Source organism: Scylla paramamosain, chromosome 20, assembly GCF_035594125.1.
Source record: "Scylla paramamosain isolate STU-SP2022 chromosome 20, ASM3559412v1, whole genome shotgun sequence".
NCBI classification, from domain to species: Eukaryota; Metazoa; Arthropoda; class Malacostraca; order Decapoda; family Portunidae; genus Scylla; species Scylla paramamosain.
Window position 1 is genome coordinate 94,333 of NC_087170.1, and position 72,089 is coordinate 166,421.

Consider the following 72,089-nt stretch of genomic DNA (forward strand, 5'->3'; position numbering starts at 1 on the left):
TTCTCCATAAAATGTATTTTGCATGAGTTTTACCGTTTTGGTATGTAAGGAGCTCAAAAACACTTAAAGGCCAGTTATTGGTAAAATTTGGTTTTATTCCTATGATTGCTCTGGCTTTTAGTGCTTTATTGCGTAACACGCTCAAAAACACTGTAAAGACATGCAAAGCCTCCCATATGAGGAAATTAAAGACCTTACCAGAAATCTGTCTTTTGAGTGTTTTTCAGCATGTTAGGCTCCAAAACGATAAATAATAAGGAACTCACTCTATGTGGGAATCAAAGAAAATTACTGAAAACGTGTCTTCTCAGTGTTTTACGTACAAAAACGCTAAAACTGATACAAACCAACCAATATCAAGAAGCAGAAAAACATTACCAAAAATGTATATTTTGGGTGTTTTTGAGCTTGTTACAAAGAAAAAAAATAGCGAAAATGGATACAAAGCTCTCTATATAGGGAAACAAAGGGACATTGCGAGAAAAATGTATAATGAATGTTTTATAGTTCAAAAAAAACCACAAGGCAAAAAACGCAAAAACTCGTGTTAATGCTGAAACTCATAAATAACACTCTTAATTGAGAAACAGAGCAACCTTACTAAATGCTTTTCAAAAACACTAAAAGGCAAGTTCTTTGTAAAAGTTGGTTTTATTCCCATGTAATGTAATTGCCATGCTTTTTAGTGCTTTATTGCCTAACACGCTCAAAAACACTCAAAGACACTTTTCTGGTAATGTCATTTTTTTTCCCACATAAAGCTAGTTTCGCATGGAATTTGGGGTTTTGGTAACTAAGAAAGTAAAAAAAACACTCAAAATACACGCATTTAGTAAGGTTCTTCTGTTTCTTGATTATGAGTGTTATTCATGAGTTTCAGTATTTTGGTATCTTAGAAACTTTTCCATACAGTCGAGTTTTTGCGTTTTTTTGCCTTGTGATTCTGGTGAAACTATAAAACACTCATTATACACGTTTCTCGTTATGTCCTTTTTTTTCCTTATATAGAGTGCTTTGCATCCATTTTCGCGTTTCTTTTAATGTAACAAGCTCAAAAAGACACAAAATATACTTTTTTGGTAATGTTATTCTATTTCTTCATTTTGGTTAGTTTGCATGCGTTTTAGAGTTTTCTACGTAAAACACCGAAAAGACACGTTTTCAGTAATTTTGTTTTGGCTTCCCATTTAGATTGACTTCCTTGTGTTTTATCGTGTTGGTTCCTAACATGCTGAAAAATACTCATAAGACAGTTTTCTGGCAAAGACGTTTAATTTCCCCATATAGGTGGCTTTGGATGCACTTTAGGGGTTTGGTACATAACAGTCCTAAAAAAAAAAGCTAAATTTAACTTTTGTGATAATGTTCTTATTTCATATAATTTCCTGAACTTTGCCCGAATTTTGGCAAATCGTTACCTGTGAAGATGAATAAGAATGAAAAAAAAATTGTATTTTTTCATTTATTTATTTATTTTTCTCAATAAAGAGTGTAATTTGTGGCTTTTAGCTTTTTCGTACTTAATGAACTTAAAAACACTCATAATACACGTTTCTCGTAGTGTCCTTTCATTTCCCAAAAAAACGGTTCTTTGCATGTATTTAAGCGTTTTTATTGGTAACACGATGTTTTTATTGGTAACATTTTGCATGCATTTTAGTGTTTTTGTATATAAGGAGCTCAAATACACTTAAAGGCAAGTTCTTGTTAAAAATTGGTTTTATTCCAATGTAATGTGATTGCCCTGCTTTTTAGTGCTTTATTGCGCTAAAAAACACTCATAAGACATTTTTCTGGTAATGTCATTTTTGTCCCACATAAACATGGTTTCGCATGCAATTTGGGGTTTTGGTAACTAAGGATGTGAAAAGCACTCAAAATAGACGCATTTAGTAAGATTGTTCTGTTTCTCAATTAAGAGTGTTGTTCCAGAGTTTCAGCATTTTGGAATGTAAGAAACTTCTCTATATAAACGAATTTTTGCGTTTTTTGCCTTGTAGTTCTTGTGAAACTATAAAACACTCATTATACACGTTTCTCGTAATGTCTTTTTGCTTTCTAATATAGAGTGCTTTCTATCCATTTTCGCGTTTTTTGTAGGTAACAATTTCAAAAACACTTAAAATATACATTTTTGGTAATGCTATTTCATTTCTTCATATTGGTTGTTTTACATCCGTTTTAAAGTTATTTTACGTAAAACACCGTAAAGACACGTTATTAGTAATTTTGTTTTACATTCCCATATAGATTGACTGCCATGTTATTTATCGTGTTGGTTCCTAACATGCTGAAAAACACTCATAAGACCGTTTTCTGTCAAAAACGTTTAATTTACCCGTATAGGTGGCTTTCCATGCACTTTAGGGGTTTGGTACATAACAGTCCGAAAAAAAAAAGCTAAATTTAACTTTTTTGATAATGTTTTTATTTCACATAATTTTCTGAATTTTTGCCCGAATTTTGGCATTTCGTTACCTGTGAAGATGAATAAGAAAGAACAAAAAATATTGTATTTTTTTTTATTTATTTATTGTTTCTCAATAAAGAGTGTTATTTGTGGCTTTTAACTTTTTGGTAATTAATGAACTTAAAAAAACACTCATAATACACGTTTCTCGTAATTTCTTTTCGTTTCCCAAAAATAGTGTTCTTGGCATTTATTTAAGCGTTTTTATTGGTAACATGATCAGAAACACTCAAAATACATGTTTTTGGTAATGTTATTGTTTCACCATAAAGAGTGTTTTCCATGCGTTTTAGCGGTTTGGTATATAAGGAGCTCAAAAACACTTAAAGGCAAGTTTTTGGTATAAATTGGTGTTATTCCAATATAATATGATATCCCTGCTTTTTAGTGCTTTATTGCCTATCACGCTCAAAAACACTTAAAAGATACTTTTCTGGTAATTTCATTTTTTCCTCACATAAAGGTGGTTTCGCATGGAATTTGGGGTTTTGGTAACTAAGAATGTGAAAAGCACTCAAAATACACGCATTTCTTAAGGTTGTTCTGTTTCTCAATTAAGAGTGTTTAAGATTTGTAATTAAGAGTTTCAGCATTTTGGTATCTAGGAACCTTCTCCATATACACGAGTTTTTGTGTTTTTTGCCTTTTGGTTCTTTTGAACTATAAAAAACTTATTATACACTTTTTTTGCAAAGTCGTTTTGTTTTCAAATATAGAGTGCGTTGCATCAATTTTCGCGTTTTTTTTTTCTAGGTAAGAAGCTCAAAAACACACAAAATATACCTTTTTGGTAATGTTTTTCTATTTCTTGATATTGGTAGGTTTGTATCCGTTTTGGCGTTTTTCAAAGAAAAACACGTTTTCAGCAATTTTGTTTTGGATTCTCATATAGAGTGAGTTCCTTATTATTAATTGTTTTGGTGGCTAACATGCTGAAAAACACTCAAAAAACAGATTTCTGGTAAGGTCGTTTAATTTCCTCATGTAGGAGTCTTTAGATGCACTTTAGGGTTTGGTATATAACAGTCCGAAAAAAAAAGCTAAAATTTACTTTTTTGATAATTTTTGTTTTATGATATAATAGCCCTGAATTTTCACAGAATTTTGGCATTTCGGTATCTATGAAGATTAATAACAAAAAAAAATCCAATTTTCTTATTTTCTTACTTTTTTTTTGTAAATAAAGAGCGTTATTTGTGGGTTTTAGCTTTTTGGTACTTAAGGAACTTAAAAACACTGATAATACACGTTTCTCGTAATGTCCTTTCGTTTCGCAAACATAAGGTTTTTTGTATTTATTTAAGCGTTTTTATAGATAACATGATCAAAAACACTTAAAATATATGTTTTTGGTAATTTTATTCTGTTTCTCCATAAATGGTGTTTTGCATGCGTTTTAGCGTTTTGGTATGTAATGAGTTCAAAAACACTTAAAGGCAAGTTCTTGGTAAAAGTTGTTTTAATTCCCATGTAGTATGATTGTCCTGCTTTTTAGTGCTTTATTGCCTACCACGCTCAAAAACACTCAAAAAACATTTTTTTTTAAATATCATTTTTTTTCCCACATAAAGCTAGTTTTGCATGGAATTTGAGGTTTTGGTAACTAAAAATGTGAAAAAAAACTCAAAACACAGGCAATTAGTAAGGTTGTTCTATTTCTTAATTAAAAGTGTTATTCATGAGTTTCAGCATTTTGGTATGTAAGAAACTTTTCTAATACACACATTTGGTTAGGTATTTCTGTTTCAAAATTAAAAGTGTTATTCATGAGTTTCAGCTTTTTGGTATGTAAGAAACTTCTTTATGTACACGAGTTTTTGAGTATTTTACCTTGTGGTTCTTGTTATACTATAAAACACTCATACTCGTTTCTCGTAATGTCCTCTTCTTTGCCAATATAAAGTGCTTTCTATCCATTTTTGCATTTTTAGTAGGTAACAAGCTCAAAAACTCATCAAAATATATTTTTTTGGTAATGTTATTCTATTTCTTCATATTGGTTGGTTTGCATCCGTTTTTTGCGTTTTTCTACGTAAATCACTGAAAAGACACGTTTTAAGTAATATTGTTGAAATTGCTGAAAAACACTCAAAAGACAGGTTTCTAATAAAGTTGTGCAATTTCCCCGTATAGGTGGATCTGCATGCACTTTAGAGTTTGTACATAACTCCGGAAAAAACCTAAAATTATTTTTTTTATAATGATTTTTTTTTTACAAAATTTCCATGAATTTTGCCAGAATTTTGGCATCTCGGTATCTATGAAGAAAAAAAAAATTTCTCTCTATAAAGAGTTATTTGTGGGTTTTAGTTTTTTGGTAGTTAAGGAACTTAAAAACACTCATAATACACGATTTTCGTAACGTCCTTTCATTTTCCAATCATAGGGTTCTTTGCATGTATTTAGACATTTTTATGGGTACCATGATCAACAACTCTCAAAATACATGTTTCTTGTAATGTTATTCTGTTTCTCCATAAAGGGTGTTTCGCATGCGTTTTAGCGTTTTGGTATGTAAGAAGCTCAAAAACACGTAAAGGCAGGTTCTTGGTAAAAGTTGGTTTTATTCCCATATAATGTGATTGCCCTCTTTTTTAGTGCTTTAGTGCCTATCACGTTCAAAAACACTCAAAAGACACTTTTCTGGTAAGGTCATTCTTTTCCCACATAAAGCTAGTTTCGCATGCAATTTTTGGTTTTGGTAACTAAGAATGTGAAAAGCACTCAAAATACATGCATTTGGTATGGTTGTTCTGTTTCTCAATTAAGAGTATTATTCATGAGCTTCAGCATTTTGGTAACTAAGAAATCTCTCCATATACACGAGTTTTTGCGTTGTTTGCTTTGTGGTTCTTTTGAACTATAAAACACTCAGTATACACTTTTCTTGCAATGTCCTTTTGTTTCCCAATATAGAGTGCTTTGCATCAATTTTCGCGTTTTTGTAGGTGAAAAGCTCAAAAAACACTCAAAATATACATTTTTGGTAACGTTTTTCTATTTCTTGATATTGGTTAGTTTCCATCCGTTTTAACGTTTTTCTACGTAAAACACTGAGAAGACACGTTTTTAGTAACTTTGTTTTGGATTCCCATATAGAGTGAGATCCTTATTATTTATCGATTTGGTGCCTAACATGCTAAAAAAAAACACACAAAACACAGATTTCTGGTAAGGTCGTTTAATTTCCTCATATTGGAGGCTTTGCATGCACTTTAGGGTTTGGTACAAAAAAGTCCGAAAAAAAAAGCTGAAATTAACTCTCCATATACACGAGTTTTTGCGTTGTTTGCTTTGTGGTTCTTTTGAACTATAAAACAATCATTTTACACTTTCCTTGCAATGTCCTTTTGTTTCCCAATATAGAGTGCTTTGCATCAATTTTCGAGTTTTTGTAGGTAAAAAGCTAAAAACACTCAAAATATACCTTTTTGGTAACGTTTTTCTATTTCTTGATATTGGTTGGTTTGCATCCGTTTTAACGTTTTTCTACGTAAAATACTGAGAAGACACGTTTTGAGTAACTTTGTTTTGGATTCCCATATAGAGTGAGTTCCTTATTATTTATCGTTTTGGTGCCTAACATGCTGAAAAACACAGAAAACACAGATTTCTGGTAAGGTCGTTTAATTTCCTTATATTGGAGGCTTTGCATGCACTTTAGGGTTTGGTACATAAGTCCGAAAAAAAAAAGCTGAAATTAACTTTTTTGATAATATTCTTTTATCACATAATTGCCCTGAATTTTCCCAGAATTTTGGCATCTCGGTACCTATGAAGATGAATAACAAAAAAAAATATCCTATTTATTTTATTTTTTTATTTTTCATTTTCTAAATAAAGAGTGTTATTTGTGAGTTTTAGCTTTTTGGTACTGAAGGAACTTATAAAAACACTCATAATACACGTTTCTCGTAATGTCCTTTTGTTTCCCAAACATAATGTTCTTTGCATGTACTTAAGCGTTTTCATAGATAGCATGATCAAAAACACTCAAAATATACGTTTTTGGTAATGTTATTCTGTTTCTCCATAAAGTTTTTTTTTTTTTATGCGTTTTAGCGGTTTGGTATATAAGGGGTTAAAAAACACTTAAAGGCAAATTCTTCGTACAATTTGGTTTTATTCTCATGTAATGTGATCGTTCTGCTTTTTAGTGCTTTGTTACATATCACGCTCAAAAACACTCAAAAGACATTTTTCTGGTAAAGTCATTTTTTTTCCCTAATGAAGCTAGTTTCGCATGTAATTTAACATTTTTGTAAACTAAGAATGTGAAAAACACTTAAAATACACAATTTGGTAAGGTAGTTCTGTTTATCGATTAAAAGTGTTATTCATGCATTTCTTCATTTTGGTATGTAAAAATTTCTTTATATACATGAGTTTTTGCGTTTATTGCTTTGTGGTTCTTTTAAAACTATAAAACACTCATTATACACGTTTCTCGTAATGTCCTTTTGTTTCCTAATATAGAGTGCTTTACATCCATTTTTGCATTTTTTGTAGGTAACAAGCTGAAAAACACTCAAAATATATCTTTTTGGTAATGTTATTCTATTTCTTAATATATAATGCTTTGTATGCGCTTTAGCGGTTTTCTACGTAAAACACTGAAAAAGACACGTTTTTAGTAATTTTGTTTTGGATTCACATATTGACTGATTTTCATATTATTTATCGTATTGGTGCCTGACATGCTGAAAAACATTGAAAAGACAGGTTTCTGGTAAAGTCGTTTAACTTCCCTATATAGGTGGCTTTGCATGCACTTTAGGTTTTGGTACATAACAATCAGAAAAAAAAAGCTATAAATAACTTTTATGATAATGTTCTTTTTTTCACATAAATTCCCTGAATTTTGGCAGAATTTTGGCAATTCGGTACCTATGAAGATGAAAAACAAAAAAAAAAAAAATTCCCATTTTTTTATTTTATTTATTTATTTTTTTTTCTAAAGAGTGTTATTTATGGGTTTTACCTTTTTTGGTACTGAAGGAACTTGAAAATCACTCATAATACACGTTTCTCGTAATGTCCTTTCGTTTCCCAAACATAAGGTTCTTTGCATGTATTTAAGCGTTTTTTTTAGATAACATGATCAAATGGTAATATTATTCTGTTTCTCCATAAAATGTATTGTGCATGCGTTTTAGCGTTTTGGTATGTAAGGAGCTCAAAAACACTTAAAGGCCAGTTCTTGGTAAAATTTGGTTTTATTCCCATGTAATGTGATTGCCCCAGCTTTTAGTGCTTTATTGCGTAACACTCTCAAAAACACTGAAAAGACATGCAAAGCCTCTCATATGAGGAAATTAAAGACGTTACCAGAAATCTGTCTTTTAAGTGTTTTTCAGCATGTTAGGCACCAAAACGATAAATAATAAGGAACTCACTCTATGTGGGAATCCAAAACAAAATTACTGAAAACGTGTTTTCTCAGTGTTTTACGTAGGAAACATTTCGAGAAAAATGTATAATGAATGTTTTATACTTCAAAAAATTCACAAGGCAAAAAACGCAAAAACTCGTGTAAATGCTGAAACTCTTGAATAACACTCTTAATAGAGAAACAGAGCAACCTTACTAAATGCATGTCAAAAACACTAAAAGGCAAGTTCTTCGTAAAAGTTGGTTTTATTCCCATGTAATGTGATTGCCCTGCTTTTTAGTGCTTTATTGCCTAACACGCTCAAAAACACTCAAAGACACTTTTCTGGTAATGTCATTTTTTTCCACATAAAGCTAGTTTCGCATGAAATTTGGGGTTTTGGTAACTAAGAATGTAAAAAAAAACACTCAAAATACACGCATTTAGTAAGGTTGTTCTGTTTCTTGATTAAGAGTGTTATTCATGGGTTTCAGTATTTTGGTATCTTAGAAACTTCTCCATACAGTCGAGTTTTTGCGTTTTTTGCCTTGTGATTCTGGTGAACTATAAAACACTCATTATACACGTTTCTCATTATGTCCTTTTTTTTCTTTATATAGAGTGCTTTGCATCCATTTTCGATTTTCTTTTTATGTAACAAGCTCAAAAACACACAAAATATACTTTTTTGGTAATGTTATTCTATTCCTTCATATTGGTTGGTTTGCCTCCGTTTTAGCGTTTTTCTACGTAAATCTTTTGAAAGACACGTTTCCTGTTATTTTGTTTTGGATTTCCATATAGAGTGAATTTCATATTATTTATCGTTTTGGTGCCTAACATGCTTTTTGGTGCCTTTTGCTTCCCAATATACAGTGCTTTCCATCCATTTTCGCGTTTTTTGTACGTAACAATTTCAAAAACACTCAAAATATACCTTTTCGGTAATGTTATTCAATTTCTTAATTTTGGTTAGTTTGCATCCGTTTTAGCGTTTTGTACGTAAAACACCGAAAAGACATGTTTTCAGTAATTTTGTTTTGGATTCCCATATAGATTGACTTCCTTGGGTTTTATCATGTTGGTTTCGAACATGCTGAAAAACACTCATAAGACAGTTTTCTGGCAAAGACGTTTAATTTTCCCATATAGGTGGCTTTTCATGCACTTTAGGGGTTTGGTACATAACAGTCCGAAAAAAAAGCTAAATTTAACTTTTTTGATAATTTTCTTATTTCATATAATTTAACGAACTTTGCCCGAATTTTGGCATCTCGTTACCTGTGAAGATGAATAAGAATGATAAAAAAAATTCTTATTTTTTTTATTTTTTTTTTTTCTCAATAAAGAGTGTAATTTGTGGCTTTTAGCTTTTTCGTACTTAATAAACTTAAAAACACTCATAATACACGTTTCTCGTAATGTCCTTTCATTTCCCAAAAATGCGGTTCTTTGCATGTATTTAAGAGTTTTTATTAATAACATGATCAAAAACACTCAAAATACATGTTTTTGGTAATATTATTCTGTTTCACCATCAAGTGTATTTTGCATGCATTTTAGTGTTTTGGTATATAAGGAGCTCAAATACACTTAAAGGCAAGTTATTGTTAAAAATTGGTTTTATTCCAATGTAATGTGATTGACCTGCTTTTTACTGCTTTATTGCCTAACACGCTAAAAAACACTCAAAAGACATTTTTCTGGTAATGTCATTTTTTTCCCACAAAAAGCTGGTTTCGCATGCAATTTGGGTTTTGGTAACTAAGGATGTGAAAAGCACTCAAAATACACGCATTTAGTCATATTGTTCTGTTTCTCAATTAAGAGTGTTGTTCCAGAGTTTTAGTATTTTGGAATGTAAGAAACTTCTCTATATACACGAGTTTTTGCGTTTTTTGCCTTGTAGTTCTTGTGAAACTATAAATTACTCATTATACGTGTTTCTTGTAATGTCCTTTTGCTTCCCAATATTGAGTCCTTTCCATCCATTTTTGCGTTTTTTGCAGGTAACAATTTCAAAAACACTTTAAATATACCTTTTTGGTAATGTTATTTTATTTCTTCATATTAGTTGGTTTACATCCGTTTTAGCGTTTTTCTACGTAAAACAACGAAAAGACACGTTTTTAGTAATTTTGTTTTGGATTCCCATATAGATTGACTTGCATTTTATTTATCGTGTTGGTTCCTAACATGCTGAAAAACACTTATATGACCGTTTTCTGGCAAAGACGTTTAATTTCCCCCTATAGGTGGCTTTGCATGGACTTTAGGGGTTTGATACATAACAGTTCGAAAAAAAAGCAAAATTGAACTTTTTTGATAATGTTCTTATTTCACATAATTTCCTGAAATTTGCCCTAATTTTGGCATTTCGGTACCTATGAAGATGAATAAGAAAGAAAAAAAAATATTGTATTTTTTTTTATTTATTTATTGTTTCTCAATAAAGAGTGTTATATGTGTCTTTTAGCTTTTTGGTAATTATTGAACTTAAAAACACTCATTATACTCGTTCCTCGTAATTGCCCTCTTTTTTAGTGCTTTATTTTATTTTATTTTTTTATCACGCTCAAAAACACTCAAAAGACACTTTTCTGGTAAAGTCTTTTTTTTCCCACAAATCTATTTTTGCATGCAATTTGGGGATTTGCCAACTAAGAATGTGAAAAGCACTCAAAATACACGCATTTATTAAGGCTGATCTCTTTCTCAATTAGGAGTGTTATATATGAGTTTTAGCATTTTTGTATCTAGGAAACCTCTCCATATACACGAGATTTTGCGTTTTTTGCCTTGTGGTTCTTTTGAGCTATAAAACACTCATTATACACTTTTCTTGCAATGTCCTTTTGTTTCCCAATATAGATGCTTTGCATCAATTTTCGCGTTTTTTGTAGGTAACGTGCTCAAAAACACTCAAAATATACGTTTTTAGTAACGTTTTTCTATTTCTTGATATTGGTTGGTTTACATCCGTTTTAGCGTTTTTCTACGTAAAACACTGAGAAGACACGTTTTCAGTAACTTTTTTTTGGATTCCCATATAGAGTGAGTTCCTTATTATTTATCGTTTTGGTGCCTAACATGCTAAAAAAACACTCAAAACACATATTTCTGGTAAGGTCGTTTAATTTCCTTATATAAGAGTCTTTAAATGCACTTTAAGGTTTGGTACATAACAGTACGAAAAAAAAAACGGAAACTAACTTTTATGATAATATTCTTTTATCATATGATTGCCCTGAATTTTCCCAGAATTCTGGCATCTCGTACCTATGACTATGAATAACAAAAATTTATATTTTTTTATTTTCTAAATAAATAGTGTTATTTGTGGGTTTTAGCTTTTTTGTACTTAAGGAACTTAAAAAAAACACTCATAATACACGTTTCTCGTAATGTCCTTTTGTTTCCCAAACATAATGTTCTTTGCATGTAATTAAGCGTTTTTATAGATAACATGATCAAAAACACTCAAAATACATGTTTTTGGTAATTTTATTCTGTTTCTCCATAAAGTTTGTTTTAGCGGTTTGGTATATAAGGACCTCAAAAACACTTAAAGGCAAGTTTTTGGTATAAATTGATGTTATTCCAATGTAATATGATTGCCTTGCTTTTAGTGCTTTATTGCTTATTACGCTCAAAAACACTTAAAAGACACTTTTCTGGTAATGTCATTTTTTTCTCACAAAAGGTTGTTTCGCATGCAATTTGGGGTTTTGTTAACTAAGAATGTGAAAAGCACTGAAAATACACGCATTTAGTAAGGTTGTTCTGTTTCTCAATTAAGAGTGTTATTCATAAGTTTCAGCATTTTGGTATCTAGGAACCTTCTCCATATACACGAGTTTTTGTGTTTTTTGCATTTGGTTCTTTTGAACTATAAAAAAAAACTCATTATACACTTTTCTTGCAAAATCCTTTTGTTTTCTAATATAGAGTGCTTTGCATCAATTTTCGCGTTTTTTGCAGGTAACAAACTCAAAAACATTTCAATTATATCTTTTTTGGTAATGTTTTTTTCTATTTCTTGATATTGGTAGGTTTTCATCCGTTTTAGCGTTTTTCTACGTAAAAGAAAGAAAAAACACGTTTTGAGCAATTTTGTTTTGGATTTTATAGAGTGAGTTCCTTATTATTTCTCGTTTTGGTGCCTAACATGCTGAAAAACACTCAAAAAACAGATTTCTGGTAAGGTCGTTTAATTTCCTCATATAGGAGTCTTTGAATGCCCTTTAGGGTTTGGTACAAAAAATTCAAAAAAAATACAAAAAATTTACTTTTTTGATAATTTTTGTTTTAACATATAATAGCCCTGAATTTTCCCAGAATTTTGGGATCTCGGTACCTATGAAGATGAATAACAAAAAAAAAAAATCCTATTTTTTTATTTTCTTACTTTTTTTTTCTAAATAAAGAGTGTTATTTGTGGGTTTTAGCTTCTTGGTATTTAAGGAACTTAAAAACACTTATAATACACATTTCTCGTAATGTCCTTTCGTTTTTTAAACATAAGTTTTTTTTGCATGTATTTAAGCGTTTTTATAGATACATGATCAAAAGCACTCAAAATATATGTTTTTGGTAATTTTATTCTCTTTCTCCATAAAAGGTGTTTTGCATGCGTTTTAGCGTTTTGGTATGTAATTACCTCAAAAACACTTAAAGGCAAGTTCTTAGTAAAAGTTTTTTTTATTCCCATGTAATCTGATTCCTCTGCTTTTTAGTGCTTTATTGCCTAACACGCTCAAAAACACTCAAAAGACACTTTTCTGGTAATATCTTTTTTTTTTCCCACGTGAAGCTAGTTTTGCATGGAATATGGGGTTTTGGTAACTTAATTAAAAGTGTTATTCATGAGTTTCAGCATTTTGGTATGTAAGAAACTATTCTAATACACACATTTGTAAAGTATTTCTGTTTCAAAATTAAAAGTGTTATTAATGAGTTTCAGATTTTTGGTATGTAAGAAACTTCTTTATGTATACGAGTTTTTGAGTATTTTAGCTTGTGGTTCTTGTCAAACTGTAAAACACTCATACACGTTTCTCGTAATGTCCTCTTCTTTGCCAATATACAGTGCTTTCCATCCATTTTTCCATTTTTTGTAGGTAACAAGCTCAAAAACACATCAAAATATATCTTTTTAGTAATGTTATTCTATTTCTTCATATTGGTTGGTTTGCATCCGTTTTAGCGTTTTTCTACGAAAATCACTGAAAAGACACGTTTTAAATAATATTGTTGAGATTGCAGAAAAACACTCAAAAGACAGGTTTCTGGTAAAGTCGTGTAATTTCCCCATTGAGGTGGATTTGCATGCACTTCAGAGTTTGTACATAACTCCGGAAAAAAGCTAAAATTATTTTTTTATAATGATTTTTTTTTTTACAATTAATTTTGACAGAATTTTGGCATCTTGGTACCTCTGAAGATGAATAACAATTTTTTTTTCTCTCTATAAAGAGTTATTTGTGTGTTTTAGCTTTTTGGTACTTAAGGAACTTAAAAACACTCATAATACACGATTTTCGTAATGTCCTTTCATTTTCCAAACATAGGGTTCTTTGCATGTATCTAGGCATTTTTATAGGTAACACGATCAAAAACACTTAAAATACATGTTTCTGGTAATGTTATTCTGTTTCTCCATAAAGGGTGTTTTGCATGCGTTTTAGCGTTTTGGTATGTAAGAAGCTGAAAAACACGTAAAGGCAGGTTCTTGGTAAAAGCTGGTTTTATTCCCATATAATGTGATTGCCCTCCTTTTTAGTGCTTTAGTGCCTATCAAGCTCAAAAACACTCAAAAGACACTTTTTTGGTAATGTCATTTTTTTCCCACACAAAGCTAGTTTCGCATGCAATTTTTGGTTTTGGTAACTAAGAATGTGAAAAGCACTCAAAATACATGCATTTGGTAAGGTTGTTCTGTATTCTTAATTAAGAGTGTTATTTCTGAGTTTGAGCATTTTGGTATCTAAGAAACTTCTCCATATACACCGAGTTTTGCGATTTTTGCCTTGTGGTTGTTGTGAAACTATAAAACACTCATTATACACGTTTCTCGTAATGTCCTTTTGTATCCCAATATAGAGTGCTTTCCATCCATTTTCGCGTTTTTTGAAGGTAATAAGGTCAAAAACACTCAAAATATACATTTTGGTAATGTTATTCTATTTCTCCATATTCGTTGGTTTGCATCCGATTTAGCGTTTTTCTACATAAAACACTGAAAAGACACTTTTTTCAGTATTTTTGTGATGGATTCCCACATTTAGTGACTTTCATATTATTTATCATTTTGGTGCCTAACATGCTGAAAAAACCACAAAAGACAGGTTTCTGGTAAGGTCGTTTAATTTCCCCATATAGGTGGCTTTGCATGCACTTTAGGGTTTTGTACATAACAGTCCTAGAAAAAAGCTAAAATTAACTTTTTCGTAATGTTCTTTTTTCACATAATTTTCTTGAATTTTGGCAGAATTTTAGCATCTCGGTACCTATGAAGATAAATAAAAAAAAATCTTATTGTTTTTATTTTTTTTTTCTCTCTTTAAAGAGTGTTATTTGTGGGTTTTAGCTATTTGGTACTTAAAGAACTTAAAAACACTCATAATACACGTTTCTCGAAATGTCCTTTTGTTTCCCAAAGATAAGATTCCTTGCATGTATTTAAGCGTTTTTATAGGTACCATGATCAAAAACACTCAAAATACATGTTTTTGGTAATGTTATTCTGTTTCTAAATAAAGGGTGTTTTGCATGCGTTTTAGCGTTTTGGTATATAAGGAGCTCAAAACACTTAGAAAAAACACTTGGTAAAAGTTAATTTTATTCCCATGTAATGTGATTGCCCAGCTTTTTAGTGCTTTATTGCCTATCATGCTAAAAAAAAAAAACACTTAAAAGACACTTTTCTGGTAATGTCATTTTTTTTCCACGTAAAACTACTTTCACATGCAATTTGGGGTTTTGGTAACTAAGAATGTGAAAAACACTCAAAATACACGCATTTGGTAAGGTTGTTCTGTTTCTCAATTAAGAGTGTTATTCAGGAGTTTCACCATTTTGGTATCTAAGAAACTTCTCGATATATACGGGTTTTTGCGTTTTTTTGCCTTGTGCTTCTTGAGAATCTATAAAACACTCATTATACACGTTTCTCGTAATGTCCTTTTGTTAACCAATATAGAGAGCTTTCCATCCATTTTCGCGTTTTTTTTTTTTTTTTTTTTGTAAAAAGCTCAAAAATACTCAAAATATACCTTTTTGGTAATCTTATTCTTTTTTTTTTATGTTGGCTGGTTTGCATCCGTTTTAGCATTTTTCTACTTAAAACACGGAAAAGACACGTTTTCAGTATTTTGTTTTGGATTCCCAAATAGAATGAATTCCATATTGTTAATTATTTTGGTGACTAACATGCTGAAAAACACTAGAAACATAGGTTCCTTGTAAAGTCGTTTAATTTCCCCTTATAGTTGGCTTTGCATGCACTTTAGGGTTTTGTGCATAATAGTCCGAAAAAAAAGCTAAAATTAACTTTTTTGATAATGTTCTTTTTTCATATAATCCCTGAATTTTGCCAGAATTTTGTGATCTCGGTAGCTATGAAGAAGAATAAAAAAAAAAAAAATCTTATTTATTTATTTACTTGTTTTTTCTCTTTAAAGAGGTTTTAGCTTTTTGGTACATATAGAACTTAAAAACACTCATAATACACGTTTCTCCTAATGTCCTTTCGTTTCCCAGACATAGGGTTTTTTGCATGTATTAGAGCGTTATTAGTGGTAACATGATCAAAAACTCTCAAAATACATGTTTTTGGTAATGTTAATCTGTTTCTCCATAAAGGGTGTTTTGCATGCGTTTTAGCGTTTTGGTATATAAGGAGCTCAAAAGCACTTAAAGGCAAGTTCTTGGTAAAAGATGGTTTTATTCCCATGTAATGTGATTGCCCTCCTTTTTAGTGCTTTATTGCCTAACACGCTCAAAAACACTCAAAAGACACTTTTCTGGTAATGTCATTTTTTTACCACATAAAGCTAGTTTTGCATGCAATTTAGGGTTTTGGTAACTAAGAATGTGAAAAACAGTCAAAATACACGCATATCGTAAGGTTGTTCTGTATTCTCAATTAAGAGTGTTATTTCTCAGTTTCAGCATTTTGGTATGTAAGAAACTTATCCATATACACGAGTTTTTCCGTTTTTTTCCTTGTGGTTCTTGTGAAACTATAAAACACTCATTTAACAAGTTTCTCATAATGTCCTTTTGTAACTCAATATAGAGTGCTTTCTATCCATTTTCGCGTTTTTTGTAGATAGGAAGCTCAAAAACACTGAAAATATACCTTTTTTGCTAATGTTATTCTATTTCTTCATATTCGTTGGTTTGCATCCGTTTTAGCGTTTTTCTACGTAAAACACTGAAAAGACACTTTTTCAGTAATTTTGTGATAGATTCCCATATTGAGTGACTTCCATATTATATATCGTTTTGGTGCCTAACATGCTGAAAAACACTCAAAAGACAGGTTTCTGGTAAAGTCGTTTAATTTCCTCATATAGGTGGCTTTGCGTGCACTTTAGAGTTTGGTACATAACAGTCCGAAAAAAAAAGCTAAAATTAAATTTTTTTCATAATTTTCTTTTTTCACAAAATTTTCCTGAATTTTGCCAGAATTTTGGCATCTTGGTACCTATGAAGATGAATAACAAAAAAAATAAATAAATTCCTATCTTTTTATTCATTTATTTATTTTTTTTTCTATAACAGTGTTATTTATGGGTTTTAGCTAAATGATACTTAAAGAACTTAAAAACACTCGTAATGCATGTTTCTGGAAATGCCCTTTAATTTCCCAAACATAAGGTTCTTTGCATGTATTTAAGAGTTTTTATAGGTAACATGATCAAAAACACTCAAAATACATGTTTTTTGGAAATATTATTCTGTTTCTCCATAAAGGGTGTTTTGCATTCGTTTTAGCGATTTGGTATGTAAGGAGCTCAAAAACACTTAAAGGCAAGTTGTTAGTAAAAGTTAGTTTTAATCCCATGTAATGTGATTGCCCTGCTTTTTAGTGCTTTATTGCCTATCATGCTAAAAAAAAAAAAAAAAAAAAAACACTTAAAAGACACTTTCCTGGTAATGTCATTTTTTTTTTCCCACATAAAGCTACTTTCACATAAAATTTGTGGTTTTGGTAACTAAGAATGTGAAAAACACTCAAAATACACGCATTTAGTAATGTTGTTCTGTTTCTCAATTTAGAGTGTTATTCAGGAGTTTCAGCATTTTAGTATCTAAGAAACTTCTCCATATATATGAGTTTTTGCGTTTTTTGCCTTGTGATTCTTGAGAATCTATAAAACACTCATTATACACGTTTCTCGTAATGTCCTTTTGTTAACCAATAGAGAGAGCTTTGCATCCATTTTCGCGTTTTTTGTAAGTAAAAAGCTGAAAAAACACTCAAATTATACCTTTTTGGTAATCTTATTCTATTTCTTCATATTGGTTGGTTTGCATCCGTTTTAGCGTTTTTCTACGTAAAACACGAAAAAGACACGTTTAAAGTAATTTTGTTTTGGATTCCCACATAGAATAACTTCAATATTATTTATTGTTTTGGTGACTAACATGCTCAAAGACACTAGAAACACAGGTTTCTCGTAAAGTCGTTTAATTTCCCCATATAGTTGGCTTTGCATGCACTTCATGGTTTGGTACATAACAGTCCGAAAAAAAAGCTAAAATTAACTTTTTCGATAATATTCTTTTTACACATAATTTCCCTGAATTTTGCCAGAATTTTGGCATCTCAGTACCTATGAAGAAGAATAACAAAAAAAAAAAATCCTATTTTTTAATTATTTCTTTATTTTATTTCTCTATAAAAAGGTTTTAGCTGTTTGGTACTTATGGAACTTAAAAACACACATAATACACGTTTCTTATAATGTCCTTTCGTTTCCCAGACATAGGGTTCTTTGCATGTATTTAAGCGTTTTTAGAAGTAATATGATCAAAAACACTCAAAATAAATGTTTTTGGTAATGTTAATCTGTTTCTCCATAGAGGGTGTTTTGCATGTGTTTTAGCGTTTTTATATATAAGGAGTTAAAAAACACTTAAAAGTTGGTTTTATTCCCATGTAATGTGATTGCCCTCCTTTTTAGTGCTTTATTGCCTAACTCTCAAAAACCATAAAAAGAAACTTTTCTGGTAATGTCAATTTTTTTTTTCCCACATAAAGCTAGTTTCGCATGCAATTTGGGGTTGTAGTAAGTAAGAATGTGAAAAGCACTCAAAATACACGCATTTAGTAATGTTATTCTGTTTCTTAATTAAGAGTGTTATTTAGGAGTTTCAGCATTTTGGTATCTAAGAAACTTCTCCATATACACTAGTTTTTGCGTTTTTTGCTTCGTGGTTCTCGTAAAAGTATAAAATACTCATTAAACACGTTTCTCGTAATGTCTTTTTATTTCCCAATATAGAGTGCTTTGTATCCAGTTTCACGTTTTTTTTTTGTTGGTCACAAACTCAAAAATACTTAAAATATACCTTTTTGGTAATGTTATTCTATTTCTTTATATTGGTCTGTTTGAAAAGACACGTTTTAAGTAATTTTGTTTTGGATTCCCAAGTAGAGTGACTTTCATATTATTTATCGTTTTGGTGCCTAACATGCTGAAAAACACTCAAAAGACAGTTTGTAAAGTCGTTTAATTTCCCCATATAGATGGCTTTGCATGCACTTTAGGGTTTGGTACATAACAGTCCGAAAAAAAAAAGCTAAAATTAACTTTTTCGATAATGTTCTTTCATCCACATAATTTCCCTGAATTTTAACGGAATTTTGGCATCTCGGTACCTATGAAGATGAATAAAAAAAAAAAATATTATTTTCTTTTATTTCATTTATCTATTTTTATTTTTTATTTTTTAGTTTCTTCATAAAGAGTGTTATTTGTGGGTTTTAGCTTTTTGGTAATTAAGTAACTTAAAAACACATAATACACGTTTCTCGTAATGTCCTTTCGTTTCCCAAACATAGGATTCTCTGCATGTATTTAAGCGTTTTTATAGGTATCATGATCAAAAAGACTCAAAATACATGTTTTTTGTAATGTTATTGTGTTTTTCCATAAAGGATTTTTTGCATTCGTTTTAGCGTTTTCGTATGTAAGGAGCTCAAAAATATTTAACGGCAAGTTTTTGGTAATTTTTTTTTTATTCACATGTAATGTGATTGCCCTTCTTTTAAGTACTTTATTGCCTAACACGCTCATAAACACTCAAAAAACATTTTCTGGCAATATAATTTTTTCCCCACATGAACCTAGTTTCGCATGCAATTTCGTGTTTTGGTAACTAAGAATGTGAAAAAACACTCAAAATACACGCATTTGGTAAGGTTGTTCTATATCTCAATCAAGAGTGTTATTGATGAGTTTCAGCATTTTGGTAACTAAGAAACTTTTGCCTTGTGGTTGTTGTGAAACTATAAAACACTCATTATACAGGTTTCTCGTAATGTCCTTTTGTTTGCCAAAACATCCATAACATAAGGTTCTTTGCATGTATTTAAGCGTTTTTATAGGTAACATGATCAAAAATACTCAAAATACATGTTTTTGGTAGTTTTATTCTGTTTCACCATAAAGTGTAATTTGCATGCGTTTTAGTGTTTTGGTATATAAGGAGCTCAAAAAGACTTAAAGGCAAGTTCTTATTAAAAATTGGTTTTATTCAAATGTAATGCGATTGCCCTGCTTTTTAGTGCTTTATTGCCTATCAGGCTCAAAAACACTCAAAAGACTTTTTTCTGGTAATGTCATTTTTTTCTCACATAAAGCTGGTTTCGCATGCAATTTGAGGTTTTGGTAACTAAGTATGTGAAAAGCTCTCAAAATACACGCATTTAGTAAGGTTGTTCTGTTTCTCAATTAGGAATGTTATTCATGAGTTTCAGCATTTTGGTATCTAGGAAACTTCTCCATATCCTCAAGTTTTTGCGTTTTTTGCCTTTTGGTTCTTTTGAACTATAAAACACTCATTATACACTTTTCTTGCAATGTCCTTTTATTTCCTAATATAGAGTGCTTTGCATCAATTTTCGCGTTTTTTGTAGGTAACAAGCTTAAAAACACTCAAAATATACCTTTTTGGTAATGTTTTTCTATTTTTTTTTTTTTTAATTGGTTGGTTTGCATCCGTTTATCGTTTTTTCTACGTAAGACACTGAGAAGACACGTTTTCAGTAGTTTTGTTTGGATTCCCATATAGAGTGAGTTCCTTATTTATTTATCGTTTTGGTGCCTAACATTCTGAAAAACACTCAAAAGACAGATTTCTTTTAAGGTCGTTTAATTTCCTCATATAGGAGGCTTTGCATGCACTTTAGGGTTTGGTATATAACAGTCCGAAAAAAAAGCTAAAATTAACTTTTTTGATAATTTTCTTTTATCATATAATAGCCCGGAATTTTCCCAGAATTTTGGCATCTCGGTACCTATGAAGATGAATAACAAAAAAAAAAATCCTATTTTTTTTTATTTTTATTTATTTATTTTTCTAAATAATGAGTGTTATTTGTGGGTTTTAGCTTTTTGGTACTTAAGGAACTAAAAAAACACTCATAATACATATTTCTCGTAATGTCCTTTCGTTTCCCAAACATAAGGTTCTTTGCATGTATTTAAGCGTTTTTATAGATAACATGATCAAAAACACTCAAAATACATATTTTTGGTAATGTTATTCTGTTTCTCCATAAAAGGTGTTTTGCATGCGTTTTAGCGTTTTGGTATGTAATGAGCTCAAAAACACCTAAAGGCAAGTTCTTGGTAAAAGTTGGTTTTATTCCCATGTAATGTGATTGCCCTGCTTTTTAGTGGTTTATTGCCTAACACGCTCAAAAACAGTTTTGGTAACTAAGAATGTGAAAAACACTCAAAATACAGGCATTTAGTAAGGTTGTTCTGTTTCTTAATTAAAAGGGTTATTCATGAGATTCAGCATTTTGGTATGTAAGAAACTTCTTTATGTACACGAGTTTTTGAGTTTTTTGCCTTGTGGTTCTTGTGAAACTATAAAACACTCATTATACACGTTTCTCGTAATGTCCTTTTCTTTCCTAATATAGAGTGCGTTTCATCCATTTTCGCATTTTTTTGTAGGTGACAAGCTCAAAAACACATCAAAATATATCTTTTTGGTAATGTTATTCTATTTCTTCATATTGGTTGGTTTGCATCCGTTTTAGCGTTTTTCTACGTAAATCACTGAAAAGACACGTTTTCAATAATATTGTTGAAATTGCTGAAAAAAACAAACACTCAAAAGACAGGTTTCTGGTAAAGTCGAGTAATTTCTCCATATAGGTGGCTTTGCATGCAGTTCAGGGTTTGGTACATAACTCCGGAAGAAAGCTAAAATTATTTTTTTATAATGAATTTCTTTTACAAAATTTCCCTGAATTTTTCCAGAATTTTGGTACCTATGAAGATGAATAACAATTTTTTTTTCCTCTCTATAAAGTGTTATTTGTGTGTTTTAGCTTTTTAGTACTTAAGGAACTTAAAAACACTCATAATACACGATTTTCTTAATGTCCTTTTCTTATAGGAACATAGGGTTCTTTACATGTATTTAAGCGTTTTTATAAGTAAAATGATCAAAAACACTCAAAATACATATTTTTGGTAGTTATTCTGTTTCTCCATAAAGGGTGTTTTACATGCGTTTTAGCGTTTTGGTATGTAAGGAGTTAAAAAAAACACTTAAAGGCAAGTTCTTCGTAAAAGTTGGTTTTATTCCCAAGTTATGTGATTTTTCTGGTTTTTAGTGCTTTGTTGCATATCACGCTCAAAAACACTTAAAAGACGTTTTTCTGATAATGTCATTTAAGCGTTTTTATTGGTAACATGATCAAAAACACTAAAAACACATGTCTTTGGTAATGTTATTCTGTTTCACCATAAAGTGTATTTTGCATGCGTTTTAGTGTTTTGGTATATAAGGAGCTCAAAAAGACTTAAAGGCAAGTTCTTATTAAAAATTGGTTTTATTCCAATGTAATGTGATTGCCCCCCTTTTTAGTGCTTTATTGCCTAACACGCTCAAAAACACTCAAAAGACATTTTTTTTCTGGTAATGTCATTTTTTTCCCACATTAAGCTGGTTTCGCATGCAATTTGGGGTTTTGGTAACTAAGAATGTGAAAAGCACTCAAAATACACACATTTAGTAAGATTGTTCTGTTTCTCAATTAAGAGTGTTGTTCATGAGTTTCAGCATTTTGGTATCTACGAAACTTCTTCATATACACTAGTTTTTGCATTTTTTGCCTTGTGGTTCTTTTGAACTATAAAACACTCATTATACACTTTTCTTGCAATGTCCTTTTCTTTCCCATTATAGAGTGCTTTGCATCAATTTTCGTGTTTTTTATAGGTAACAAGCTCAAAAACACTCATTGTTATCGGTGGTATAGGAATTTTAGATTTATAAATTTATCAGTTATTGGTTATTGGGCAATAAATTTATTGCCAATTATCAGTCATCACTGATAAGGTTATTGTTTCCGATTTATCAGTTATCATGATCAATTTTTTTCGTCATCACAACCAGCTATATATATATATATATATATATATATATATATATATATATATATATATATATATATATATATATATATATATATATATATATATATATATATATATATATATATATATATATATATATATATATATATATATATATATATATATATGTAAGAAGTTGAAGTGGGCGCGCCTACGAGAGGCTCACAGACTAGTCAGCGAGTCCCGCCAAAACGAGTCTTAAGGCCCTGGAGGTTTGTTGTTGTGGGAATTTTGGCGGGAGAGGCGAGCGAGAGAGAGACAGGGTGCAGAGTAGTGGTGGATTTGCCATTTGATTTGCAGGGTGGTGATTTGTACGCTTGGTTGGCAGGAGTTTGGTCTTGGCAGTGTGCTGTGGGACGTCAGTGAGGTGGCACCGTAGCAGATACTGTGAACTAGGAGGCTGCAGTGAGGAACTTGCTGTCCCTGGCTGCTATGGTGTTAGTACCGCCGTGCATGGAGGAAGAGCTGCAGTACTTCAGGGTAGTGGTAGTGGCGTACCTTCAGCGCGTTGGGTCGGTGTGCGGTTGGGCCTATAGGGTGTGAGGGTCCTGGGGGTACTGGTTAGGGTGGGACTGTCAGTGGCATATAACATTTCTTGTGTTGGTGCGTGAAGTGTTTATTTCTCCTGTTTATTTGTATGTGGATTTACCCATTTTCTCATGGGATCAGGTATTTTGGAGTGCCAGCAGTGTGGCCTCTAAGAGTGTTAAGCACTCATATTTTATTTGTGTTTTCTTTATTATGTACTCATTTGTGTTTTCTTTATTATGTATTCAATCATTAAATTTTTAAATTGTGGCCCAGGTTTCTGTGAACCTAAGCAGGAGGTTTAAATTAATCAGTGGGTTCTTGTGGTGAGTGCTTGGTGAGCCTAATTAAGGTAGGTTAACTGTGCCCTAGTTTTGCACTCATTACAATTGGTAGCAGAGCGTAGTTTTATGCCCTTTTGGGGAAATTGTTTCAAACTCCTGCTTGGGTCCAGTGCTTTTGGCAAAATCCACTTAAGTGTTAGTGTGGCACTACTCCTGCACAATGGAGGATTTGTTGTGTTTGGGTGATGTTGATGGCCAAGGTGTAGCTGGGGTTAAAGTTGAGTGTAAGGAGGAGAGCAGGGAGGTGGAAGTTACCCCAGAGGTAGTTGATAACTTAATCAGTACCAATGCTCAGTTATCCCAAGCAGTGGCACAACTGTGTAATAAGTTTGACCAAATGGGGCACATGCAAAACATGGTGTGGTCACGTCCTGTCCCCACTATTGGAAAATTCTCTGGTAGGGTACGGAGGGCCAGTGAGTTGGATGACTGGGTAGAGGATGCCACAGAGAAAATAAAGCAGCTGGGATTACAGGGCTCTGAGGGAGTGTCATACCTGTGTGGGTTCTTGGAAGGCCCAGCCCGTCGAAGGGTCCGCAACAGTACTGTGAAGACTGTGTCTGACCTTTTTGATTGTTTGAGGTCTGCTTTTGGACCAGAACTGAATTATACAGACTTAGAAAAACAGCTGCATGCTCGGGTTCAACAGCCAGGTGAAGGAGTGTGGGAATTTGCTGATTCTCTGGGTGTTATTGTGGATAAAATGTACAAAGTGAGAAACAAGGGAGATAAAGAACGGCAATGGCTGCTAACTACATGGTTCTGTAGGAATTTGAGAGACAGAAAAGTAGGAGTGAAGTTGGGAAAATGGTGGGAAAAGCACCAGCCTGTGAAGTGGGAGGACATGGTTCAGCGAGCAGCAGACCAAGTGAGTGAGGCTGAGCGGATTGTGAAGGAAGAAGCAGAGTTAGTGAGTGGGAAAAAGCCAGAGAGAGTTGTGAGGAGTACCCTTTCTTCACCATCTTGCTCCTTGTGTGGACAACATGGACACTTGGGATATCAGTGTGAACGGTTCAAGGAGTTGGTGTCCAAGACAGCGGGAAACGGGAGTCCTTGAGAACAAGGGGCCAGCTCTCAAGGCCTGACGACAGGGCCCCCACTACAGCTCAGATAAGGAGTGTGACTAATGTGACCGAGGAACGGAATGATGTAAAAAGAGGGAAAGTTAAGTTGTTTGGAAAGACTCTGAGGATAGATGCGTTGGTGAATGGTATACCTGTAAGTGCTATGGCTGATTCTGGTGCTGAGGTCAGTCTGGTGACAGAGGAATGGTACAAACAGCACCTCCTCCCCAAGCAAGCTGTGATCTATGGGATGGACATTCGGATTACAGATGCAAATGGGAGGGAAATTCCCTGTTTGGGTTATGTGAAGGTGAATGTGGAAATTGAGGGAAAAAGTGTTAAAGACTGTGGACTTTTTGTGAAAGGTGGTGGTGGGGAGAGTGGTGTGGTGCAGGGCACTACATTGCCAGTGTTGTTTGGGATGAATGTGTTGAAGGGAGCCGTGCACCTGGGGCTAACTGAGAAGTGGGGCAGGTGTGTCCGTGCCATTGAGGCAAAATTGAGGGTGACACAACAGCCTCTGGGGTTTGCTGTAATTCAGCAGCAACAGGATTTAGTAATCCCGGCTGGTACCAGAAGAATAATGAGAGTGTTTGTGGAAAGTTTACAGGAAGTAGATGTAGATAGTGTGGTGTTGGAGCCCTTAGTGCCTGGTGAGGGCTACTGGGTGCCTGAAGGTTTGTGTATATTTCCCAGTTATACCAGAGTGGTTAAGGGTGAAGGATGGCTGTCAGTGGGTAACCTGGGACAAGCAGATGTGCAATTCAGGCCACAGTGGAAGGTAGCCAAAGTTTCTCATGGAAGGGAGGTTACTGTGGGAAGAGCTCACACACACACAGTAGCTCAGACTGCACCTCCTTCAGTGGTTAAGGAGTTCAAGGACAGACTAGGGGTGCAGGTGGATGAGAGTCAGCTTGATTCAGCACAGTTGGAGAGACTGGATGGATTGATCCATGAGTACGGAGATGTGTTTGCTGAAAACGAGCAGGATTTGGGATGTGCTACTGGAGTGGAGCATGAAATTCACCTCAATAGTGCAGTGCCCATTCGTCTTCCATACAGACATATTCCTCCCCCATGTATCACTGAGGTTAAAGCTCATGTAAAGGGACTGTTGGAACAGGGAGTGATAGAGGAGAGTGTGAGCCCATATGCAGCCCCAATAGTGATGGTGAGGAAGAAAGATGGTTCGCTGCGACTTTGTGTTGATTATCGAAGGCTGAACGAGGTGACAGTGAAAGATGCCTTCCCATTACCAAAAAGGGTACAAGACACACTAGATGCATTAGCCGGGGCGCAGTATTTTTCTTCTTTTGATTTAGCTGCAGGTTATCATCAGATTCTTGTGCGGGCAGAAGACCGGCCCAAGACTGCTTTTGTAACACCATTTGGCCATTATCAATATGTGCGCTGTCCTATGGGGTTATCCAATAGCCCAGCAACATTCCAAAGGTTTATGGAGTATGTGTTTAGCGATCAGGTTTTTGTGACTCTTTTGGTGTATCTGGATGATTTGTTGGTGTTTGCTCGGAGTGTGGATGAGCATCTGGATAGACTGGAGGGAATGTTGAAGCTTTTGAGGAAACATGGGCTGAAGTTGAAACCTTCCAAATGCCACATACTAAAGCCCCAGGTTAGGTACCTTGGATTTATCATTTCTAAGGAGGGAATTAATACAGACCCAGAGAAAATACGGGCTGTACAGGAGTGGCCAGTTCCGCGCACTGTTAGGGAGGTCAGGGCATTTGTCGCATTCTGCTCCTTTTACAGAAGGTTTGTGAAAAATTTTGCGAAGGTGGCTGCTCCGTTGCATGCTTTGATGAGTGGTGATTCTAAGGCAGCAGTGAGTGATTATTGGGGGAAGGATGAGGCCAGAGCATTTGCCTTGTTGAAAGAGAAGTTAAGTCAGGCTCCAGTGTTGAAAAGTGCAGATTACAGCAAGCAGTTTGTGGTGGAGACAGATGCTAGCTTTGAAGGACTGGGAGCAGTTTTATCTCAGGAGCATGATGGGAGGTTGCATCCGGTGGCTTTTGCAAGTAGAGGTCTCAGAAAGTCAGAGCGGAACATGAGCAATTACAGCTCTAGGAAGTTGGAGCTGTTGGCTCTGAAGTGGGCTGTGACAGAGCAGTTTAAGCACTATCTGGTGGGTGGACATTTTATAGTGCTGACGGATAATAATCCATTGGCACATTTGAACTCTGCCAAACTTGGGGCAGTGGAGAGTAGGTGGCTGGGTGACTTGGGAAGGTTTGATTTTGAGGTGAAATACCGGCCAGGGAAGGAGAATGGTAATGCGGATGGATTGTCGAGGAGGCCCCAGGAATTGATTGAGGGAGGGGAGGAAGAGAAGGAGATATGGGAAACCAGTCCTAACTCCTCGGTGAAAGGGGTGGCTGTGATGCAGGTATGGCGTGGTGCCAGTAAGGAGCAGCTTAGGGATATGCAACAGTCTTGTCCAGTTGTAGGGAAGTTGTGGAGACAAATGATTGGTAGAGTGAGGCCAGCAGAACTAAGGCAGTTGCTACAAGTAGAGGAGTTTAGGCAATGGTGGAGAGTGAGAGGGTCCCTCATTATGAGGCATGGGGTGATCTACTGGCGTGGAAGGGAGACAGATTCTAGGAAGTGGAAAGTGGTGTTGCCAGTGAATCAGAGACAAGAAGTGCTTAAAGCCGCTCATGATCAGTGGGGTCATCAAGGGGTTGCTAGAACAACGTCACTAGTGAAGGATAGGTTTGCTTGGCCAGGACTACATGAAGACATCAAATTGTATGTGGCAAAGTGCAAAGTCTGTGTCATGGGGAAGGAGGAGGGTGTGCGGGCCAAGACTAAGTTGGGTACGTTGGAAGCCAACCGCCCCTGGGAAGTGTTGGCTGTTGACTTCACTTTGCTGGATCCGGCCAGGGATGGCAAGGAAAATGTATTGGTGGTGACGGATGTGTTTAGCAAGTTTGCCCTGGCCTTTCCTACTAAAAACCAAAAGGCAAGCACAGTAGCCAAGATCTTGGTGGAGGAGATTTTTCACCGTTTTGGTTGCCCAGAAAGGGTACATAGTGACCAGGGTAGGAATTTTGAGGGAAAGTTAGTGCAGGAACTATGCAAGTATTACCATGTAGCCAAGTCTCGTACCACCCCGTATCACCCTCAAGGAAATGGGATCTGTGAGAGGTTTAACCGCACCTTACATGGGATGTTAGTTACCCTTGGTCAGGAACAGCGGGAGCATTGGCCTAGGCACTTGTCAAGCCTCACTGCCATCTATAATACCACACCCCATGCTGTCACTGGTTTTTCACCCCATTATTTGTTGTTTGGTGTGGAGCCCCATTTACCTTTGGATAGGTTCTGTGAGGAAACTGATAGTGAGCCTACTAACCATAGCATGTGGATTAGGAAGCTCAGAGAGACACAGGAGGCTGCTTGGAAAGCAGCTAAGTTGAACATCAAGAGTTACCACAATACCAATAGGTGGAAGCGTCAGGAGCAAGGAAAAGCAGAGCCATTGAGGGTGGGACAAAGAGTGTTGCTAAGGGACAATGCAGTACTAGGTAGGAGGAAGATTCAGCCTAAGTTTGCAGCTGAGGTGTGGGAAGTTGAGGAGGTGTTGGATGGGGTGAGTGGGGTGTATAGGGTCAGACCAGAAGGTGAGTCCGGCTGTAGTAAGGTGTTACATCGCAGTAACTTGCGTCCTTGGAATGGCAGTGAGGGCCATGCAGGGACAAGTAATGAAGTGCCAGCAGGGACAAGTAATGAAGGGCCACCAGAGGAGGAAGAAGTAGAAATGCCAGATATGACAGAAGTGTTAAAGCGCTTTGGGTTTCCAGAACCGGACTCAGAGGAACAAGTGGACTCAGTGGTTGAGCAGGAGGGAGAGGATGCCCTAGGGCCTGGTGAAGAGCCAGATGAACAGAGTGGTGAAGGCTCAGAGCAGGTTAAAGGGGTTCAGGCCCCTCAACTCAGGAGGTCTAGTAGGATTGCTGAAAGGGGTGCAACGGGTTCGTCTTGTGTTGGCTGTGGGGATTGTGCATGAGGGCATGCACAAAGTTCAGGGGGGGTGAGTGTAAGAAGTTGAAGTGGGCGCGCCTACGAGAGGCTCACAGACTAGTCAGCGAGTCCCGCCAAAACGAGTCTTAAGGCCCTGGAGGTTTGTTGTTGTGGGAATTTTGGCGGGAGAGGCGAGCGAGAGAGAGACAGGGTGCAGAGTAGTGGTGGATTTGCCATTTGATTTGCAGGGTGGTGATTTGTACGCTTGGTTGGCAGGAGTTTGGTCTTGGCAGTGTGCTGTGGGACGTCAGTGAGGTGGCACCGTAGCAGATACTGTGAACTAGGAGGCTGCAGTGAGGAACTTGCTGTCCCTGGCTGCTATGGTGTTAGTACCGCCGTGCATGGAGGAAGAGCTGCAGTACTTCAGGGTAGTGGTAGTGGCGTACCTTCAGCGCGTTGGGTCGGTGTGCGGTTGGGCCTATAGGGTGTGAGGGTCCTGGGGGTACTGGTTAGGGTGGGACTGTCAGTGGCATATAACATTTCTTGTGTTGGTGCGTGAAGTGTTTATTTCTCCTGTTTATTTGTATGTGGATTTACCCATTTTCTCATGGGATCAGGTATTTTGGAGTGCCAGCAGTGTGGCCTCTAAGAGTGTTAAGCACTCATATTTTATTTGTGTTTTCTTTATTATGTACTCATTTGTGTTTTCTTTATTATGTATTCAATCATTAAATTTTTAAATTGTGGCCCAGGTTTCTGTGAACCTAAGCAGGAGGTTTAAATTAATCAGTGGGTTCTTGTGGTGAGTGCTTGGTGAGCCTAATTAAGGTAGGTTAACTGTGCCCTAGTTTTGCACTCATTACATATATATATATATATATATATATATATATATATATATATATATATATATATATATATATATATATATATATATATATATATATATATATATATATATATATATATATATATATATATATATATATATATATATATATACACCACTTTCAAATTTATCAACATTTATTTAGTTCTTGAAGTAATCATATTCATTTCTCTAGTGCTACTTCCAAGTTTCTCTCACTCTATCACTTTATTCTACGACCACCCATCTTTGTTTCTTTATCCTCTTGTCCCATTTCCAACATATGCTATTTCTTAGCTCCATTTATCAATCTTGACTCCGTCATATTCATGTTAATAATCAGATTGTCTCCATTATATTCAGAATTTTCTGATAATTCTCCACTTTTCATTTTGCATGATTATCTTCATGACTGTAGCATCATTTACAGACATATATTTTCTTTGGTCATTTAGCATATAATTTACATAAAATGATATACAAAATTAGAGCTAGTGTGTGTGTGTGTGTGTGTGTGTGTGTGTGTGTGTGTGTGTGTGTGTGTGCAGTTGATAAAGACATGCTGTTGCTACAATGAGACAGATCATTTGTTGTGGGGGCTGTTGAACCACACTTAACAAGCTGAGGGAAGTGTAAAATATGTGGTCATTTATATATTTTGGTTGTGTGCAAGTACTGTGAGACAAGTCATAAAGGTTCACATGACTGCTGTACTGACAGGTGTGACCCTTTTATTCAGTGTGGAGCCTGCAGGGGCTGACAGATGATATGGAGTGTTTAAGTCACTATAACAGCAGTTTTGTTTTGTATCTGATGAAATTTTTAAGGATGCTAATGAAGGTCAGTATTGACTTTTTTTTAAGGAGGCAAGATAAAAGATATTTTGTAGCTTTATTCATCCATATACAGTATGTACAGTATTAGTAACAAGGGGAACCCACCAACCTCCTTGTAATCTCCTAAATTTCATTTTCATCTTCCTTTTTCCATTCTCCCTTTATTGCATATTTTCAGAAGTTCTTATATCCTTACCCACTGTCTTTTTTCTCTTCACCTCCCCTTCCCTTCTGTTCCATTCCCTGGTGATGGCACAGAATTATCAACAACAAGCTTTTGACGGCTGAGGATGAAGCCCGAATCAACCAGGTACAGGCCAGGTCATTAGCAGCAGGCATGGCCGCCGTGCCCCGCCAAGCCCGGGTGTTGAACCTGAGACCAAGCCAGGTAGGTGTGTGGCCTGTACACCTAGCCACTTGTACTTCTTGTGCTTCACTTCCTATGCTGTCACATGAAACATATTTATTCCTTGTTTTCACAATGTTTCACTCTTAATTTTTGTACTTGTGTTGTGCTATGTATGTATGGCAGCATGTTCTCAAAACACTAAGCAACATAAGAGGGAAGGAAATGAGGTGGTGATTTATTATTTCTCTTATATGACAATAAAAAAGTTGTCAAAGGCATGTCAAGTTTGTGTGCAGGATTCTGCATTTGAGTGTTGAAGCATGTGTAAATTCACTTGATAAGTATTTAGCTTTTTAAATTGATGTTTGGATGATAATGTGAAGGTTAACATGGCATTGTACTAATCTCCTAAAAAAGGCTGGGAACCATTTGTTCATAATGTGTGTAGGAGCCTCAACGCATCAGGTGTTTAAGCTTTTAGATTACGATTTGATAGGAGGAATTATGTTAAGAAGGTCACATGACCTTGGTTGTCCATGTTGTATAGAATGTTTTCCAATTAAATTTCTTTCAGTCTCCCTATCTTTTTTACAGAGATGTAGTTTAGATATTTGATTCCAAAGTCAGTTAAGTTTTTCTTTTTTCATTCCTGATCAACTCTGTGCTCTTTCATAAGAGGCATTGATCTGTGCCTTTTCATAGAAGCATGGTCCATGACCTAGTGACATGCAAGGTTTATTGAAGGGACCTGAAACTGATTACAGTGATGAAATTATTCCTTTGAAAGTATTGATGGCTGATCTCTTTCTATAGGTGAGGGTTAGTGTTCTCTACTGTACCAAATACTGAACTGTCTTTTGTACTATTTCTCCATCTGTATCCTACCCAGTAATGGTAATACACTGAGGAACTCCCCACCTTTGTTAATTTTTACTAAGTATTGTCCTAGTGGTAATCAGATGCAGCATTGATTTGCTTAGGAGTTGGGTATCTGAGAATGAGTGGTTATTGGCACCAAGTGCAGCTCAGTTGTGGGTAACTCCAGTTGTTGGGAGCATTCCATGGTACACAGATGGTGGGATAGTCTTGCCTTGGACTCTTGCAAATGTGTACTATGTCCCAGTGAGTTTTGTTTTTATTTGACATGAATCCCAAGTTTATTTAGGCATTTCAGGGACTTATTGTGGGTGATGGAGATCTCCACAGCACTCTTCTCTTGGTGGGTGGGTAGCTGTTGAAAAATTCATATGAATAGAGATGTCAGATGTAGGTAAAATAGAGAAATGTTGATTTGATTGTGAACTAAATCCCACAACTTATATTATCTTTGATAAGAAAGGTTTCGTTTAAACCATGAAAATTGGATAAATGAAGCTGAGCATTATTTTACTGCAACAAGAAGGCACACAAAGTGAAGGAGATTGCATACTTGTCTTTAGTTTGTTGTCCCTATGATGGGGAACTTGTATCATTGTTAAAAGCTTAAATCCTGTAAAATAGCATGGATCCATCTGAATCTTTATTCAGTCAAAAGTTTATATGATGTGTAGACTATTCAAGCTCTCCAGCCTGGAGCCTGGAGCCTGCTTGTTGTAGAGTTGTCCTATGTTCTGTAGATTTGCTTGATATTATAAACAATTATGGTAAAATTTTTGTATACAATTTTGTTCTTTATTTCTGTCAGTATCAGATTCAGTATTTTCTCCATCTTATGGCAGCATATATTTTCAACACAGAGTGAGGGCAGTGTCATTCCTCCTGTCCACTACCCCAACTTCTACTCCCAACACTACCACAGCAATGAGCGGTCTGGTGTGGTGGCTGAGGATTCTTTTGAAGAGGACAATGCTTCTGCTTCATCTGAGCAGGTCAGAAGGTGGATACCAGCAGTACTAGTAGCAGACTGGTGTTACCTTGATGCTACTGCTACATTGCATTATTTGCATAGTTTTTTCAGTTGTCATGGACTTTGTGTAATATGTATAAAAGTATATGAAGCTCAAGAAACTTGTTGATAAGGTTTATGTTCAGCATACAAATTGTAGGATGCAAAGACAAGGATTGAAATATCATTGCCACAATTCCTGACAAAGCATTTGGTGCCACAGAATATTCAGCAATGTAATGTTTGTTTGGCAAACAAACCAGTTTCCCTGAATGATAGCTTTATTTCTGCAGGTTAATACAGTCTCTCTATGGGGGAGAGTTTGGAGACAAAGCCAAGCATATATATATATATATATGGTTTGTGAGCCAAGCATACTGATCATTACACTATCATGTGTAGTTTTAATATGTAATTTAGATCAAGGACAGTGCAGTGAGAGAGGAAAAATTATTCACTAGATTTTTTCAGAGAAGTTTTATGACATAAAGGATTAATTGAACGATCAGTATATATATTGGCCCACTAGCTGCATCTCTTTAACACAGAAAGCTTTCACTAATTATCTTGGCCCAATTCATTAAGTGCATCGCTGTTGTGGGAGGGAAGATATGCAGTGTTTCCCTGCCATCTGTGGGAGTTACATTCCAGAACCTCCTGCAAATAGTTAAAATCTGTGAATATGGGAAACCATCCTTATAAGGATCAGAACTACCTATATTTATAGTTTAAATCTTAAACTATGCATCTCACATTTACTAAGCAATTCACTTTAAGACAATAAAAAACAGTTATTATATGTATAGTACATGATATTTTAATTAAAAAATACAGTGCACTATAAAATAAAAGGGGAATAAGTTGATATGTACAATAAACCCTTGATATAATGAACTTCTATTTACCAAATTTCAGGTATAACATCCTATTTAAGGCTGCTGTCTCTCTCTCTCTCTCTCTCTCTCTCTCTCTCTCTCTCTCTCTATACACATATATAGCAAATTTTCATCTCAAGTGACCCACTCTCCCCCCATATGTGTTCGTTATATCTTGGGTTACTGTAATTTATAACTGAAAGAATAATTTGGGCTCTTTGGGCTGAAAGACTGAGCTGGTGGTGACACCTGGCAACTCTAAAAACTCCCCATTAGTTAGGTTAGGTTAGGGAAAACTCTGCAAATATGCAAAACCATGAATATGTGAGGGAACGCTGATATATGCTATCTCTTATTTGTTGTAGATGTATTCCATTCTATTGGCATAGAATGATAGGAAAATGGCATCAAGGAAGTAGGAATGCCACCAAACTAAGGAAATAGAGAAGTCAAAATTTAGTCATTGCTCTGTTTTGTGAATTGGTAGATATTGTGCCTGGTGGCTCCACTTCACCATTCCTCAAATCAGGGCGGTCAAGTTCTCAACTTAAGCCAAAAGTATTCTAAAAACGTAGCTTAAGAAAAATATGTATTTAGTACAGTCCATGTAATGAAAAGGAACTAATCATGATTAAACAAAGAACTCTATGTTCTCCTTTATGAAAGAGTGAGAAATTAATATATTATAAATATGGGAGGTATATATATTACAGTCCCTGTATTGAAGGGGAACTCATCATGATTGAATGGATAACTATGTTCTCTTTTATGAAAGAGTGAGAAATTCATATATTATAAATATGGGAGGTATATATATTACAGTCCCTGTATTGAAGGGGAAATCATCATGATTGAATGGATAACTATGTTCTCTTTTATGAAAGAGTGAGAAATTCATATATTATAAATATGGGAGGTATATATATTACAGTCCCTGTATTGAAGGGGAAATCATCATGATTGAATGGATAACTATGTTCTCTTTTATGAAAGAGTGAGAAATTCATATATTATAAATATGGGAGGTATATATATTACAGTCCCTGTATTGAAGGGAAACTCATCATGATTAAATGGATACCTATGTTCTCTTTTATGAAAGAGTGAGAAATTAATTATGAGCAAAACAAAGTTTACTATGGAGGTTGTTGTTTCGTTTTGAGGGGCCTGGCTCAGTCTGACCATAACCCTATTCAATCGCTAATATCTCCAGAACTATGTGGCTGATCGTAACAAAATTAGCATCATATGATAGCACACCTCTATCAATTTTATATGATATAGCTTTCATCTCTTCTATTGGGTGAAGTTAACTTACTAAAAGTAGAAGGGTGTCAGAAATGGGATTTCTCAAAAACTACTCAACCAGTTTTAATGAAACTTAAGAGGTGTCATGTTATAATTTTAATAAAATTCCTTACGTCAACTTTGAAGTAGCACTGTACATGCACAAAGTCAAAATTACAACTTTTTAAGTAATTAACTGATCAAGCTCAAATTTTTGTTGGTAATAAGAGTAATACAAGTTATAATGAAAAATCATATGAAATTTGCAATACTACTGTGCATATGCAAAATACAATACAAAACTTTTTGTAAAGTGACCATCAGTTTTCTGCAATTTTCACCAATTTTCTTTTGCCTCAATGAGAGCGGATAGATACCACTGAACACAAAATGAAATTTCCTATCAAGTGGTATATAGCACAACCACTGGGCTCTTGCAGAGTTTTGAGCTAGAGTGATTTGAATATTAGGCAAGTGTGGGGTGCCTGAAGTTGCTCTCTCTCTCTCTCTCTCTCTCTCTCTCTCTCTCTCTCTCTCTCTCTCTCTCTCTCTCTCTCTCTCTCTCTCTCTCTCTCTCTCTTCTTGAAATACCCCTTCCACTGATGCATTACTGACATCTTTGCTCGTTAATTGCCTTCCAAGGCATTTTACTGGTATATTATAACTTTTCTTCATTAAATTGTGTAACATTTGCTGTCTTAGATATAATTTTCTATCTGTACAACATCACCTCTCCTCTAGTAAACCTCATCTTTATTTATGATATGCATGTACAGTATTATGAATAAAATAATAAAAAATAATTAGGTAAAAACCAACTTAAAATTTACTTGATGGGTCCTGTTGATGATGCTCATCAAGGCTAGTATCTTCTGGTATCAACCCTAAGTCTCTTGAGACCCCCCCCTCAACTTTTTCTTCATTAATTTCTGCAACATTCACAGTCTTAGATCTAGTTTTCAATTTCTAGAACACAATCTCTCCTCTACTAAACCTTATCTTCTTTTCCTCACTGAAACATAGGTGTCTGAGGCAACTTACAATAGCCCCTTTTCTGTTCCCTCCTACTTTCTTTATTCTCATTTTCAATCCAAAGCTGAATGTTGCGTTTATGTGCGCAATGACTTAACCTGCTGTTGTGCCCACACTCTTGAATATTCCGAGTTTTTCACCATCTGGCTACTATTACAGAGTCACTCTCGAACTAAATTTATCTGTGCTGTATACCTCTCACCTAACTCCTCAGACTATAAGAAATTCTTTGACTACTTAACCTCCAAAGTGGAGCACATTCTGACTCACTTCCCTTTTGCAGAGACCTCCATTCTTGGAGACTTCAATGTTCACCACCAGCTTTGGGTTTCCTCTCCCTTCACTGACCATCATGGTGAACTAGCCTTCAACTTTGCTATCCTCCAATTGGTGCAACACCCTGCTCATATCCTTGACCGTTTTAGAGATGCATACTAATCAGTCACTTCCTACACTCATACCTTATATTACTTCCCCCCTGATCTTACAAAACTAACCCTACAAAACTTTATCATCTTTCCTGTACTTTATTTTTAAACACATCTATATGATTTCAGTCTCATATACGAGTATGTATCAATTTATATCACCTAACCCTATGTGTCATCCCATCCATCTTCATACTCAACTTTATAACAATATAGATATATATTATTCTGTATAAACCTTATCATATTATGTTTTTATTTATCTTCATGATAGATTTTTCGATTTTAAGTTGTCTATTGTGTTTACTTTAAGTAATGTACTTTTAAATTTTTCATTTGCCTGAAAAGCATCAAGCTTATACATAGGCTGGCCAATAATGTATACCTATCCAATAATGAAATGTATAAACCTAGGCTATAATAAAGTGTTTAAGTGTTTAAGTGTTTAAGTGATACACCCAATATTCTTGACCTTTTCCTAACCTCTAATCCTTCTGCTTATGCTGTTACCCTATCTTCTCCATTGGGCTCCTCCAATCACAATCTCATATCTGTATCTTGTCCTATTGCTCCAATCCATCCTCAGGATCTCCTAAGGAGAGGTGCCTCTGGTGTTTTGCCTCTGCTAGTTGGGGGGAACTGAGGAGCTATTTTGCTGAATTTCCTTGGAATGACTACTGCTTCTGTGCCAGAGACTGTGTGCCGAGCGCATAACGGAGGTGATAGTGTCTGGCATCAGGCCCTACATTCCTCACTCTTTTTCTCGACCTAAACCTTCCAAACCTTGGTTTAACACAGCCTGTTCTCCTGTTATTCATGATAGAGAGGTAGCTCACAAAAGGTACTTGAGCCTTCCATTACCAGAATCTCTTGCACTTTATATTTCTGCCCATACCTAAACCTTCCAAACCTTGGTTTAACACAGCCTGTTCTCCTGCTATTCATGATAGAGAGGTAGCTCACTAAAGGTACCTGAGCCTTCCATTACTAGAATCTCTTGCACTTTATATTTCTGTCCGGAACCATGCCAAGTCTGTTCTCCAACTAGCCAAAACTCCTTCATTAATAGAGTGTCAAAATCTTTCAAGATCTAACTCCCCTCGTGATCTCTGGCACCTAGCCAAAAACATCTCCAATAACTTTGCTTCTTCTTTCCCTCCTTTATTTCAACCAGATAGTACCACTGTTATCATATCTATCTCTAAAGCTGAACTCTTTGCTCAAACCTTTGCTAAAAACTCTACCTTGGACAATTCAGGGCTTGTTCCTCCCTCTCCTCCATCCTCCATGCTACCTATTAAAATTCTTCACAATGATGTTTTCCAAGCCCTTGCTGGCCTAAACCCTCGGAAGGCTTATGGACCTGATGGGGTCCCTCCTATTGTTCTCCAAAACTGCTCCTCTGTGCTTGCACCTTGCCTAGTCAAACTCTTTCATCTTTGTCTATCAACATCTATCTTTTCTTCTTGCTGGAAGCTTGCCTACATTCAGCCTATTCCTAAAAAGCGTGACCGTTCTAATCCCTCAAATAACCATCCTGTTGCTGTAATTTCCTGCTTATCTGAAGTTTTTGATGCATCAACAGGAAGATTCTTAAACATCTATCACTTCACAACCTTCTATCTGATCAACAGTATGGGTTCCGTCAATGCCACTCTACTGGTGATCCGGCTTTCCTTACTGAGTCTTGATTATCCTCTTTTAGAGATTTTGGTGAATCTTTTGCTGATACCTTAGACATATCAAAAGCTTTTGATAGAGTGGCACAAAGCTTTGATTTCCAAATTACCCTCCTACAGCCTCTATCCTTCTCTTGGTAACTTGATCTCGAGTTTCTTTTCTGACCATTCTATTGGTACTGTGGTAGATGGTCACTGTTCTTCTCCTAAATCTATTGACAATGGTGTTCCTCAGGGTTTTGTCCTGTCACCCACTCTCTTCCTATTATTCATCAATGACCTTCTAAACCAAACTTTTGTCCTATCCATTCCTATGCTGATGATACCACCCTGCACTTTTCCGCGTCTTTTTGTAGACGTCCAACCCTTCAGGAAGTAAACAGTTCACACAAGGAAGCCACAGAATTCCTGACTTCTGATCTCTCCAAAATTTCTGACTGGGGGAGAGTGAACTTAGTATTGTTCAGTGTCCCAAGAATTCAATTCCTCCGTCTATCAACTCGACACAACCTTCCAGACAACTATCCCCTCTTCTTCAGTGACACTCAACCGTCCCCTTTCTCTACACTGAACATCCTCAGTCTGTCCTCTGTCCTTTAATCATAATCTAAACTGGAAACTTCACATCTCATCTCTAGCTAAAACAGTTTCTGTGAAGTTAGGCATCAGTCTTCTTCACCAGTTTTTCTCACCCCCACCCCTCCTTATCCGTCCATGTATGTAGTATGCTATCTTTTAGATAGGGTGTAATCAAAAGTTTTCCATCTCATCAACTCCTTTCCTCTAACTGACCGTCTTCAGCCTCATTCTCATTGCTGCAATGTTGCATCTCTTGCTATCTTCTACTGCTATTTTCATGCCAACTGCTCTTCTTATCTTGTGAAGTGCATGCCTCCCCTCCTCCCTTGGTTTTGCTGCATAAGACTTTCTTTTTTCTCTCATCCCTATTCTGTCCACTTCTCTAATGCAAGTTAACCAGTATTCTCAATCATTCATCCCTTTCTCTAGTAAACCTTGGAACTCCCTGCCTGCCTCTGTATTTCCACCTTCCTATGACTTGAACTCTTTCAAGAGTGAGGTTTCAAGACACTTAACTTGTATTTTTGACTAACATTTTTGACTGTTTGGGGACTGGCACCTCAGTGGCTGTTTTTTTTTTTTTTTGCTGGAATTTTTGTTTCCCTTGGCCTGTGCCACTCCTACATGAAGGGGAAAAAAAGAAAAAAAAGGGAGGTAGATGTGATCAGGGACTGAACCAGGAATGAACATACCAGAATACCAAGCCTTAACTAACTGGACCATGAGGTACCTCACAGCTAATCTAGCTTTGGCTCATATTTGTGTCCTATCACTGCATTACATGGCTCTTCCTTCTAGGTTAATTTCTGATGTTTCATTAATTTAATGTGGTACAATAAGTATCCAAACAATCCAAAGTGTGTGTCTGGGAAGTGTGGTTCTGGTCTTGCAAGGTTTACCAGAGTATTCACTAGGAAGCCCCTGCTCCATTCATGTTTTCTCCCTTTTTTGGGTGGGACACTCATTTCCTGTTTGACGCAACAAAACAATGCCATCATAAGTTCATACTAGGCTTTATTCTTTCCCCTATATGAAATCTTTTAAGACCATCCCACCACCATGTTGCCAATGTCATAGTTAAACAAAGAAATACATTTCCTATTACAAAATCAAAAATTATGAAAAAAAAAATGTATAAACATGGGAAGTGGATGTGACCAGGGATTGAAACCAGATCTGACAAGCTTAAAGGACAAGCCTTTAGCTGACATAATCATAAAGTACATCACATCTAGTTTAGCTTTAGCTCATGTTTTCACATCCTAGCTGAGGTCTAAAAATGTGTACCAAGCATTTATGTTCCTTTTTACATAAGCTACTGTTGTTATTTGTTGACAGTATATAATTTATTTAGAGCTGCCTGTTATTTATTTTTCCAGTTTTTAGAATAACATCTCACAGGTATCAATAATTTTAACCCCCTGAGCAACAAGCAACACAGTGGTGTGCATTTCAGGGCTCTGATGGGTAATGAATGTATGTGCCTCATGATTTTCAATCCTTAAATCAAAATGAAAGTGGGAGAGAGATATTTTGAACATTACTTAGCAACATTTACAAAGCTGCTCCCTACCACTTTTAGTGACTTGCCATCTGGTATTCTATACAAGGCAAGTATCATGGAAGGAGGTGATCTGCCCTCATCCTAATGAATGGCTAAGTGCAAATGCAAGCTAACCTCATCCACTCCCATTAAGTGCTGTTAAACAAGGAGTCACAGTGGAAGAACATTCCTTTTGATATGTGGGGAAAGCAGTGAGGGCAGGTGGGGCAAGTGAGCTGTAGCCAGTACTATATCCAGCATAATGAACACACCTTTACTTCCTGTTGAACTAAAATAATGAGTCAGACAAAAGTACCACTAGAATGGAGAAGGATAGGTGCTTCTTATGCTGTAAGTTTCATTATTCTAGAATCTGTACTAAATGAGATATAACTAGGAATAAGAGTTATTTTTCTCTAAAAACTCATTACAAGAAGAGGTTTCTGCACAAAAAACCCGTTGCTTAGGGGCTAGCAGAAGTTTCTGCATACTGGTAGTCTAGCTGAGTAGGTAATGCTTGTTGAAAGGTGATTACAAAATAATTTTATTACTGTAATATTTAGAGGCACTAGATCATTGATTATGGGGTATTATGAGTGAAAGAATTCACTGAAGAGTGTCTCTGGTATAATTGGCACCCAATCACTAATTGCACATTATGAAGGGACACTGTAATGTCAGTGTCATCAAATTCTGTCCCCCTCCCCACACACACACACACACACACACACACACACACAATGGGCAGCAGAATTCTTATAAAAGAAGGAATAATAACAGACAAACAATATGGCTCCAGGAAAAGAAAATCATGTGTAACAAATCTATTAAGCTTCAGCTCAAGAGTGATGACATCATGTAGGAAAGAGAAGCATTTGTGGACTGTATATAACTAGATCTGATAAAAAGCTTTTGACAAGGTTCCCCCATGAAAGACTTATGTGGAAACTTGAAAATATTAAGAGACTACATGGGACAAGTATAAAGTGGATGGAAAATTACTTAAAATGATGAGAAATGAGAACAGTAGCTAATGATGAAAAGTTGGTTTGGAAAACAGTAAAGAGTGGTGTGCCACAAGGGTCAGTACTATCACCAATATGGTATTGTTCATTGTTTATATAAATGATATTCTTGAAAAAATTGATAGCTACAACAGCCTATTTGCAGATAATGCTAAATTACAGAAAGAAATAAAAAGTTGCAAAGACTGTGAATATCTACAAAATGACCAATAAAATTTGTGAATGGAGCAAAAAATGGGAAGTTAAATTCGATGTAAGCAAATGTCATATGATGGAGATGTGCAGAAGTGAATAGAAGACCACATTGGACATACAAGGTAGAAAACAAATATATTAAAAGGATCCAGGAAGAAAAGGATCTAGGAGTAGTAAAGCCAGATAACTTCCAACCAGAGAAGCATATAGGTAGAATATGAGGAACATTTACAGATTACTATGAAACATAGTACAGCTTCTCACCTCATGAACAAAAGTAAGATGAGAAAAATAATCCCTATGATAATAAGACCTAGATTGGAATATGCAGCAGTTGTGTAGTCTCTATGTAAGAAGCATGTAAACAAGCTAGGAAGAATACAAACAATAGGAACAAAAATGGTGGCAGAATTTGAGGAATTAAGCTATGAAGAAAGATTAGAAAAAATATACTTACCAATACTGGAACAAAGGAGAGAAAGAGATTTGATAACTATCTACAAGTTGGCAAACAAAATGGAAGTTGGTAATGACAAAACCATTACTAAAAGAGACAAGCAGTCATGACAGTAGAATGGGACACTCACATAAGTAGGGAAAAGAAGATGTCTGAACAACACAAAGAATAGTTTTCCACAAAGACACACTGAAGTTTGGAATGGACTAAAAGAAGATATGTATAGTTTTGGCAACAAGTGTACACAAACTAAAGGAAAAATTAGACATGTATAGGTATGGAGATGGGACCACTTGAGTGTAGCTCGGGCCCTGTATATTACACCTAGGTAAATACACAACACAGTGCACACCGTGCATGGCTACATGGACTTGTTTCTGACCATTATAGAGATGTTGTGTGATGTTTCAATAAGTGTGATGCCAAGAATGGAGTATTATCTGAACTAAATGTATACTATCTATGGTAAGAAATAGTGGTACAGATATTATAATAACTTTCTAATTAATTATTGATTTGAAAGGTTGCCTGATGGGATCCCTCCTATTGTTCTCCAAAACTGTGCCTCCGTGCTTGCACCTTGCCTAGTCAAACTCTTTCAACTCTGTCAACATCTACCTTTCCTTCTTGCTGGAAGTTTGCCTACATTCAGCCTGTTCCTAAAAAGGAAGACTGTTCTAATCCCTCAAACTACCATCCTATTCCTTTAATTTCCTGCCTATCTAAAGTTTTTGAATCAATCTTCCTCAAGAGGAAGATTCTTAAACATCTGTCACTTCACAACCTTCTATCTGATCACCGTATGGGTTCTGTCAAGGCCGCTCTACTGGTGATCTGGGTTTCCTTACTGAGTCTCAGTCATCTCTTTTAGAGATTTTGGTGAACCTTTTGCTGTTGCCTTGGATATATCAAAAGCTTTTGATAGAGTGTGGCACAAAGCTTTGATTTCCAAACTACCTTCCTATGGCTTGTGTCCTTCTCTCTGTAACTTCATCTCAAGTTTCCTTTCTGACCATTCTGTTGCTGCTGTGGTAGATGGTCACTGTTTTTTCCTAAATCTATTAACAGTGGTGTTCCTCAGGATTCTGTCCTGGCACCCACTCTCTTCTTATTATTCATCAATGACCTTCTAAACCAAACTTCTTGTCCTATCCACTCCTACACTGATGATACCATCCAGCACTTCTCCACATCTTTTTATAGACATCCAACCCTTCAAGAAGTAAACATTTCACGCAGGGAAGCCACAGAACACCTGAGTTCTGATCTTTCTAAAATTTCTGATTGGGGCAGAGCAAACTTGGTATTGTTTGTTGTCTCAAAACTCAATTCCTCCATCCATCAACTCGACACAACCTTCCAGACAACTATCCCCTCTTCTTCAGTGACACTCAACTGTCCCTCTTCTACACTGAACATCCTCGGTCTGTCCTTTACTTATAATCTGAACTGGAAACTTCACATCTCATCTCTAGCTAAAAACAGCTTCTATGAAGTTAGGTGTTCTGAGACATCTCTGCCAGTTTTTCTCACCCACCCCCACACTGCTAACTCTGTACAAGGGCCTTATCCGTGCATGTATGGAGTATGCTTCACACGTCTGGGAGGTTCTACTATTACTGCTCTTCTAGACAGGGTGGAATCAAAAGCTTTTCATGTCATCAACTCCTCTCTTCCAGCTGACTGTCTTCAGCCTCTGTTCATCGCTGCAATATTGCATCTCTAGCTATCTTCTACTGCAGTTTTCAAGCTAGCTGCTCTTCTGATCTTGCTAACTGCATGCCTCTCCTCCTCCTGCAGCCTTGCTGCATAAGACTTTCTTCATTCTCTCACCCCTATTCTGTCCACCTCTCTAATGCAAGAGTTAACTGGTATTCTCAATCATTCATCCCTTTCTCTGGTAAATTCTGGAACTTCCTACCTGCTTCTGTATTTCCACCTTCTTATGACTTGAATTCCTTCAAGAGGGAGGAGGTTTCAAGACACTTATCCTTTAATTTTTGACTACCGGTTTGGACCCTTTTCTGGAACTAGCATCACAGTGGGCTTTTTTTTTATTGGATTTTTGTTGCCCATGGCCAGTGTCCCTCCTAGGTAAAAAAAAAAAAAGAAAAAAGAAAAAAGGGGGGAAGAAGGAAAAAAAAAATTAATTGCACTATCCTATGATCATATTGCATCAGATATTATATGAGGTTCCCAGAGCCAGAGTGATCTAAGTGCCCTTGTGGTCAAAATTACTATTTTATTGCATTGTCATCCCCAACCTTCCTAACATGACGAGAGAGAGTGCAGACATCAGAATGGACCCCACATTAGGGTCAAAATCCATCCAAGTGAAATTATCCACAGAACCTTTTTGTCACGCTTGAGTGATAGCTATCAGTTGCTGGGGCCAGAGAGAATAACTCCCTCGCCACAGCAGCACGAGAAGAGTCAGCCAATGACAGCTCGTGCAGTGATTCACGTGTCACACTGAGACACTTCCCCACCACGACACCCACACACTTCACACTCTCCCTCCCTCCAGCCTGCTTGCTATCCATAAATAACAGGCTGCTATCTTAATTTTACTTTTACACAACACATAAGCCTTTCATTATTATGACGGACAACAACATACCCCTGAGGAGCCAGAAGCCACATTCCCAGATGTTTCTAAGATTTATCTTAGTGGGCTATGAACATCTTAGTGCTGGTAATTTTTTAAAGCAAAATCATTCGCAACTAAGAACCATGGAACATTCATAGCTATGAATGGGTCAGGGCTTTCATAGCTCACTAAGAACAACAGTTTCTCCTCAACAACAACAACAATGTGAACATATCCTTGTCTGAAAATAAAATCAGAAAAAAAACCTGAAAGTAAGCATTAAGATGGGTTTTATTATCAATATCAAGTAGTCTTCAAACACACTGAATAGTCTTTTGCTTTGAATAAATCATGTGTGTTTAACTGACTTGCTAGGAGAGTACTGAAATCACATTTCTGGAAATTACACTCATTAATAATCACAGCAGCAACACACATGATCCAGTGTGTGTAGCCAACACAAACTAAGGCTAATTATAGTTAACCCAAACATGACAATTGCAAATATAACTTTTTTCATTATGTTCCTTAAAAAGATAAATTAATTCTGTCAGGGCATTTTCTTTCACATTCACAAAAAAAAAAAAAAAAATTTAAGTACAAAAGATGAGTGTTTCTTTTCTATGATCAATATCCCTGTGATAATAAGACAAGCATAATATCTCAGGTTCAAGATACATACTCATAAGAATATAAGAACATAAAAAATGGAAGCTGCAAGAAACCATCAGGCATACATGTGGCAGTTCCTGTATGAAATATACTTACCTATTTCCACCTATCAATCCCCATCCATAAATCTCTAATTTTCTCTTAAAGCTTCCTAATGACCCAGCACCAACAACCTGATTACTGAGTCCGTTCCATTCATCTACCACTCTATTTGAGAACTGATTCCTTCCTATCTCTTTTTTAAACTAAATTTTTCAAGCTTAAAACTGTTATTTGTTGTTCTATCCTGGTTACTAATCCTAAGAATTTTGCTTACATCCCCTGTGTTGTAACCCTTATAGCATTTAAAGACTTCTATCAGGTCCCCTCTTAACCTACATCTCTCTTAATGTAAATTTAACAGCTTCAATCTCTCTTTGTAAGGAATACTCCTCACTCCTTGTATCCTTTTAGCCATTCTCCTTTGTATTGATTCTAAAAGACCTATATACTTCCTGTAATATGGGGGACCAGAACTGCACAGCATAATATAGATGAGGTCTGACCAGCACCAAATATAACTTTAATATTACTTCGGGACTTCTACTTTTAACATTCTTAAAAATAAATCCTAATATCCTATTTGCCCTGTTTCTGGCCTCTATGCATTGCTTTCTTATATGGAATTTAGAGCTAACTATAAATTCTAAATCTTTTTTGTACCCTAAACCTACCAGAGGTTCATTGTTTATTGTGTACCTTCTGTGTGGATTTCCTCTACTTATGCTAAGTACTTTACATTTTTTTATATTAAACTGCATTTGCCATCTGTCTGTCCATTCGTTCATCCTATCCAAATCTGCCTGCAAGGGAATGGCATCCAATTCTAATCTAATTAATCTACCTATCTTCGTGTCATCCTCAAATTTACTAACGTCACAACTAATTCAACTATCCAAGTCACTGATGTATATTAAAAACATCAATGGCCCTTATACTGATCCCTGTGGCACCCCACTAATTACTTAATCCCACTCCGATTTAGAGCTGTTTATTATGACTCTGTCGCCTGTCACTTAGCCACAACCTTATCCACCCTAACACCTTCCCATCTATTCCGTGTGCCCTAACCTTTCTCAGGAGCCTCTGATGGGATACCTTGTCAAACACTTCACTGAAGTCCAGATATAGGATGTCATAACTATCAGCATTATCTCCTGCCATGTAAACTTTACAGTAAAATCTTGACAAGTTTGTCAGGTAAGACTTCCCCTTTGTGAAGCTATGCTGTGACCAATTTATCAAGTTATGTTTGTCTAAATGTTCCCTAATGTTCTTTACTATTACAGACTTCATTATTTTATCTACAACAGAAGTTAAGCTTAAATCTCCTTTCTTAAAGCTTAAACTTGCCTCCACATTACCGGTATCTCAAGTGATTTCCTAAAGGCAGAAACTAACAGTTCACTAATAACTTCTTTGCATTCCTTAAGTACTCTGGGATATGAACTGTTCATGTTGACAAGTAGTTGGGTTTAGGAAGGGGGATAAAAACCCAGGGAGGAGTTAGGATTCTTTTAATCTCTAACATTTTGGCTGAATAGCCATCCTCAGAGAGACTGATTTACATGAGTGAAAACACACTATTTATAACAACATACAAAATTTTCTCATTTGACATTCGTACAGAGTATTGCCATCCTGGCGTGTACCTCACCTAATTTTATTTTCCTAGTCAGGTGGCATTATCCGCCTACGTGACGAGCCTTTACTGGGGATTTTCCTTGTACCTGACCTGAGGGCCAATCTGGCGGAATTACCCGCCCACCTGATAAAACCTTCTCTGTGGTTAATGACTCCCCTAGTTGTTATGAGGGCTGCCTCTATAGCTTTCCTTATTCTTTTCTTCAATCCAACTTTAATTTCTTAGCCTCTTCCCATTTTGGTAGGTGTTTACATTTTTCTATGTGCAATACAAGGGAGTTTGATGTGTTGCATTTTAAAACATCTTTCCTATGCTCTGCTATTCTTGTTTTAAGTCCCCTGCCTGTTTCTCCTATGTACTGCTTTGTACAACCTTTGCATGGTATGCTGTACACTACGCTGTTATTATTAACAAGTGAATGAATGTCCAATAAGGACGATTTCATTCACTACCTTTCAGCCCACAGCATGAGAGTCAAATCTGATGTGATTATTGGTTTTTACTTAAGAGCGTTCAGAATTTGCAGCAACAACTTCCTAGAGCAAGAAATATGATATATCATATCAACTTTCAAAAAGCTGGGTTATCCTGAAGGGCTCCTTGTTAGGCTTAAGAATAAGGCAAAGAAAATAACAACTGAAAACAAAGAGAATAAAGATCTCTGTACAACCAGCAAAAGAGAGAGTTATACATGTGTACCAAATTCGGACAAGGCTTCCATAATTAATAAATATTTGTCTAGAACAGGATTAAAAATAGCAACATTAGCAGGAGAGAAAATTGGTGAGCTAACGAGGACTAAAGAGACCGGACTTGTTAATAATAACAGCGTAGTGTACAGCATACCATGCAAAGGTTGTACAAAGCAGTACATAGGAGAAACAGGCAGGGGACTTAAAACAAGAATAGCAGAGCATAGGAAAGATGTTTTAAAACACAACACATCAAACTCCCTTGTATTGAACATAGAAAAATGTAATCACCTACCAAAATGGGAAGAGGCTAAAGAAATTAAAGTTGGATTGAAGAAAAGAATGAGAAAAGCTATAGAGGCAGCCCTCATAACAACTAGGGAAGTCATTAACCACAGAGAAGGTTTTATCAGGTGGGTGGGTAATTCCGCCAGATTGGCCCTCAGGTCAGGTACAAGGAAAATCCCCAGTAAAGGCTAGTCACGTAGGCGAATAATGCCACCTGACTAGGAAAATAAAATTAGGTGAGGTACACGCCAGGATGGCAATACTCTGTACGAATGTCATATGAGAAAATTTTGTTTGTTGTTATAAATAATGTGTTTTCACTCATGTAAATCAGTCTCTCTGAGGATGGCTATTCAGCTGAAACGTTAGAGATTAAAAGAATCCTACCTCCTCCCTGGGTTTTATCCCCCTTCCTAAACCCAACTACTCTGGGATATATTTCATCTGGTCTTGGTGTCTTGAACTTTCTTAGCCTATCTATCACCTGTTCCACTATCTCCTTAATTATGGTAATATCTTTCAGCTTCTCATTCTCTTCTGCTCTAAAAATTTCACTATCCAGCATTTCCTGCATGTTTTCCTGGGTGAAGACAGTTAAGAAATACTTCTTCAGAATTTTACTAATCTACTCCCCAGAACTAACCAGCAACCTCAATCCTCACCAAACTTGTAGAACAATCAAGCACTTTCATTCATTGATGATACAAAATTCATTTCTTGGATTGGAATTTAGACTATCAGTTGTCAACTGGTTTTAAAGTGAACCCTAACTTTCATTATGAAATCAGAAGCATCTGAGATCACTGTAGCACAATGGTGATAAGGCAGCATAGTGAAAACTGTGATGACAAAATGATTATGCTTATGAAGTGGTTAGTCTAGAAATAGTTCTGATATAAATTATAAAACTTGTGGCATGCAGTGAAGCAGAATTTATAGAGAAAGGGTGTCAGTTCTTTCCTTCCAAGCACAAAGTTTGTCTCTCATCAGTGGTATTACACATTACCAACAAATAGAAACAAAAGTGTTCAAAATTGTTATTTCTGACTCAAATCACTCCAATATGCCATTCAAAAATGGTGAAAAAAAATTGAAAGAATGTACAGATTTATAAATGCTTATCAAAGCTTTAATTATGCTTCATTCTGTCTCTCAAATCTCTAATATTAGAGTTACTAGTTTTAAAAGATTGGACTCCCAACTTTTTTTTACAAGGCCCATGGATCTCATTTGGAGGAAAGTAGAGACAAGGATTTAATATGGTATACATTCACATTTGGAACCATTCCATCACATCTCAACCTCCAGGCTAGATATACAGAAGATGGTATAACTATTAATCATATGACCTTAATCATGTAAGATTAAAATGGAAATTAAAAAAGCTCTTCCCTGGCAGGCAGTGAGGTTAAAAAAGCTTTTCTCTGGCAGGTGGTGAGCTACAGCTACCTGGCTGCACCTCAAGGCCAAAGCCACTCCAAAGATGTGGTCTATGGGTCTGGTGCAGCAGCCAAGCCTCCTTCCTCTGGCCACAGCTTCTCTGCCAGATCTCCAACTCTTAGCCAGACACTTTGACTGGAAATTCAGAAATCTGGTCATACAGCAGCTCCTGGCCATGCCTCAGACCATACTCACCTCAGCACTACACCACCTGTTATTACTGCCTTTGAGTCCTCAAAATTATCTCACATTTCCCCTTCCCCATTAGTCCATTCCTCATCATTCTCTGCACCATCACCTTTTTTCTCCTCATCCTTCTCACCTTCTGCTCACTCATCATCTCCCCCACAACCATCACTCCCTCCTGCCTCTCCATTTACTCATCCTGAAGCCATATTTGCCATGCACCAAACTTCTGCCACAGTTCACCCTGCTGATCCCAGCCAATTTATCATCAAGGACTCCACTTTCCAGGTTAGTAGGTATTTGTGATTTCTCTCTCTCTCTCTCTCTCTCTCTCTCTCTCTCTCTCTCTCTCTCTCTCTCTCTCTCTCTCTCTCTCTCTCTCTCTCTCTCTCTCTCTCTCTCTCTCTCTCTCTCATTAAAAATGGTAATTTAGATTTGGGTCAATCTGTGAAAATACAAATAAGAAACAAATGCAAACACACACAAATGTACAAATTTGATTTTGGCTACCTTCTGTTCATTCATCTCCCTTTCCCCTTGTTTCTCCACCTTTTTTATTTTTTGTTTGAGAGAGAGAGAGAGAGAGAGAGAGAGAGAGAGAGAGAGAGAGAGAGAGAGAGAGAGAGAGAGAGAGAGAGAGAGAGAGAGAGAGAAAATTGCCTCAGACCAGGGTATTTCCACTTGTATAGTCTTAAAACAGGCCATAGCCATTTTCTTCCATGTCCTGTCCTTTTTCTTATTTGCTTCTACACACCTGCCATTATACCGTTCTTGTTTCCCAATTTTCATTTTATAACCGTACAAACTGTTGCATCCTCTCTCTATACTTGCTCAAAAATATCTCATATTTTTCTTGCACTACTTTACCTTCAAATTGCTCTTTCCATTTAATTTTTCAATAAAACTTACTAAGCTCTGCAAAGTTTAACTTAGCATAGTTCTGTCTCCAATTTCTGTATTGTTCTTTCCTGTGCAACACTGTTTCCTCCTGTAGTACTATCTCTATTGTCACATGATCACTTCTTCCCATTGAACTCAGACAATGTATACTTGGTCTACTTTCTGGGGTTTTCATAAACATTAAATCCAGCTGTGATGGTTCTTCTTCTCTTCTACATCTTATAGGCTCATTCACCCACTGTCTCGTTGTATTCATCATCATGGTTTGCATAAGTTCTTCACTCCATGACCCAACATTTTCTGTTACTTCCATCTCCTCTCAGTTAATTCTTTTAGTGTTGAAGTCACCTACTAAGAGTACTTTGTTACCTTTCCTTATCATTTCCTCCATACTATTTTTTTGTTTCTAGTTGCATACTTTTGAATTTATTAGTCTACCATGCATTAGTTTTTGGTGGTATGTATTTCACAATGATTTTCCTTTTTTCACATCTTTTGATCTTAATCACAACACTCATTGTTTCTACCATTCCATCACCATATTCCACTTCCTCAACAACAATATCCTTTTCTTACCAATATCATCACTTCTCTTCCCTTTCCTTTTCTGTCCCTCTTCCATGTACTGTATCCTTCCTTTGCAAATCCCAACTTTATTTCCTCTTCTAGTTTGGTTCCTGTTAAACATACCACATCTGGCTTATTGTTCTTTAAATAGTCTTCAAGTTCCAGTAGGCTGGACACCAAACCATCTACATTAGTATACATAATCTTTAAACTTCTATTTGGTGGTCTTGTGTGGCATCTTTGTGCCACCATTTCCTCACTTTCATGTCCACAACTTTCCTGTGTTCTCTATTCATTTTTTGACTTTTAGTTTACTTCTCTATTCTTCGTTCATGTCTCTTTTTATCCATATTTCCTTCAATCCTTTTGCTTTTGCCAATTTTCCTGTTCTTTGCAAGACATGTTCTGCTGCTGTTTGTGACATGATTCTTGTTTTACATTGGTTTTGTTCTATTTTTGTCATACTTTCCGATCCTGTAAACCTCTTCAATTTGTTCGACTCTCCCCTCTCCTTCCTCTGCCACTTCTGCTATAATTTCCTTAGTTCTTTTCACTTCTTTCTCTCTAGCTGTTTTCATGGGTAGGTTCTTTTCCTTGACCCCAAATACCACCATACACATCTTTCTCTGTACTGTGTCTCTCACAAGATTACTTTTTTCCTTTATTATTTTAATCACTTGCTTTTCCATATCCTTGTTGTTTCTGTTGCTGTTGCCTTGTTATGTCCTCCATGTCCACCTTTTGCTGTTCTCTCTCTTTCCAACCTTTGACTTCCTCTGTAACTAACTCTCACTCCTCCAACCCTAACCTCTCTTGCAAAGTTTTCTTTAATTCTTCATTCTCTTTCTTGAGTTTCTTAATCTCTTCACAGTATTTCTTATTTAAGTCCACTATTTTTGTCACCTCTTCTCAGTTCTTTGTTTTCTTTTTCCCTTTCCATCTCTATTATATCATTGGATATCTTTTTTACATTGTCGCCACCCACTTCTGTTTCTTCCTTCCATGCCTTTATCATTGCTGTTAAGCTTCTTGTATTTTCACATTTTCTTCTTTAGTTATCCACATTCATGTATTTGTATGAGTTACATTGAGATCCTCTTCCTTGAAGCCCTCAAAAATACCTGTATGTGTGTGTGTGTTAACCTAGTTGATTACACTTATCTAGTTGTGACATACAGAAAAATACTGTTCCATCATTACAGTGCATGTGTCAAGGCAGAAGGAAGGACTTGGATAGTGAATGTGATAGTGTGGGTGATTGGGCCACTCAGGAAAAATTATACGATCAATCATACAAAAGTGTGATGCATGCTTCAAGTGCCAATGAAGAGCATTATGAAGACAAGGATATATATATATATATATATATATATATATATATATATATATATATATATATATATATATATATATATATATATATATATATATATATATATATATATATACACACACATTGTATAGGTCTTCTTGATAGCTTGTTTTGCAGGGAAACTCCAGTTTCCTTCAACTTTATTCTTTCGTCAGTTGCTGTTTTGCCTATTTCTGCAGGCAGCTTCAAGCTAGAAAAAACAATAAAATACTATGTAAAAGTTGTATAAAATTCACATCATATGACACTACACACAAAAAACAAAACACTACAAGCACCAAGATTATAAACTGGATTGACAGAAAACAATAAGTATCCACACACATCTTGCCTGTATGGCAATGAGAGAGGGACTGAAAAAGTTGGGTTCCTAACACTATGATAATGGTATTGGAACGGGCCTCCGAAACATTATCTTACAATATGTGATTGACTTGATGTTAAGTTATTATTCAGTACTGGATTTATGTGTTTAATATATATTGCCTCTAATAATTTTGTATCCATATTGGACTCTGTCTTGTGTAGTATTCTAAAAACTTTGTCACAAAAAGGGATGATCATGTTCATGTGAATGGGGACTTATTGCTGAAAATGATGGAACAGCTGGTTGATTATTAGTTCAAGGAGAAATACCTTTATGTTCAGCAATTCTATGTGCAAGGTTATGTCTAGTCTCATAAAGTTTGGTGGCATCCCTACTTCCTTGATGCCATTTTCCTATCGTTCTATGCCAATAGAATGGAATACATTTACAACAAATAAGAGATAGCATATATCAGCGTTCCCTCACATATTCATGGTTTTGCATATTTGCAGAGTTTTCCCTAACCTAACCTAACTAATGGGGAGTTTTCAGAGTTGCCAGCTGTCACCACCAGATCAGTCTTTCAGTCCAAAGAGCCCAAATTATTCTTTCAGTTATAAATTACAGTAACCCAAGATATAACGAACACATATGGGGGGAGAGTGGGTCATTTGAGATGAAAATTTGCTATATATGTGTATAGAGAGAGAGAGAGAGAGAGAGAGAGAGAGAGAGAGAGAGAGAGAGAGAGAGAGAGAGAGAGAGAGAGAGGTAGGAGACAGCAGCCTTAAATAGGTTGTTATACCTGAAATTTGGTAAATAGAAGTTCATTATATCAAGGGTTTATTGTACATATCAACTTATTCCCCTTTTATTATATAGTGCACTGTATTTTAATTAAAATATCATGTACTATACATATAATAACTGTTTTTTATTGTCTTAAAGTGAATTGCTTAGTAAATGTGAGATGCATAGTTTAAGGTTTAAACTATAAATATAGGTAGTTCTGATCCTTATAAGAATGGTTTCCCATATTCACAGATTTTAATTATTTGCAGGAGGCTCTGGAATGTAACTCCCACAGATGGCAAGGAAACACTGCATATCTTCCCTCCCACAACAGCGATGCACTTAATGAATTGGGCCGAGATAATTAGTGAAAGCTTTCTGTGTTAAAGAGATGCAGCTAGTGAGCCAATATATATACTGATCGTTCATTTAATCCTTTATGTCATAAAACTTCTCTGAAAAAATCTAGTGAATAATTTTTCCTCTATCACTGCACTGTCCTTGATCTAAATTACATATTAAAACTACACATGATAGTGTAATGATCAGTATGCTTGGCTCACAAACCACATATATATATATATATATATATATATATATATATATATATATATATATATATATATATATATATATATATATATATATATATATATATATATATATATATATATATATATATATATATATATATATATATATATATATATATATATATATATATATATATATATATATATGCTTGGCTTTGTCTCCAAACTCTCCCCCATAGAGAGACTGTATTAACCTGCAGAAATAAAGCTATCATTCAGGGAAACTGGTTTGTTTGCCAAACAAACATTACATTGCTGAATATTCTGTGGCACCAAATGCTTTGTCAGGAATTGTGGCAATGATATTTCAATCCTTGTCTTTGCATCCTACAATTTGTATGCTGAACATAAACCTTATCAACAAGTTTCTTGAGCTTCATATACTTTTATACATATTACACAAAGTCCATGATAACTGAAAAAAACTATGCAAATAATGCAATGTAGCAGTAGCATCAAGGTAACACCAGTCTGCTACTAGTACTGCTGCTATCCACCTTCTGACCTGCTCAGATGAAGCAGAAGCATTGTCCTCTTCAAAAGAATCCTCAGCCACCACACCAGACCGCTCATTGTTGTGGTAGTGTTGGGAGTAGAAGTTGGGGTAGTGGACAGGAGGAATGACACTGCCCTCACTCTGTGTTGAAAATATATGCTGCCCTAAGATGGAGAAAATACTGAATCTGATACTGAAAGAAATAAAGAACAAAATTGTTTACAAAAATTTTATCATAATTGTTTATAATATCAAGCAAATCTACAGAACATAGGACAACTCTACAACAAGCAGGCTCCAGGCTCCAGGCTGGTAAGCTTGAATAGTCTACACATCATATAAACTTTTGACTGAATAAAGATTCAGATGGATCCATGCTATTTTACAGGTTTTAAGCTTTTAACAATGATACAAGTTCCCCATCAAAGGAACAACAAACTAAAGTCAAGTATGCGATCTCCTTCACTTTGTGTGCCTTCTTGTTGCAGTAAAATAATGCTCAGCTTCATTTATCCAATTTTCATGGTCTAAACGAAACCTTTCTTATCAAAGATAATATAAGTTGTGGGATTTAGTTCACAATCAAATCAACATTTCTCTATTTTACCTACATCTGACATCTCTATTTATATGAATTTTTCAACAGCTACCCACCAACCAAGAGAAGAGTGCTGTGGAGATCTCCATCACCCACAATAAGTCCCTGAAATGCCTAAATAAACTTGGGATTCATGTAAAAAAAAAAAAAAAAACTCACTGGGACATAGTACACATTTGCAAGAGTCCAAGGCAAGACTATCCCACCATCTGTGTACCATGGAATGTTCCCAACAACTGGAGTTACCCACAACTGAGCTGCACTTGGTGCCAATAACCACTCATTCTCAGATATCCAACTCCTAAACAAATCAATGCTGCAGCTGATTACCACTAGGACAATACTTAGTAAAAATTAACAAAGGTGGGGAGTTCCTCAGTCTATTACCATTACTGGGTAGGATACAGATGGAGAAATAGTAAAAAATATAGTTCAGTATTTGGTACAGTAGAGAACACTAACCCTCACCTATAGAAAGAGATCAGCCATCAATACTTTCAAAGGAATAATTTCATCACTTTTACGAAGAACTTGCCTTTAAGTATTTTTTAACCCCTTGTATACCAAACCGCTAAAACGCATGCAAAACAAACTTTATGGAGAAACAGAATAACATTACCAAAAACATGTATTTTGAGTGTTTTTGATCATGTGATCTATAAAAACGCTTAAGTACATGCAAAGAACATTATGTTTGGGAAACAAAAGGACATTACGAGAAACGTGTATTATGAGTGTTTTTATAAGTTCGTTAAGTACCAAAAAGCTAAAACCCACAAATAACACTTTATTTAGACAATAAGAAATAAAAAGATAAAATAAATAGGATTTTTTTTTTTTGTTATTCATCTTCATAGGTACCGAGATGCCAAAATTCTGGGAAAATTCAGGGCAATTATGTGATAAGAGAATATTATCAAAAAAGTTAATTTCAGCTTTTTTTTTTTCGAACTGTTAAGTACTAAACGCTAAAGTGCATGCAAAGCCTCCAATATGAGGAAATTAAACGACCTTACCAGAAATCTGTGTTTTGTGTGTTTTTAAGCATGTTAGGCACCAAAACGATATATAATAAGGAACTCACTCTATATGGGAATCCAAAATAAAGTTACTGAAAACGTGTCTTCTCAGTGTTTTACGTAGAAAAACGTTAAAACGGATGCAAACCAACCAATATTAAGAAATAGAAAAACGTTACCAAAAAGGTATATTTTGGGTGTTTTTGAGCTTTTTACCTACAAAAACGCGAAAATTGATGCAAAGCACTCTATATTGGGAAACAAAAGGACATTGCAAGAAAAGTGTATAATGAGTGTTTTATAGTTCAAAAGAACCACAAAGCAAACAACGCAAAAACTCGTGTATATGGAGAGATTTCTTAGATACCAAAATGCTGAAACTCATGAATAACACTCTTAATTGAAAAACAGAACAACCTTACTAAATGTGTGTATTTTGAGTGCTTTTCACATTCTTAGTTACCAAAAACCCCAAATTACATGCGAAAATAGCTTTGTGGGGAAAAAAAAAGACTTTACCAGAAAAGTGTCTTTTGAGTGTTTTTCAACGTGATAGGTAATAAACCACTCAAAAGCAGGACAATCACATTACATTGGAATAAAACCATTTTTTACCAAGAACTTGCCTTTAAGTGTTTTTCAGCTCCTTATATACAAAACTGCTAAAACGCATGCAAAACACACTTTATGGAGAAACAGAATAATATTACCAAAACCTTGTATTTTGAGTGTTTTTGATCATGTTATCTATAAAAACGCTTAAATACATGCAAAGAACCTTATGTTTGGGAAACGAAAGGACATTACGAGAAACGTGTATTATGAGTGTTTTTTAGTTCCTTAAGTACCAAAAAGGTAAATCCCACAAATAACGCTCTTTATTGAGAAAAAATAAACAAATAAATAAAAAATTAAAAAATAGTTTTTTTTATTTTTCTTTATTTATCTTCATAGGTACCAAGATGCCTAAAAGTGCATGCAAAGCCACCTATATCGGGAAATTAAACGTCTTTGCCAGAAAACTGTCTTATGAGTGTTTTTCAGCTTGTTAGGCACCCTAACGGTAAATAACATGCAAGTCACTCTATATGGGAATCTAAAACAAAATTACTGAAAAAGTGTCTTTTCGGTGTTTTACGTAGAAAAATGCTAAAACGGATGCAAACCAACCAATAAGAAGAAATAAAATAACATTACCAAAAAGGTATATTTTGAGTGTTTTTGAGCTTGTTACCTACAAAAAAACGTGAAAATAGATGCAAAGCACTCCCTATTGGAAAACAAAAAGACATAACGAGAAAGGTGTATAATGAGTGCCATTATTTTTGAGGAAAAGAACTTGTGGTTCACAAGAACCACAAGGCAAAAAACGCAAATACTCGTGTATATAAACAAGTTTCTGAGATACCAAAATGCTGAAACTCATGAATAACAATATTAATTGAGAAACAGAACAACCTTACAAAAATGCGTATATTTTGAGTGTTTTTCACATTCTTAGCAAAACCCCAAATAGCACGCGAAACTATGTTGGAAAAAAAATGACATTACTAGAAGTGTCTTTTGAGTGTTTTTGAGCGTGTTAGGCAATAAATCAGAAAAAAAAACAGGGCAATCACATTACATGGGAATAAAATCAACTTTTACCAAGAACTTGCCTTGAAGTGTTTTTGACCTCCTTACAAACCAAAACGCTAAAACGCATGAAAAAAAACTCCTTTATGGAGAAGCATCCTAGTACCTATGAAGATAAATAAAAAAAAAAAAAAAAAAAAAGATTATATTTTCTTTTCTTTTTTTTATTCTCTATAAAGAGTGTTATTTGTGGGTTTTAGCTTTTTTGGTACTTAATGAACTTAAAAACACTCATAATACACGTTTCTCGTTATGTCCTTTCGTTTCCCAAAAAATAGTGTTCTTTGCATGTATTTAAGCGTTTTCATTAGTAACATGATCAAAAACACTCAAAATACATGTTTTTGGTAATGTTATTCTTTTTCTCCATAAAGTGTGTTTTCCATGCGTTTTAGCAGTTTTGTATATAAGGAACTCAAAAACACTTAAAGGCAAGTTTTTGGTATAAATTGGTGTTATTCCAATGTAGTATGATTCCCTGCTTTTTAGTGCTTTATTGCCTATCATGCTTAAAAACACTTAAAAGACAATTTTCAGGTAATGTCATTTTTTTCTCACATAAAGGTGGTTTCGCATGCAATTTGGGGTTTTGGTAACTAAGAATGTGAAAAGCACTCAAAATACACGCATTTAGTAAGGTTGTTCTGTTTCTCAATTAAGAGTGTTATTCATGAGTTTCAGCATTTTGGTATCTAGGAAATTTCTCCATATACACGAGTTTTTTGCGTTTTTTGCTTTGTGGTTCTTTTGAACTATAAAACACTCATTATACACTTTTCTTGCAGTGTCCTTTTGTTTCCCAATATAGAGTGCTTTGCATCAATTTTCAAGTTTTTTGTAGGTAAAAAGCTCAAAAACACTCAAAATATACCTTTTTGGTAACGTTTTTATATTTCTTGATATTGGTTGGTTTCCATCTGTTTAAACGTTTTTCTACGTAAAACACTGAGAAGACACGTTTTCAGTAACTTTGTTTTGGATTCCCATATAGAGTGAATTCCTTATTATCTATCGTTTTGGTGCCTAACATGCTAAAAACACTCAAAACACAGATTTCTGGTAAGGTCGTTTAATTTCCTCATATTGGAGGCTTTCCATGCTCTTTAGGGTTTGGTACATAACAGTCCGAAAAAAAAAAGAATTGAAATTAACTTTTTTGATAATATTCTTTTATCACATAATTGTCCTGAATTTTCCCAGAATTTTAGCATCTCGGTACCTATGAAGATGAATAACAAAAAAAAAAAAAAATCTTATTTTTTATTTATTTTATTTTTTTTTTATTTTCTAAATAAAGAGTGTTATTTGTGGGTTTTAGCTTTTTGGTACTTAAGGAACTTAAAAAAAAAAAAAACTCATAATACACGTTTCTCGTAATGTCCTTTTCTTTCCCAAACATAATGTTCTTTGCATGTACTTAAGCGTTTTCATAGATAACATGATCAAAAACACTCAAAATACATGTTTTTGGTAATGTTATTCTGTTTCTCCATAAAGTTTGTTTTGCATGCGTTTTAGCGGTTGGGTATATAAGGGGTTAAAAAATACTTAAAGGCAAATTCTTCGTAAAAGTTGGTTTTATTCCCATGTAATGTGATCGTTCTGCTTTTTAGTGTTTTGTTGCATATCACGCTGAAAAACAATCAAAAGACATTTTTCTAATGTCATTTTTTTTCCCGCATGAAGATAGTTTCGCATGTAATTTGGCATTTTCATAACTAAGAATGTGAAAAACACTCAAAATACACAATTTGGTAAGGTAGTTATGTTTATCTATTAAAAGTGTTATTCATGCATTTATTCATTTTGGTATGTAAGAAATTTCTCTATATACACGAGTTTTTGCGTTTATTGCCTTGTGGTTCTTTTAAAACTATAAAACACTCATTATACACGTTTCTCGTAATGTCCTTTACATCCATTTTTGTTTTACATCCATTTTTGCATTTTTTGTAGGTAACAAGATCAAAAACACTCAAAATATTTCTTTTTGGTAATGTTATTCTATTTCTTCATATAGGATGGTTTGTATCCGCTTTAGCGTTTTTCTACGTAAAACACTGAAAAGACACGTTTTCAGTAATTTTCTTTTGGATTCACATATTGACTGACTTCCATATCATTTATCGTTTTGGTGCCTAACATGCTGAAAAACACTGAAAAGACAGGTTTCTGGTAAAGTCGTTTAACTTCCCTATATAGGTGGCTTTGCATGCACTTTAGGGTTTGGTACATAACAATCCGAAATAAAAAGGTATAATTAACTTTTATGATAATGTTCTTTTTTCCACATAAATTCCCTGAATTTTGGCAGAATTTTGGCATCTTGGTACCTATGAAGATGAATAACAAAAAAAAAAAAAAAAAAAAAAATCCCATTTTTAAATTTTTTTATTTATCATTTTTTTCTCTAAAGAGTGTTATTTGTGGGTTTTAGCTTTTTTGGTACTGAAGGAACTTAAAAATCACTCATAATACACGTTTCTCGTAACGTTCTTTCGTTTCCCAAATATAAGGCTCTTTGCATGTATTTAAGCGTTTTTTTTAGATAACATGATCAAAAACACTCAAAATACATGTATTTGGTAATGTTATTCTGTTTCTCTATAAAATGTATTTTGCATGTGTTTTAGCGTTTTGATATGTAAGGAGGTCAAAAACACTTAACGGCAAATTCTTGGTAAAATTTGGTTTTATTCCCATGTAATGTGATTGCCCTGGCATTTAGTGCTTTATTGTGTAACACGCTCAAAAACACTGAAAAGACATGAAAAGCCTCCCATATGAGGAAATTAAAGACCTTACCAGAAATCTGTCTTTTAAGTGTTTTCAGCATGTTAGGCACCAAAACGATGAATAATAAGGAACTCACTCTATGTGGGAATCCAAAAGAAAATTACTGAAAACGTGTCTTCTCAGTGTTTTACGTAGAAAAAAACGCTAAAACTGATACAAACCAACCAATATCTAGAAGCAGAAAAACATTACCAAAAATGTATATTTTGAGTGTTTTTGAGCTTGTTACAAAAAAAACGCGAAAATGGATACAAAGCACTCTATATTGGGAAAGAAAGGGACATTGCGAGAAAAATGTATAATGAATGTTTTATAGTTCAAAAAAAAAAAAAAAAAAACACAAGGCAAAAAACGCAAAAACTCGTGTATATGCTGAAACTCATGAATAAAACTCTTAATTGAGAAACAGAGCAACCTTACTAAATGCGTGTCAAAAACCGTAAAAGGCAAGTTCTTCGTAAAAATTGGTTTTATTCCCATGTAATGTGATTGCCCTGCTTTTTAGTGCTTTATTGACTAACACGCTCAAAAACACTCAAAGACACTTTTCTGGTAATGTCATTTTTTTTTCTTACATAAAGCTAGTTTCGCATGGAATTTGGGGTTTTGGTAACTAAGAATGTAAAGAACACTCAAAATACACGCATTTAGTAAGGTTGTTATGTTTCTTCATTAAGAGTGTTATTCATGAGTTTCAGTATTTTGGTATCTTAGAAACTTCTGCATACAGTCGAGTTTTTGTGTTTTTTGCCTTGTGATTCTGGTGAAACTATAAAACACTCATTATACACGTTTTTTATGTCCTTTTTTTTCCTTATATAGAGTGCTTTGCATCCATTTTCGCGTTTCTTTTTATGTAACAAGCTCAAAATCACACAAAATATACTTTTTTGGTAATGTTATTCTATTTCTTCATATTGGTTGGTTTGCATCCATTATAGCGTTTTTCTACGTAAATCTTTTAAAACACACGTTTCCAGTAATTTTGTTTTAATTTTATTTTAATTTTATAGAGTGACTTTCATATTATATATCGTTTTGGTGCCTAACATGCTTTTTGGTGCCTTTTGCTTCCCAATATAGAGTGCTTTCCATCCATTTTCGCGTTTTTTGTAGGTAACAATTTCAAAAACACTCAAAATATACCTTTTTGGTAATGTTATTCTATTTCTTCATTTTGGTTGGTTTGCATCCGTTTTAGCGTTTTCTACGTAAAACATAGAAAAGACACCTTTTCAGTAATTTTGTTTTTGGATTCCCATATAGATTGACTTCCTTGGGTTTTATCGTGTTGGTTCCAAACATGCTGAAAAACACTCATAAGACAGTTTTCTGGCAAAGACGTTTAATTTCCCCATATAGGTGGCTTTGCATGCACTTTAGGGGTTTGATACATAACAGTCCGAAAAAAAAGCTAAATTTAACTTTTTTGATAATATTCTTATTTCATATAATTTCCTGAACTTTGCCCGAATTTTGGCACATCGTTACCTGTGAAGATGAATAAGAATGAAAAAAAAATCGTATTTTTTTATTTATTTATTTTTTTCCCAATAAAGAATGTAATTTGAGGCTTTTAGCTTTTTCGTACTTAATGAACTTAAAAACACTCATAATACACGTTTCTCGTAATGTCCTTTCATTTCCCAAAAATACGGTTCTTTGCATGTATTTAAGCGTTTTTATTGTTAACATAATCAAAAACACTCAAAATACATGTTTTTGGTACTGTTATTCTGTTTCACCATAAAGTGTATTTTGCATGCATTTTAGAGTTTTGGTATATAAGGAGCTCAAATACACTTAAAGGCAAGTTCTTGTTAAAAATTTATTTTATTCCAATGTAATGTGATTGCCTTGCTTTTTAGTGCTTTATTGCCTAACACGCTCAAAAACACTCAAAAGACATTTTTCTGGTAATGTCATTTTTTCCCCACATAAAGCTGGTTTCGCATGCAATTTGGGGTTTTGGTAACTAAGGATGTGAAAAGCACTCAAAATACACGCATTTAGTAAGATTGTTCTGTTTCTATATGAAGAGTGTTGTTCCAGAGTTTCAGCATTTTGGTATGTAAGAAACTTCTCTATATACACGAGTTTTTGCGTTTTTTGGCTTGTAGAATTTTGGCATTTCGGTTCCTGTGAAGATGAATAAGAAAGAAAAAAATATTTTATTTTTTTTATTTATTTATAGTTTCTTAATAAAGAGTGTTATTTGTGGCTTTTAGCTTTTTGGTAATTAATGAACTTAAAAACACTCATAATACACGTTTCTCGTAATCTCTTTTCGTTTTTCAAAAAGAGTGTTCTTTGCATTTATTTAAGCTTTTTTATTGGTAACATGATCAAAAACACTTAAAATACCTGTTTTTGGTAATGTTATTCTGTTTCACCATAAAGTGTTTTGCATGCGTTTTAGTGTTTTGGTATATAAAGCAGCTCAAAAACACTTAAAAGCAAGTTCTTGGCAAAAATTCGTTTTCCTCCAATGTAATGTGATTGCCCTCCTTTTTAGTGCTTTATTTTCTATCACGCTCAAAAACACTCCAAAGACACTTTTCTGGTAGTCTTTTTTTTCCCACAAATCTATTTTCGCATGCAATTTGGGGTTTTGTTAACTAAGAATGTGAAAAGCACTCAAAATACACGCATTTTTTAAGGTTGTTCTGTTTCTCAATTAGGAGTGTTATACATGAGTTTTAGCATTTTTGTAACTAGGAAACCTCTCCATATAGACGAGATTTTTCGTTTTTTGCCTTGTGGTTGTTTTGAACTATAAAACACTCATTATACACTTTTCTTGCAATGTCCTTTTGTTTACCAATATAGAGTGCTTTGCATAAATTTTCGCGTTTTTTTTGTAGGTAACAAGCTAAAAAACACTCAAAATATACCTTTTTAGTAACGTTTTTCTATTTCTTGATATTGGTTGCTTTGCAACTTTTTTTTGGATTTCCATATAGAATGAGTTCCTTATTATTTATCGTTTTTGTGCCTAACATGCTAAAAAAAAACACTCAATACACATATTTCTGGTAAGGTCGTTTAATTTTGTCTTTGCATGCAATTTAGGGTTTGGTACATAACAGTCCGAAAAAAAAGCTGAAATTAACTTTTTTGATAATATTCTTTTATCATATGATTGCCCTGAATTTTTACAGAATTTTGGCATCTCGGTACCTATGAATATGAATAATAAAAAAAATAAAATAAAAATAAATAAATAAATAAATAAAATTCCTATTTTTTTAATTTTTTAATTTTTTATTTTCTAAATAGTGTTATTTGTGGGTTTTAGCTTTTGGTACTTAAGGAACTTAAAAAAAAACACTCATAATACACTTTTCTCGTAATGTCCTTTTGTTTCCCAAACATAATGTTCTATGCATGTATTTAAGCGTTTTTATAGATAAAATGATCAAAAACACTCAAAATACATGTTTTTGGTAATGTTATTCTGTTTCTCCATAAAGTTTGTTTTGCATGCGTTTTAGCTGTTTGGTATATAAAGAGCTCAAAAACACTTAAAGGCAAGTTTTTTGGTATAAACTGGTGTTATTCCAATGTAATATTGCTTTTTAGTGCTTTATTGCCTATCACGCTGAAAAACACCAATGTAATATTGCTTTTTAGTGCTTTATTGCCTATCACGCTGAAAAACACTTAAAAGACACTTTTCTGGTAATGTAATTTTTTTTCTCACATAAAGGTGGTTTCGCATGCAATTTGTGATTTTGGTAATTAAGAATGTGAAAAGCACTCAAAATACACGCATTTAGTAAGGTTGTTCTGTTTCTCAATTAAGAGTGTTATTCATGAGTTTCAGCATTTTGGTATCTTGGAACCTTCTCCATATACACGAGTTTTTGTGTTTTTTCCCTTTTGGTTCTTTTGAACTATAAAAAAGAACTCATTATACACTTTTCTTGCAAAGTCCTTTTGTTTTCTAATATAGAGTGCTTTGCATCAATTTTCGCGTTTTTTTATAGGTAACAAGCTGAAAAACTCTCAAAATATACCTTTTTGGTAATGTTTTTCTATTTCTTGATATTGGTAGTTTTGTATCCGTTTTAGCGTTTTTCTACGTAAAACAAAGAAAAAACGTTTTCAGCAATTTTGTTTTGGATTCTCATATAGAGTGAGTTCCTTATTATTTATCGTTTTGGTGCCTAACATGCTGAAAAAACTCAAAAAACAGATTTCTGGTAAGGTCGTTTAATTTCCTCATATAGGATGGATGCACTTTAGGGTTTGGTACATAACAGTCCGAAAAAAAAACTAAAATTAACTTTTTTGATTATTTTTGTTTTATCATATAATAGCCCTGAATTTTCCCAGAATTTTGGCATCTCGGTACCTATGAAGATGAATAACAAAGAAAATTTTTTTTTTCTCTCTTTAAAGAGTTATTTGTGGGTTTTAGCTTTTTGGTACATAAGAAACTTAAAAACACTAATAATACACGATTTTCGTAATGTCCTTTTATTTTCCAAACATAGGGTTCTTTGCATGTATTTAGGCGTTTTTATAGGTAACATGATAAAAAATATTCAAAATACATGTTTCTGGTAATGTTATTCTGTTTCTCCATAAAGGGTGTTTTGCATGCGTTTTAGTGTTTTGGTATGTAAGAAGCTCAAAAACACGTAAAGGCATGTTCTTGGTAAAAGTTGGTTTTAATCCCATATAATGTGATTGCCTTCCTTTTTAGTGCTTTAGTGCCTATCGCGCTCAAAAACACTCAAAAGACACTTTTCTTGTATTGTAATTTTTTTCCCACATAAAGCTAGTTTCGGATGCAATTTTTAGTTTTGGTAACGAAGAATGTGAAAAGCACTCAAAATACATGCATTTGGTAAGGTTGTTCTGTATTCTTAATTAAGAGTGTTATTTCTGAGTTTGAACATTTTGGTATCTAAGAAACTTCTCCATATACACCGAGTTTTTGCTATTTTTGCCTTGTGGTTGTTGTGAAACTATAAAACACTCATGATACACGTTTCTCGTAATGTCCTTTTGTATTCCAATATAGAGTGCTTTCCATCCATTTTCGCGTTTTTTGAAGGTAAGAAGCTCAAAAACACTTAAAATATACCTTTTTGGTAATATTCTATTTCTCCATATTCGTTGGTTTGCATCCGTTTTAGCGTTTTTCTAAGTAAAACACTGAAAAGACACTTTTTCAGTAATTTTGTGATGGATTCTCACATTGAGTGACTTCCATATTATTTATGGTTTTGGTGCCTTTAAGGTTTGGTACATAACAGTCCGAAAAAAAAGCTAAAAACTTTTTTCATAATGTTCTTTTTTCACATAATTTCCCTGAATTTTGGCAGAATTTTGGCATCTCGGTACCTATGAAGATGAATAAAAAAAAATCATATTTTTTCTTTAATTTTTTTTCTTTATAAAGAGTGTTATTTGTGTGTTTTAGCTTTTTGGTACTTAAAGAACTTAAAAACACTCATAATACACGTTTCTCGAAATGTCCTTTCGTTTCCCAAACATAAGATTCTTTGCATGTATTTAAGCGTTTTTAGAGGTAACATGATCAAAAACACTCAAAATACATGTTTTTGGTAATGTTAATCTGTTTCTCCATAAAGGGTGTTTTGCATGTCTTTTAGCGTTTTGGTATATAAGGAGTTAAAAAACACTTAAAGGCAAGTTGTTGATAAAAGTTGGTTTTATTCCCATGTAATGTGATTGCTCTCCTTTTTAGTGCTTTATTGCCTAACTCTCTCAAAAACCCTCAAAAGACACTTTTCTGGTAATATTTTTTTTTCCCACATAAAGTTAGTTTTGCATGCAATTTAGGGTTCTAGTAATTAAGAATGTGAAAAAACACTCAAAATACACGCATTTAGTAATGTTATTCTGTTTCTTAATTAAGAGTGTTATTCAGGAGTTTCAGCATTTTGGTATCTATGAACCTTCTCCATATACACTAGTTTTTGCGTTTTTTGCATCGTGGTTCTTGTGAAACTATAAAATACTGATTATACACGTTTCTCGTAATGTCTTTTTATTTCCCAATATAGAGTGCTTTGCATCCATTTTCGCGTTTTTTTTTTTGTTGGTTACAAGCTCAAAAATACTTAAAATATACCTTTTTGGTAATATTCTATTTCTTCATATCGGTCTGTTTGCATCCATCCGTTTTAGCGTTTTTTTACGTAAAACACTGAGAAGACACGTTTTCAATAATTTTGTTTTGGATTCCCATATTGAGTGACTTCCATATTATTTATCGGTTTGGTGCCTAACATGCTGAAAAACACTCAAAAGACAGTTTTCTTGTAAAATCGTTTAATTTCCTCATATAGATGGCTTTGCATGCACTTTAGGGTTTGGTACATAAGAGTCCGAAAAAAAAAAACTAAAATTAACTTTTACGATAATGTTCTTTTATCCACATAATTTCCCTGAATTTTAACAGAATTTTGGCATCTCGGTACCTATGAAGATGAATAACAAAAAAAAAAAAAAAAAAAAATTATTTTCTTTTATTTCATTTATTTATTTTTATTTTTATTTTTTTATTTTTGTTTCTTCATAAAGAGTGTTATTTGAGGGTTGTAGCTTTTTGGTACTTAAGTAACTAAAAAAACACTTATAATACACGTTTCTCGTAATGTCCTTTCGTTTCCCAAACATAGGATTCTTTGCATGTATTTAAGCGTTTTTATAGGTAACATGATCAAAAACACTCAAAATACATGTTTTTTTTTAATGTTATTGTGTTTCTCCATAAAGGATTTTTTGCATTCGTTTTATTGTTTTGGTATGTAAGGAGCTCAAAAATGTTTAACGGCAAGTTCTTGGTAAAAGTTTGTTTTATTCACATGTAATGTGATTGCCTTTCTTTTAAGTACTTTATTGCCTAACACGCTCATAAACACTCAAAAGACATTTTCTGGCAATATAATTTTTTCCACACATAAACCTAGTTTCGCATGCAATTTCGTGTTTTGGTGACTAAGAATGTGTAAAAAACACTCAAAATACACGCATTTGGTAAGGTTGTTGTATCTCAATCAAAAGTGTTATTCATGAGTTTCAGCATTTTGGTATCTAAGAAACTTTTGCCTTGTGGTTGTTGTAAAACTATAAAACACTCATTATATAGGTTTCTCGTAATGTCCTTTTGTTTCCTAATATAGAGTGCTTTGCATCCATTTTCGCGTTTTTTTGTAGGTAACCGGCTCAAAAACACTTAAAATATACCTTTTTGGCAATTTCTTCATATTGGTTTGTTTGCATCCGTTTTAGCGTGTTTCTACGTAAAACACTGAAATATCAAGTGTTAAGTGATTTTGTTTTGGATTCCCATATAGAGTGACTTCCATATTATTTACTGTTTTGGTGCCTAACATGCTCAAAAACACTCAAAAGACACTTTTCGGGAAATGTCTTTTTTTTTTCCCTCCACATAAAGCTAGTTTCGTATGCAATTTGGGGTTTTGGTAACCAAGAATGTGAAAAACACTCAAAATACACGCATTTGGTAAGGTTGTTCTGTTTCTCAATTAAGAGTGTTATTCATGAGTTTCAAGGTTTTGGAATCTAAGAATCTCTTAAACACTTATAATGCACGTTTCTCGTAATGTCCCTTTTTTTCGTCATTTAGGGTGCTTTGCATGCATTTTGACATTTTATTTTTCACGGAATAGCTGAAAAACACTGAAAATACACGCTTTTGGTAATAAGAACATAAGAACATAAGAAATAAGTAAATATGCAAGAAGGCATCAGGCCTACACGTGGCAGTACTTGTATGAAGTATGCCTACGTATTTCCACTATCATCCCCATCTATAAATGTGTAATTTTCTCTTACAGTTGCCAAATGCCTCAGCACTAACAGCTTGATTACTAAGTCCGTTCCAATCATCTACTACTGTATTTGAAAACCAATTCCTTCCTGTTTCCTTTTTGAACATCAATTTTCAGGGTCAAGCCTGAAAACTTGATGTTCTATTTCTCTTGTTCTATCATGGTTACAGATTCTAAGAATTCTCCTTATGTTCCCCTACCCATATACCACTTAAAGACTTCTATCAGATCCACTCTTAACCTACGTCTCTCTAAAAGAATGTAAATTTAACAGCTTGAATCTCGCTTCGTAAGGAATACTCCTCATCCCCTGTATCCTTTTAGTCATTCTCCTTTGAAGTGATTCTAAAAGACCTTTATACTTCCTGTGATGTGGTGACCAGAATAGGACTGCGTAGTCTAGATGAAGTCTGACCAGCGTTAAATGTAACTTTAATATTACTTCGGGAATTTTACTTTTAGATCCTGAAAATGAATCATAATACACTATTTGCTTTGTTTCTGGCCTCTTTGCATTGCTTTCTTAGACGGAGTTCAGAGCTAACTTTAAATTTCAAATCTTTTTCTAACCCTGAACCTACCAGAACTTGGTTGTTCATTGTGTAACTACTGTGTGGGTTTCTTCTACTTACGCTAAGTGCTTTGCATTTGTTGATATTAAACTGCATTTGCCATCTGTCTGTCCATTCGTTCATCCTATCCAAATCTGCCTCCAATGCGATGGTATGCGATTCTGACCTAATTAATCTACATACTCTCGTGTCATCCGCAAATTTACTAACAACACTACTAATTCCACTATCCAAGTCATTGACATATATTACAAACAACATCGGCCCTAATACTAATAATCCCTTTGTCACCCCACTAATTACTTGACCCCATTCGGATTTAGAGCCGTTTATTACATCACTGTGTCGCCTGCCGCTTGGCCATGACATTATCCAGATTACTTATAACCTTTTTCCAATTCTTAAATACTGTGGAATATATTTCATCTGGTCCTGGTGACTTGAACTTTTCAGTTTATCTATCTACTGTTCCACTATCTCTTTAGTTATGGTAATATCTGTCAGCTTCTCATTTTCTTCTACTCTAAATATCTTGTCACTATTCGGCAAATCCTGCAAGTTTTCCTGGGCAAAGACATTTAAAAAATACTCGTTCACAATTTTACTAATCTCCTCCCAACAACTAAGCAGGTCCCATTCTGCTGTCTTTAAGGAACTATTGTTTCTCTATTCTTCGTCTTATATGCATGATAAAATCCCTTGGGGTCCATCTTCGCTTGGCTGGCTACCTTTAATTCATAACTATTTTTAGCTTTCCTTGTTAAACTCCTGACTTTTCTAATTCATTATATTATGGCACTTCCCCTGTCTTTAATCTCATATATACTTCTCTTTCGCCCTATGTAATGTTTTAACCTCAGTCATCCATTTAGGATCATTCTTCTGCGATCTTATTCTTCTGTAAGGGATATTCCCTAACTGTCCTGAATGTAATTTAACAACGAAATATTTATTTCGCTTCTCTATAAAGGGTGTTTTGCTTGAGTTTTAGCGTTTCTGTTCATAAGAACCTCTAAAACCGGTTTTTAGTAATATTATTTTGTATTCCTTTATGGAGCGCTTTCCATGCTTTTCAGTGTTTTGGTGTCTAACACGTTGAAAAACACTCAGAAGACACGTTGATGATAATGTCGTTTCGTTTCCCGATGAAGGGGCTTCCAATGCATTTTGTCTTTTGGTACTTAACAATATAAAAAAAAAGTTTAAGTAAAAGTTTTCGGTAGAGTTATTTTTCCATATAAAGTTCTAATCATGTGTTTTTGAGTCTGGGTACCTAAAAAGCTCAAAATCTCTCATAATACACTTTTCTCGTAATGTCCTTTATTTTTTCCATGTAGGATGCTTTGCGTGTAATTTGGCACTTTTATACTTAACAAGCACAAAAACAATCAAAATACAAGTTTTTGGTAATGTTAATTTGTTTCTCCGTAAAGGTTGTTTTGCATGCTTTTCAGCGATTTCGGATGTAAGAAGGTGAAAAACACTCTAAAGACACTTTCTTGGTAATGTTATTTTATATTGCCAAATAGGGTTCTTTCAATGCTTTTTAGGATTTTGATTCCTAACACTCAAGTAAACACTCAAAAGACACGTTTCCTGTAATATCGTTTTACTTCTTCATATAGGGATCTGCCCGCATTAAGATGTTTTGCTACATAATGTGAAAAACGCTCAAAATAAAGATTTTAGATAATGTTGTTCTTTTTCTCTATATAGGGTGCTATTCATCCTTTTTAGCGTTTTGGTACTTAGGAAGGTTACTTAGGAAGCTCAAAAACAGAAATAAAACTTGTTTCTCCAAACGTCTTTCTATTTCCCCATATAGGATGCTTCGTATGTATTTTGACGTTTTGGTACATAAAAAGGAAAAAAAAAAAACACTCAAAAACACGTTTTTGGTGATGTTCTGTTTCTCTATTAAGAGATATAGAATATATTTAATTTTCATTCAGGCGGTTTAGTGTTTGGTACCTAAGAGACTCAAAACTCTGATAATGCACGTTTCTCGTAATGTCCTTTCGTTTCCTCATACAGGGTGTTTTACATGCATCTTTAAGATGATGTACGTAACAGACTCAAAAAGACTCAAAATACACGTTTTTGGTAAGTTTTTTTTTTTCGGTTTGGTAAGATTATTCGTGTTTGTTGCACGTGTTTTAGCGTTTTGGAACGTAAAAAGTTTAAAACACTTAAAAGACATGCTTATTATTTTGCATTTCTATATAAGGTGCTTTCCATGCTATTTAGCGTTTTCGTGCCTAACACGCTGAAAAACACATAAAAACACATTTCTTATATTGTTGTTTAATTTTCTCGTATAGCGATCAAGCATTATGGTGTTTTGCTACCTGACAATGTGAAAAACATTCAAATTACACGATTTTGGTAATGTTTTTTCTTTCTCCATTTTTGCGTTTCGGTACCTAAGCTAAAAAAAAAAAAAAAAAAACTCATAATACACATTTTTTGTCATGTCCTTTCGTTTCCTCATATAGGCTGTTTTTGGTGCTTTCTTACCTAACAGGGTGTTTGCATGTATTTTGACATTTTAGTTCGTAAGAACCTAAAAAAAACACTCTAAAGACACGTTTTAGTAAAGTTGTTTTGTATTCCCCTATGGGGTGATTTCGTTACTTACTGATTTGGTGCCTAACACGCCCAAAAAATAACAAAAGACAAGTTTCTAGTGATTTCGTTTCGTTTCTTCATATAGGTTGCTTTACATGCATGTTGGCGTTTTGGTAATTATCAATGTAAAAAAAATACCTGTTTTTGGTAAGTTTGTTCTTTTTCTTCAGAGCACTATTGAAGTACTGATTTGGTAGATAAGAAAGTAATAAAAAAAAAACACACACACAACAAACGTTTCTCGTAATGTCGTTTTTATTTCCATATGCAAGGTGATTTGTTTGATGACAGGCGATTTTGTACATAATAAACTCAAAAAAAAAAAAACACACAAAATACACGTTTTTGGTTAGTGTATTCTGTTTCTCTATATATGGTATTTTCATACGTTTTTAAAGTCGTTTCATATATCTAGATATGGGTCTTTGCATGAATTTTGGCTTTTTGGTAACTAAGAATGTGATAACACTCAAAATGCACGTTTTTTTTTGGCAGTATTGTTCTGTTTCTCCATATAGAGTGTTTTTCATGCGTTTTACCCTTTTGATACTAAGAAAATAAAAAAAAAACCCTCATAATACACGTTTCTCGTAATGTCTTTTAATTTTTCCCATATAGGATATTTCCGATTCATTTAGGCGTTTTTTTTACGTAACAATCTTACAAAAGACTCAAAATACTTGTTTTGTATGCGTTTTAGCGTTTTCGTATGTAAGGAGCTTAAAAACACTTAAAGGCAAGTTATTGGTAAAAGTTGGTTTTATTCCCATGTAATGTGATTGCCCTGCTTTTTAGTGCTTTATTGCCTAACACGCTCAAAAAAATTCAAGACATTTTTCTGGTAATATTTTTTTTCACACATAAAGCTAGTTTCGCATGCAATTTGGGGTTTTGGTAAGTAAGAATGTTAAAAAGATTCAAAATACACCCATTTGGTAAGGTTGTTCTCTTTCTCAATT

The 72,089-nt window shown here is 34.6% G+C and overlaps 1 long non-coding RNA gene across 4 annotated transcripts; it reads right to left on the reverse strand.

Annotated features, from left to right (window-relative positions):
- Window positions 1–32,490: 32,490 nt before the first annotated feature.
- Window positions 32,491–54,197, reverse strand: LOC135110142 (uncharacterized). 4 transcript variants are annotated; one of them, XR_010273079.1, is made up of 3 exons: window positions 54,057–54,197; window positions 51,943–52,049; window positions 32,491–33,025 (listed from the first exon to the last, which is right to left on the reverse strand). It is a non-coding gene; the product is annotated as an uncharacterized LOC135110142 (long non-coding RNA). The 4 variants fall into 4 exon arrangements; XR_010273081.1 differs by having other exon boundaries at window positions 51,937–52,049; XR_010273080.1 differs by lacking the exon at window positions 32,491–33,025 and adding an exon at window positions 48,828–48,969.
- Window positions 54,198–72,089: the final 17,892 nt, after the last annotated feature.